This window comes from Eurosta solidaginis, chromosome 1 (genome assembly GCF_040869045.1).
Source record: "Eurosta solidaginis isolate ZX-2024a chromosome 1, ASM4086904v1, whole genome shotgun sequence".
Classification (NCBI taxonomy): Eukaryota; Metazoa; Arthropoda; class Insecta; order Diptera; family Tephritidae; genus Eurosta; species Eurosta solidaginis.
This window is the reverse complement of record NC_090319.1, coordinates 20184872-20256960: the sequence shown is the minus strand read 5'-3', so window position 1 is coordinate 20256960 and position 72089 is coordinate 20184872. Positions and strand designations below refer to the sequence as shown.

The window sequence follows — 72089 nt, the reverse complement described above, 5'->3', positions numbered from 1 at the left end:
CCTTTTGGTTTTTCGAATTTTTTCCATAAAAGTCTACATATAAAAGTAAAATCTGTATTTTTATTTTTTGAGTCCCATAGAACTAGTTAAACTCGGACTTTTAAAAATAAAAGTCCGGAAATACAAGTTAAATCTGGACTTTTATTTTTTAAGGCCAAAATAAAAGTCCCGCTTGATAACAAAGAAACGGCTTATCCGAATTTAAAAGTCTTTTATTTCGGATAAGCCGTTTCTTTGTTATCAAGCGGGACTTTTATTTTGGCCTTAAAAAATAAAAGTCCGGATAATTTTTATTTCCGCATTTTTATTTTTAAAAGTCCGAGTTTAACTAGTTCTATCGTACTCAAAAAATAAAAGGCCGAAAATAATTTTTATCTTGATCCAAATATATTTAAAGTCCAAAATGAATAGTTTTGTAAGGAATTATGTATATTATAAAAGGAATAACAGTTTGAGCCCCTGCTATTTTTTATTATTTTAAATTTTTTCGATTATCCTTGATTTTTTTTTTTTGATTTTTTTGATTATTTAAAATAAAAAATTTAAAAATAATGGAAAAAATTAAAACTAATCAAAAGTAATCGAATAAGCCGGTTCTGATTACTTTTGATTATTTTTTATTTTTAGCAATAATATGAAAAAATCATGATTTTTCTTTGATTTCTTTCTAATGGTAATCAATTGGAAATTGGTTTTGCGGAAAATAATTGTAATAAGCCAATGATTATTAAAATAGGTATCTATTTAATTGATTATTAATGCTAATTCAAATTTAACAGGTCTCGTCAGAATATCCCTCATGAGTCTTCAGTCCTTTCTTTTTAGTGTTGGAGGTAACTTTGTTAGACTAAGGTTCTTAGACACTTAACAGACATCCGCTTGTGTGAACACCTTTCCCCCTTGGTCACTCATGTGCAACTCTCGCCTTCGATTGGACTAGAACAAGCACTATAAAAAATTCGAAAATTCGTAATTTTTTTTTAATTCTCGAATATTTTCGAAGACATTCTTTAAAATTATTTGAATAGTTTCAGTTATAAAATTAATTGAAATTTCTGGCTTCATTCTGTATTGCAAACGATAGCTAAGACGATGAAAGATTCGGCTGCCCATCAATGGTATTCTCAATAATTTTCATTCGGCTTTTATGTTTTTGACTTTATGTCAAACATAAAGGCGAAAGCAATTCTCAAACGATATGTTGCCAACGTTTAGCATAGTTCAAATACACTAGGGATACATCTCTGAGGCGAAACGAACGTTCGTTTGGTAATATAGAATGAGGACCTTCTTTGTAACTATCGAAAAAAAAATTTAATTTTAATTAATTTAAGAAAGTGGGCATTATGCTCTTTTCGATTTTGCTGTTTTTAATTTTATGTGCTTTATTTTTTTTAAATGGCACTTTTAATCTCTTGCATATCCGCCCGCACTATAAATCGTGTGCCCCCGCTGCAATTAGAAGATGCGCCTGTAAGTCAATCTGCTGTGTTAAAAGTTTAAAAGTTGTTGCACAAGCGTATTTCACCCAATAATAGTAATTATATGTAAGTCAAACAACTTTTCGAACAACGTAACAACAACAATTTGACTACAAAAGCCAATAAATAAATCTATAGAAAATTCAACATTTACGTACTTTTATTGAATGCGGATACAGCAAAACTTCGCCAAAAGAAAATTCACTGCAAAATGTGCTAGCAAAGTTTCATTTTAATACAACTAACTTGAAGAGAGGGTAAGTTTGAAAGAAAACAGAAAAAAAATATACCCATATATAAAACTTGCAGCCGAGTTAATGGCTTAAATCTTAAATCTGTGCGCTTCAACTTTTGGCTCGGGTAAAAATGTTGTTGTTGCTTTTGTCGTTTTTGTTATTAGCGCAAGTGAAAACACGGTATGGGAAACTCAGCGTAAACTATTCATCTTCACGGTAATTTAGCGCAAATTATAGTGTTTACAAAAACAACTTAATCGGTTAGTGCTTATGTAATAGATACTTGGAAAAGAGAAAAAGATAGGCGCTGCTACATAAAATCACGTACAAACAAATATATTTAAGTAGTGTATGTGAATGATTTAAAAAACAAACTAACGCAAATACACTTCTCAACGTTAAATATGTACATACATACATACACTGACAGACACTGGCAGACATTTACGCGCGCACAGATTCATTTATTCATTATATTTCGTACCTACAGCCATTACGTATACGCCCTGGCGTACTGCACACAAAAGTTTACTAATAAATCCACAAGCTCTTACAAGCTACTACAAAGCGGAAAATGCAAAGGGCGTGGATGGTTTGTAAATTAATTTTTCTTACGCTACCATAGTAACTGTGTATGCTGTTGTTGTTGTTATTATAATAATAACACTTCTTTTGCATCTGATGAGTGGCGCGCAAAGAAAATCAAGAGCTCCTGAAGCGAGCAATATAGCAATTGACAAAGCGGCGGAAAAAGTGTGAAGGCAACAAAAATGACTAATTAGACGTAAAATTACACATTAAATGGCATAAATGATGGTAACGTCGGGTCTTTGCTTTGTTTTAAACATGAGCCATCCTGTAACTTTGATACATTCTTACAATATTATAAATGCCGTAATCTTTTGATAACGAGAAGCAAGAAAATAGTTTGAGTTTCGATATGAGAACATACAGGAGATATGTCTAGAAAACAACTTTTTTGTTTTTAAATGGTTTTATTTGGCTTGACTCTGCAGCGTCCGGCCGGCCGTTGTAAACGAACTTCCAGATAAGCTACAAGCTTGAAACTTGGAATAAATTCAGAACCCGATGACAATGCAATAAAAAGAAAAAAAACTCCGATAAGTGTCGTATGAAAAAAAATCGCCTCCAGGTGGCACAAGAATCGTATTTTTGGTCCGATTTGGCTCATATCTGGAACACATATTATACGGGAATAGAAAGCGACCTATGAAAAAATCGGCGCTAGGTGGCGCAGGCATCGAAATATTCAAAAAAATCGTATTTGTGGTCCGACTGGGCTCATATGTATTTGGAACACATACAAATCACATACAGTAATAGAAATTGCTTTATGAAAAAAAAATTCCGCTAGTTGCGGCAAGGATTGATATATTAGAAATACTCGTATTTTTGGTGCGATTAGGCTCATATTTGGAACAAATATTACATACAGTCCGGTAGAAGTGACATCAAAATACTTTGGAGTTCGAAGAGGGACAAGCATACGTGGCGCTAAGTCGATTAAAGTCTTTGGAAGCATTATGTATTGAAGACTTAGATGGTAACAAATTGGTCAGGAAAGAGTTCTTGCAATAATGAGTCACTAAATGAACTATATAATGAGAAATAATAGGCAATTAAATAAAGATTAAACACTTCAAAATATTTTAGTTAGAGCCCGCCCCTGGGTTAAAGTTAAACCATGGTTAGGTTAGGTTGGACTGGCTGGTCCATGAGAACCTGTCGCAGACTGATTGAGTCCAAACATTCCGTTTCAAGTGACGAGACAACTTATATCGAGACACCTTAATTTTTCCATAACGGAATCGTTTCTTATCATTGATCGGGGAAGCTTTTGAGCATGTTTCTGCCATGATAAAATGCTCAGAAAATGTTAATATGTGCTGCACATGCCGCTCGGATACAGTATAAAACATGCAGGTAAGCCAAGTTGTAGGAAAAATTAAAAAGTAGCATATAGAAAATCAGAATTGAAGTTTGATCTATTATTAATTATTATCTTTTTGGTTTAGTTCGTATTTGCAAAAAGGACCAGAGAACTATGTATTCCAAAAAAAAAAGTATTTATTGCGAGATTTTTTTTTACCCAGGTTAATATGCAAAATATGTACATTAATATTTCACTGAAGTGGACTAGGTCCCGAACTCTTCGAAAAGACAGAGCATACAAAGGTATAAAGGTAGAACAGACAAAGGTATAAGAATAAAATGTGTTAAATAGAGAATTAGAACAAGTGGTAGAAAAGACGGGAGGAAAAGTTTGGCCATAGGAAGTGGAAAATGGCAGGGGGAAGAATGAACGCTGAAACTACCTAGGTTTATGTTACCATACGTTAGTTTTAATGACCAAACTGAAAAACCCTATCAAAAACCAGGAACTATGTTATAAAATAATCCCGTCCTCTAGGAAAATAATAGAAGCTTTCTAGGACTTAAGGACTTTCTAGGACTGGTGTCTTAGTCTGCCAAGCGCAGGGCACGAGCACACAACGTGCTCGATTGTTTCCTCCTCCAACCCGCACTTTCTAATTTGCTATCACTGAACAAGCCTAATTTAAAGGCATGTTACGCCAGAAAGCAGAGTCCAGTCAGAATACGCGCTCAGTCTATACTCCTCTCTTTTTAATGATAGAAGATAGATAGAATGATAGAAGACCTACACATAATTTTCAACACTTTACAGCCCCGCGCTTGAATCCACGCCTTTCTCGCTTGGACGATCATGTGCAGTTCTCGCCTTCTCTTAATCCCGCCCAGTTTAACCGGGACGTCTGCGGAGTAAGCTTCAAGGGATGCTCCTTTTTAGCTAGTTCATCTGCTTTTTCATTCCCATCTATTCCCATATGCCCTGGGCACCATATATAGATGTATGCTTCTACCTGTACCGATTCTCTCCAGAGACTGCTTGCACTTACAGGCACCGAGCCTTGTTGCAGTTATTAATGCTATATTCTTTGCTACCAGGTCTACAGATGGAGTGTGCAGAATGTCATACAATGCAGTCGTGGGGTTATTTTCAGGGCTCCCGTAATGCTAAGCATTGATAGTCTGCATATCCCCTCTAATTTTTTGAGGTAGTTCGTTTTTTGTGTGGCTTTCCACCAAACAAGAACTCCATAGTAGAGAATAGGACTTACAATCACTATAAAACTCAATGAGAAAGTGAGAGCGATAAACGCCACGTGCACCCCAGCATTATTCTACATGCATAAATTGCCGATAAGGGGTTCTTTACCCTCTCCTCCACGTTGAGCTTCCATGACAGCTCACTTTCTAGGATGATATTTTGTGCAAGATTTCTCCTGCAGGGTCACCTCTCCGAACTTAGGTCTGGTCCAATTTTGGAACTTGGACCTCTTCTCCGCGTTGGCTTTTAACCCGATATCCATACCTGGGCATGTAATGTCGGGATGAAGCTACTTAAATTTTATTTCAAAAAGGTTCCTGGGTTCCATACTCGGGAAAAGCAAACTCACAATTTTCATAAACAAAGTTTTAAGCTGGAAAACATTTTTTGATTGCGTTTGCTTCTCGGTAGTGGTTTAGTTATCCACTCGAGTGTGTTTATGCCAAATAGCTGCGTAGTAAAAATAAATTCGCTTGCATAGATTGGAAAAGAAGTTCGGCCTAAGTCTCATAGAAGGTATATGTTTTTTCAACCTGCATATAAAAGATTTGACTTTATATTATATATTTTAATATGGAGGCAGCCATATATTTTCATTAGCTATGCTATAATTTTGTCCAGCTTCCGTTGAGAAACATTACCTTTAAATTATCTTCTGTATAGATATATATTTGTATGTACATATACGTTGTAGATATTAGTAATATTTAACTTAGATCTTGTCAACACTCGGATAGCTTTTCTGGTACAACAGTATTTATAATTATATGAAAAAAAAAAAAAATAATAATAATAAAATTAAAAAGTATTTAGACGTAAAAAGTTGTATTCACGAGACAACAACATAGCAAAATGTTTATAAATTAATCGCACTTGATGCGGCTTATAAAGAATGTACGCACATTAAATAATAAATTGTTGCTTTATATAGGAAAATAATCATTGCATCTACGTTGCAGTGTTTTAAGGTTCCTGACCGCGTAAATGCAGCTTTTAGCGTATTTTAGCTGAGAATTGTCTAGAGAAGATCTTATCCTTTTTGAAATTTAAGTATTTAAAGCTGTAGCTTGCCAAAAGGTTTAAAAAAGGCTAGTAATGGTTTTAGAGTTTGACCATTGTAGACCGGACAATCTGGGAAACAGATGACCCTGACTCAGAAGTCTGATTAACAGATAGCTCGAAATTCGATGACGGAAAAACGGGAGCCGGCATCTTTGGGCCGAACTTCAAGGAATCGATATCAATGGGAAGCTACCCCACCATATTTCAGGCAGAAGTTCATGCAATAGAAGTCTGTGGTAGAGAATGTCTGCGGAGAGGCTCAACATCGCAGAGCATCTATATTATGTCGGACCAGCGTGCCTTGCAACCTTACACAGTACCATCTAAACTAGTGGATAACTGCACTGAAATCCCTTATGATCTGGGAGCCAAAAACAAAATTTTGTTAGGATGGGTTCGCGGACATCGGGGACATGACGGTAATGAACACGCAGATTACCTAGCAAAGCAGGGTGCTATAGGAGCATTGTATGGTCCAGAGCCCTTTTGTGGACTTACAAAAGCACACACCGGGGAAACTATAAGTAACTAGGAAACTAAACTATTCAGATGTCACTGGATTGACTTCCCAGTGCAAAGATAGGCCAAACTGTTTATACTTCCGGCATCGAAGGTATCAGCCAAACTCATTAATGTAAGCAGGGAGGACCTAAGAACTCTCACTGGGTACTATACCTGATACTGTGGTCTACGATATCACCCAAGTAAGCTAAATCTATCCGATACCCAAATTTGTTGCTTCTGTGAGCTGGAGGATGGAACTCTGGTTCATATTCTCTGCGAATGCGTCGCCCTGTCTAGGCAGCGACTCTCCCATCTAGGTGGTAGGATTCTTATTCCCTATGTGATATGGACTAAAACGCCTAATGAGGTACTTGGATACATCAGAAGCCTTTACATAAAAAATTAAGCTGAAAGGTCATGCACAATAGAACTGCGTAAAGGTCGCAGCGCTTCCAGGCCTAGTAATAATAATAATAGAGTTTGATCAAAATTTTCCTGGTAAAAGTTTTATGTTTAGTAACTGCGATTTTAAATGGATGACTGCAGGAAGGTCTGGGGAAAATAAAGCCGGCATGTAAAACCAATTTCATGTCATTCCAGTTACATCAAAATTCCTTAACGACCAAACGGGAAAACCCTCTCAAAAACCAAGGCCCATGTTATAAAATAACTCCATCCTCTTGGCAAGTACTACAACTTTTCTAGGAGATATGTCACTTACTGCTTCTTGATCTGCCAGCGGTATCACTAGTAATATCTGTAGTCTTAGCCTCGCAATCGCAGGGCACGAGCGCAAAACGTGCCCGATCGTTTACTTCCCCAGCCTGCTCTTCCCAGATCTGCTATCACTGAACAAGCCTAATTTATAAGCATATGAACGTCTTCAGTTAGAATAGCTGTCACAAGTCTATAGTCCGCTCTTTTTAATGATTATAAGTAACAAGGTTGTAACACACTTTAGAGACCCGCGCTTGGGTCCATGCCTTTCACGCTTGGTCGCTTATGTGCATTTCTTGTTTCTGTTAAGCTCGCTAATCTGATTGGGGCGTCAGCTAAGCAAGCTTCGATGGATGCCCCTTTTCAGCTGGCTTATCAAATTTTCATTGACATTTTTCTCTCTATCCCGATTCTTTCCAGGAATTTTTGAAATCCTTACACACCTTTGGATGTTGTATTATGCAATATCATTACTCTAGTTGCTGCTTGGCTGTCGATATAAAATTTGACGCCACTGCAATTTGAGCTATTTTCTTCCAGTGTTTCGTCTTTTTATGTAAATAAAAATATAAAATTTGACGCGGTTTCAGTTTGAGCTATTTTTTTCCAGTGCTTCATCTGAGGTAGATTCTTTTTCATGTAACTGTCCACCAAAAAGGGCTCAATAGCCTAGGGCAGGCTTCACAATCGCTGTAAATACGCAGTGATAGGGAGAGGGCGATTGACCCCACTTACAACACAGCAATCCTTTTCATTCATAAAGTGCCGTCTAGGCCTTTTTCATTTTTTTCCACCACATTGATATTTTTTGCAAGGTTTCTCCTGCAGGTTTCCCCCGCCTGGTTTAGGCCTAGGCTATCAAGAGACCTTGTACTTCCTAGTCAACAAGACCATATCCTTCTTCTCCACGTTAGCTGTCTGCCCGATATTAGATGCCAAAGTGTATATATTCCGAAGCGCCCAATCCATCAGCGTGCTTATTTGTGGAAAGCTTTTTTCCAATTGTCATAGTTGCAACGTCATCTGCGAATGCCGTAAGTTTGATGGATCACACGTCAAAACGCCTGAGTAGTTGGCTGACAAACAGCATCCACAGCAAAGATGGTGGGATTCAAGGGGTTGTGCAGCGCAACTCTCTCAATAGGTTACCAGCGCAATATATAGCTCCTCCAACCAAATTGTCAACCTCACCTACCCGCAGCGAATCCTGTTTTATTAACAGATGAGGCTCTGGCGACCCCAAGCTCCTCATGGAACTAGGGGGTGGGGAGGGAGGGATGGCCTTGAAGGTTTAATGTGGCCATATAAATCGTTCCCGAGCTGGGCGGGCTAGTACCTTAATGGTGCTTTGTTACCGGAACGCACTGGATCTCTATCCGGCAAAGGACCATCAACATCGATAACACTCCCCAAAGCCTTCGGGCAACAACAACAGCAAAGATGACAGTACCGCTCTCTGCGGCGTGCACCTGTGCATTGATTTCGTGGCCTTATACGGGGGTTGTATGCTGTGTATGCTGTGAAGTCTTCTGTCTGCAATTAAACGTGCAGCCGAAAAGATGTTTAGCTAATGTGCCTGCAGTTTCTGTGATACATATGACCGATCTTCCCCGCCTTTGGCAGTTCTGCAAGAGTATTTTATATCGCTCGTTTTAATTCATGCCTTGAATAAATCTTAAATTTGTTTAGTATTTAATCTAGTACGAAAGCAATAAAATCAAAAGCCAAAGAAAACAAAACAAAAGAAGGCTGGCTTCAGAACTAACCAGCCGCCGCTATAATAAGTAGCCCTAATATAAGTTAAGAGCAAATAAACTATGCTCAGAAACTTTCAGCGTCAAAAGAAGCCGGCAATAAAGAAAAGGTAAGCGAACTGCGAAAAAAAACGATAAATATCTTAGTGCAGGGGGGAGTGTAATAAAAAGCGGCCTTTAAAAATCGGTTTAATGTAAAGTTGCTTTAACACACACACACACACCTACATACATACTTTGTACACACAATCATATATTTCACTGCCTGTGCAAGCACGTTGTCGCTCTGCTAATGCAAGTAATTGCATCTTCGTCAGAACATATTTAAAATATAAAATACGTAATATTAGCACTGTCGTTGGCATTTACCGCTTTTATAGAATTACTTAAAAGCCAAGAAAACGCCTACAATTTCCTTATTTTATGGACGTTCACTACATTTTATTCAACGAAAGCAAGGGAAAATGATTCTACCACAACTATGCATCTGTATGTATGTGTGTGTGTGTTAGTTGCTATGCTTAAAATGTGTGTTTGACATTTATGTATTTGCATAACCGTTAACTTTGTACGTATGTACGTTGTATGGATGAAAATACGTTTAATAGTATTTAGGATGAGAACAATAACGTCGCTTCTGAGAAGATTTATTGCATCATACATTATTCACTCACGGTGCTGGCAAAGCAGCCTTTGAGCCAGTCTACTAACCTCTAAGGGCTTACATACATATATACATGCATGCTTTTTTTGCTATATGCATATGTTAAAGATTAATGTGTGCTTGAGACGGTAAGTTGCAAAACATAAAAGTGTTCATATGTTTAAAAAATGCAATGGCGAAAAACTAGTTTTGCTTCAATCGCCAAATTGATTATATGATTAAATGTTATTAAAATGTGAATTATTAAAAAAAAAAATAAAGGCGAAAGGCTAAGTTATGTTATGTTATATTATTTTATGTTATGTTAAGTTGTGTTACGTCATGTTAATTTATTTTATGATATGCTACTTTATGTATGTTATGTTTTCTATGTTAGGTTAAGTAATTTTATGTTATGTTATGTTATCTGAAGAGTATATTACTGTTACCGTAAGTTGGAGGAGGAAGTGGAAAAACAAACAACACAAAATTTAATAAAAAAAAAAAACTTGTTTTAAAATCCTCTAGCCGGACCCGCGCGCATCTTGCGCATAAATATACAAAAGTCTCATATCAAGTATCAACATAAATCAGCTGTTCTATCAATCAATCATCTATCAATAAAAACTTACATGCGCTTTTGCTGCCATCTGGCAAATATTAGCAACTGCCGGTAATGCAGTGTTAGTTTTAATCAAATATTCACAATAGTGCCATAGTACAAATAGATTTCTTTGTGTGCTCACAATCGTTTCCTTTTATACTCAGTTGAGCAGAGCTCACAGAGTATATTAACTTTGATTGGATAACGGTTGGTTGTACAGGTATAGAGGAATCGAGATAGATATAGACTTCCATTTATCAAAATCATCAGTATCGAAAAAAAATTTGATTGAGTCATGTCCGTCCGTCCGTCCGTCCGTCCGTCAGTCCGTTAGCACGATAACTTGAGTAAATTTTGAGGTATCTTGATGAAATTTGGTACGTAGGTTCCTGGCACTCATCTCAGATCGCCATTTAAAATGAACGATATCGGACTATAACCACGCCCACTTTTTCGATATCGAAAATTTCGAAAAACCGAAAAAGTGCGATAATTCATTACCAAAGACGGATAAAGCGAAGAAGCTTGGTAGGTGAGTTGAACTTATGACGCAGAATAGAAAATTAGTAAAATTTTGGACAATGGGCGTGGCACCGCCCACTTTTAAAAGAAGGTATTTTAAAAGTTTTGCAAGCTGTAATTTGGCAATCGTTGAAGATATCATGATGAAATTTAGCAGGAACGTTACTCCGATTACTATATGTGTGCTTGTTTAAAATTAGCAAAATCGGAGAACGACCACGGCCACTTTTAAAAAAAAATTGTTTTCAAGTCGAATTTTAACAAAAAATTTAATATCTTCACAGTATATGAGTAAATTATGTCAACATTCAAATCCAGAAATGATATTGTGCAACAAAATACAAAAATAAAATAAAGTTTCAAATGGGCGTGGCTCCGCCCTTTTTCATTTAATTTCTCTACGATACTTTTAATGCCATTAGTCGAACAAAAATTTACCAATCCTTGTGAAATTTGGTAGGGGCTTAGATTCTATGACGATAACTGTTTTCTGTGAGAAAGGGCGAAATCGGTTGAAGCGACACGCAGCTTTTATACACAGTTGGCCGCCTGCCGTTAACACGATAACTTGAGCAAAAATCGATATATCTTTACTAAACTAAGTTTACGTACTTATCTGAACTTAGTTTGTATTGGTATAAAAAATGGCCGAAATCCGAATATGACCACGCCCATATTTTCGATATCGAAAATTATGAAAAATGAAAAAAATGTCATAATTATATACCGAATACGAAAAAAGGGATGGATCATGGTAATTATATTGGTTTATTGACGCAAAATATAACTCTAGAAAAAACCTGTGTAAAATACCCATTGACACCTACCATATTAAGTAGAAGAAAATGAAAAAGTTCTGCAGGGCGAAATCAAAAGCCCTTGGAATCTTGGCAAGAATACTGTTCGGGGCATTACATATATAAATAAATTAGCGGTACCCGACAGATGATGTTCTGGGTCACCTAGGTTCACATTTTGGTCGATATCTCGAAAACGCCTTCACATATACAACTAAGGGCCACTCCCTTTTAAAAGCCTCATTAATACCTTTAATTTGATACCCATATCGTACAAACGCATTATAAAGTCACCCCTGATCCACCGTTATGGCGATATATCGAAAAGCCGTCCACCTATAGACCTAATGCCCACTCCCTCTTAAAATACTCATTAACACCTTTCATTTGATACCCATATCGTACAAATTCTAGAGTCAACCCTGGTCCACCTTTATGGCGACATCCCTAAATGGCGTCCACCTATAGAACAATGGCCCACCCCCTTTTAAAATACTCTTTAATACCTTCCATGTGATACACATGTCATACAAACACATTCCAGGTTTACCTTAGGTTCAATTTCCTACATGGTGATTTTCCCTTATTTTGTCTACATAGCTCTCAGCTGAGCATGTAATGTTTGGTTACACCAGAACTTAGCCTTGCTTACTTGTTAACAAATTATTTTAATAAAATATAGCTAAACAAAAGCAATAATGCTCAAAGCTCACTAAGAGAACGAATCCCCATCTTTACAACCAAAACTTTATTAAAGAATTGGATTCCAAATAAGAGAGAAAAAGGGAACTGCCCATAAAAACAGCATTTAACAAGTAAGAACGGGACTGTCTTCGGCTGTGCCGAAGACTTCATACCTTTCATGAATAGGGCTGAACAATAATCTTATCCCGTTCTTAATCTCCGCATAATCGGATGTATAAGATAAGAAATATATAGTGAACAGGTCTACATAACTTAACGATTTTTAAGATAAATATAAAATAAAAAACAGGTAGGTACTTTGTGTGAGGATGCAAAGTTTCAGGTTTTTTGTGGTCTGCGTGTAAAAACTATGACTAGGAATCACGTATTTCAACAATATATGACGTAAACGTAACTATTTGATGAAATTTGATGAATTTTGAAGCTTCTAGCCGTAAAAAGGGGGTAAAAATTAGAGTTTATATGGGGTATATAATATATATACCACCGTTATCTATGATTTTCTCAGACAACAATATATGCTATACACGTAAGAATTTGGTGAAATTTGAAGCTTATAGCTGTTAAAATGGGACCGAAATCGTAAAAAAAATATATATATTCTATATATATATACTATATATACCATCATATATATATTATATATATCACCGATCGCTATGATTTTTTGATACAACAATACATACTATATACGTAAGCAATCGGTGAAATTTGAAGCTTATAACTTTTAAAATGGGGTAGAAATTGCGAAAAGTTTCTTATCTGAACAATCGGTTGTATGAGATATATACTATATATGCAACCGATCTCTATGATTTTTTCGGACAACAATATATGCTATATACGTAAGCAATCGGTGAAATTTGAAGCTTATAGCTATTAAAATGGGGTAGAAATTGCGAAAAGTTTCTTATCTGAACAATCGGTTGTATGAGATATATACTATATATACAACCGATCTCTATGATTTTTTCAGACAACAATATATGCTATATAAGTAAATATTCGGTGAAATTTGAAGCTTCTAGCTGTTAAAATGGGGCTTAAATTTGCGAATATATATATATATATATACTATATATATATACTATATATACCACCATATATATACTATATATACCACCGATCTTTATGATTTTTTCAGACAACAATATATGCTATATACGCAAGCATTCGTTGAAATTTGAAGCCTCTAGCTCATAAAATAGGGCAGTAATTACGAAAAGTTCCTTATCTGAACAATCGGTTGTGGGGGATATATACTATATATACGACCGATCTCATAAATTTTTTCAGGCAACAATACGTGCAATATATGAGCGTATATGGTGAAGTTTGAAACTTCAATCTGTTAAATTGGGTAAGATATTACAAAAATTCTTTTTTTCTGAAAAATCGGTTGTATGGAGGATATATGCTATAGTGGTCCGATCCGGTCGGTTCCGACAAATGTTTAATCGGACACCCAAATACACCCGATCACCAAATTTTATCAAGATATCTCAAAAATTGAGGGACTAGTTTGCATACAAACAGACAGACGGACAGACGGACATGGCTAAATCAACTCAGCTCTTCAACCTGATTATTTCGGTATACTTAATGTTGGGTCTATCTATTTTCCTTTAAGGACTTACAATTTTCGGTTTCGTGACGAAATTAATATACCATTTCATTTTCATGAAAGGTATAAAAATAAGATATAAGATTTTCTATTATGTTTCTAGCAACAACTTCTATACTCTTTACAAAATTAAAAGAATTTGTTTTTTTAATTGCGCTTTGCGGACACGACTTATTACGATAATAATGTTCTTAGTTTTTCTTTTTTTTTCTTTTTCGTTCTTAACCTACTAAAAGTATACTGATGTCTACTAAATTTATTAAATCAAACAATTTGCATAAGTATATGTACATATATTGAAATTAAGCTATAGTATAAACCTTACGGAAGCAGCTCGAAAGAAAAATTCATAACACTTCACCTTCTGTTATCAGCATTTTCAACGTACCATACACACGAGACTATGACATTTTAACCGCAAACAAATACAAAAACTTTTTGCCTCTTACTACTTTCATAGAAAAGCAATACGCTCGGAGTGCCATAAGTTATTAATACTTTTTTTTCTGCAAAACATCCTTATGCATGTGTCTTCTTCTGCGTCGCGTCGCTTTGGTGTTTGTGCGCCATATGGAGTAAAAATCAATTGCGCCCGTAGCACGTCTGGATTATATGTATGTATGTATGTAATTTGGGTGTGTAAATTCCTCACACATACCCATAAATTTGAGTTGAAATTATACATATCTGAAGCGTGCATGCGAGCTTATAATACCCACCAAAAACTGGCATAAGCGGTGGTAAGAAATAAGGAATACTATTTTCACTCCTGACTGATAAACCTCAGAATACAATAAAAAGAGTACATCACAATTCTTATAGTAACACTTTATTTTGGGCTTATTTACTTAAAAAGAAGCCCAATCCCAAAGGTAAAACAAAAAAAACAAAAAATAATATTGCCTAAACTTAAAGGATACATGATAAATATAGCCCAGCTCTAGTCTATAAATTTTCGTAATATTTTTAAATAAACTGAAGCTGTGTTTATTTACAGGTATGTATATACTTATGCGCTTAAACTTTATATGGACTGCCAATTGCATAACTTTTCTAAAATTACGAATTTGTTGTGCAGAAAATAAGTTTTGCTGAATTTCAGTACGCATTCTATTCAGTTTCAACTGAAATGTCTCTCCATTTTACTTCTACACTATTCTCCACTTCTATGAACGAAAAGTGTGTGTATTCACGATTTATCGTAACCAGTTTTGCTTTAGGTTATACACTATGACCAACAGAGCTTCTTGTGCCCGTTACAGTTAGTTTTGTAGCGAGTTATTTAACCACTGCCGTGAGTCTTCAATAATTGCCTCTAAATGGGTCTCCTAAATATTATCTAAGTGAGTATAGGCGTATTTTACCCGGAAATGTAAATTTGTATATGTATATGTTAAAAACAAAAAGAACGCGTTGAATTTTCTCTTAATTTTTCTTGTGACATACTACTCCTTACGCCACCTGGCTCGTAAATCTTCCAATCAGGAAACTGTACTTTGTGTATTACCTTATTATAACTCCTAATGCAAAACTGATTTTCAGTGGGTTAAAAAAATAAAAAAATAAATGTAAGGCGCGATAACCTCCGAAGAGATCTAAGGCCGAGCTTCTCTTCCAATTTGGGCCGTGCTCCTCTTGATTTTCCCTACAAATTGGCCGGACGGGACCTACATGTTTTATGCCGACTCCGAACGGCATCTGCAAGGCAGATGAGTTTTCCCTGAGAGCTTTTCATGGCAGAAATACACCCGGGGCGCTTCCCAAACACTGCCGTGGGGCGACCCCGCTTAGAAAAATTGTCTTCTAATTAAAAAACCTTATTTCTAAAATTTTGATATTGCTTTGCCCGGGGTGCGAACCCAGGGCATACGGTGTGGTAGGCGGAGCACGCTACCATCACACCACGGTGGCCGCATTATATGGGTTATAAGCATTATATAAAAGGTCCTAACACAGCAAGCAGTATCTTATAATGAGGCATTATATAAGTCTTATTTGATTTGGTCCATAAGCTTAAAAAAAGATTATTATATTCTTGCTAATTTTTTTTATATATTCTTATGTAAGCTTTATTTTATACTAGCAAGGTACCCGACTTTGCTTAGAAGCTTTGGATATCCCCCTGGCTACTGATAAGGGTATGCCTACTTCGACACTGGTTATTTCCTCGTTCATCTCCGATGAGCCCCTGCATTCTAGCTCGTCGGCCTTCTCGTTACCCTCTATCCCCCTATGACCCGGGACCCAGATAACGCGTAGTTCTAGATTGGTGGATAACTGGGATATGGGTTGCTAACAAGCCCACACTTATTTCGAGTTAATATGTGGCGAGGAAAACGCTTTTATCGCTGCTTGGCTATCCGACAGGATGCAAACTTTACCAGATACATTCAAGCCCTCCAGTGATTTGCAGGCTTGTCAAACCGCGAGGATTTCTGCTTGAAACACGCTGCAGTGCGATGGGAGTCTGAATGATGCAGACAAATCTAGGGACTCAGAGAAGACTCCGGCCACCACTCCCGATTCCATCTTGGAGCCGTCAGTGTAGATTTGGATGTCGTCGACCCTTATGCCCGGGTTTCTCTTCCATTGGTTCCTGCTTGGAATGGCGGTATTACAACCGTACTCACACTTCAGTTTTCGATGGTAGTAATCTGTATCGGTACTACATGTATCAGCCGGAAGTTTCTCTAGGATACTACTATGCCCATGCTGAGTATCCTCCCAACACCCAGACTCCCTGATTATCAGTGCGGTTTGTGACGATGTACAAAGTATATGCAAGTCGATCGGAAGCAGGTGCAAAATGGGGTCCAAAGCAGCTATGGGGCAAGTTCGTCCGGCCCCTATGGCACCAACGCACGCAGTGCGCTGGACGTTTTGCAGGCTGGTGAGATTGTAGCTCTTACTTAGAGCTTCCCACCAGACTATGGAACCATAGGTAAGCACCGGTCGCACCACCGTCTCGTACATCCAAAATACCATGCTTGGCTTGAATCCCAATTTCTTACCAGACAGATGGATGGAAATGGTAGTCTGAAGGCAGGTGGCTTGTATTTCCTCGTGAAGAGAAGCAGGTCCGTTTTGTCGGGATTTAACCTAAAGCCACATCCCTGTGCCCACCTACTAAGTTTAGCCAAGGCCCTTTCTATGATTTCGCTCATTACGGAGGGGAAAGGACCAGAGACCAAGATCGCCACGTCGTCGGCATACGCCACGATCTTAACCCCCCCCCCCTGCGTTAAGTTTTCCTAGGATTTCGTTTATGGTGATCAACCAAAGCAGAGGTGAAAGCACCCCCCCCCCCCCCCTCCCTGTGGTGTACCTTTGCATACCTGCTTGCCAACACTAATTCCGCCTAGCTCTGCTGTTATTTCGCGGTTCTGAAGCAGGGTTGAAATCCAAAGCCGTAGTGGCTCTTCCACCCCTGCCTTGCCGAGGGCAGACTCAATCGCTTCGGTACTTACATTGTTAAACGCTCCTTCCACATCAACAAACGCAGCCAGAGTGAACTGCTTGTGATAAAGGGACTTTACACCATTCGAACTACCTCATGTAGCGCGGTTTCTGTGGGTTTCCCTCTCAGATACGCGTGCTGTGTCGTGGAAAGTGGAGCCTCGCCTAGAAGTTCCCTTATATCAAGTAGTCTTTCGAACATTTTCAGAACAAACGACGTGAGACTTATTGGCCGAAAGTCTTTGGCTACCTCATGCCCCTTTTGCCGGCCTTAGGGATGAAAACCACCCTTGTCTTCGTCCACGAGACCGGAATGTGATTAAGACGAATGCATGCCTCGAAGATCGCCTTTAGTTCCTTAACTAAAGATTTCTGAGTCTTGTGCAGCATAATAGGTAGGATCGAAAAAATCTATAGCCTAAATTTGGTGATGATTCGATAACACTACGCAAAGTCTTCTGTGAGCAACCTTATCGCCACAACAACAACAACATCAAATTTTTTGCTGGGTATATACTAACATATGTTTGTATGACTATATATGTATATGTATATGTGTGTGTACACGTTTGTGGTTTTCATAGAAAAATGATTAATTATAGCTGCTTTGCTACATTTTTTGTCGTCGTTTTCCGTACTGAGCATTTTCCACGTGCAAACGCTTACTGTCATTATTATGCCACCTATTTTTTCACTGGCTTAAGCATTAATGCAAAGTGGATGTTGAAATTTATTGCTGAATTATCCCCTATTGGCAAAAAATAACATACGTGATATATGAGAGTGTTGACATACAATTTTTTATTATTTTTATATCTCTATTCAATAATTAAAATGACGGAATGACCGATTTTCTTCTGCTTCATACTTCTTTTCGCACCCCGACCGTAGTTGCGCTGAAGGGAAGTCAATAACTAGTGACAAAAATGTTTGGTGAAAAACTCGAGGAAGGAAATGTCTACTAGTTCAATAGAAACAAGATATCGTCGCTGCACTCACAAAATCAGTTAGGTGTTTTTCAGTTAGTTTCCAGGAGATCAAAAAAACTTATTTCTGGTGTCCATTTGCAAAATTTTGCAAATGTCGTATTTTTGAAATATTTTATGGAAAGTACGTTATTGATGTGTGAAGGGAAAAATCATGTTCTTTAACCCATTACGACGAGATAAATATTTGGGCCGTTTTATAGCAAATAGCTGATTTCAAACATGATTCAAATTTGTTTTGGCGGTAGGGAAATGCATGCGATTTTTGCCGTTATTCCTCATATGGAGATTACCACTTAAGCCCTTGGGAGGTGTAGCTTCATCAATCAGGTGTCTGTTGGGATGCCCATGTTTCTGGGTATTCAACAGAGACAGTTCTTTCTTTGTTTGTTCTCGCCTCATTGTGTACGTGGTGTTCTGGGAACATAAGAAGACAGCCCGCACGTAGCGGTTCTGAGGGCAGTATTTTGGCAGGCCTGTATTTTCATCCAGTGAGTAACCTTTAGGCTTGGCAACCGTATCGGGGACGCGTAGCATGCAATCGGCCGGCCAATTGCTTCGTAAGTAGTAATGAGCGTTTCTTTGGCTTTACCCCAAGTGCTGCTGGAAAGAGATTTGAGGATTTTATTACGGCTCTGGATTTTCGGAACAATTCTAAATGTAGATCCTTATCGAACGTCACTCCCAAGATTTTAGGGTGTAAGACAGTCGGTAGCTTAATGCCGATATCGGGATCAAATATATTATATTGCACTGTGTGGTGGGTGATAAACGCGAGACCGCCTGCATTTCCGCTGTCGCGACCTTTTCTGTGGACGTTATGTCCAGAGCTGTTCTGCAGAGCAAATCTTGCTGTGTGTTTGGTATCTTGAATCGCTGCAATGCGGATGTCATGCCGCTTCATGAAATCAACTATCTCCGTGATCTCCCCAGTTAACCCATAACAGTTTAGCTGCAGAATTCTGAAGTGCAACAGGGGGGACGTCGTCACTCAAGGGGTAAGTGATAGATGACTACGTCTGAGTTGAGGGAAGCCAGGACGCAATTGCTGTTGTGGCCCTGGGACTGGCCGCCCTGGGTACGCATTTGGGTACCCGGTGTAGTTGGGTTTGCGGCCTGGCAGTATGGCGCGATGAAACCCGTAGGGGGTCCCCGTCGCTGAGACCAGAACATCTAGGAAAGTGGCATCGTCCAAGGCAGGAGCTGCATTGTACAGATGTTGCAAACTTATATATTATGTGCTGGCAAACGGTGCAAAAGGTGGTATGGACCTAAGAATCGAAGGCGCAGACTCCAGGACGCCCTTGGGCGTAAACATCAAGGAGACATAAAAAATGTATTAAAGTTACGAGAACTTCGGGTTTTGGGGTCTAGCCCAGAACATCCTGTCCGATGCAACCATCTCTTGCACCTGACACACTGACAAGAGTGTGGCCGTCCTAAAAAGATTATTTTCAGGCAAATGCAGCAAAACTATTTCTCTTGATCGGGGTCAGGTACAGGTCCTGGATTGGGTTCGATACCCTCACGGAGCAGGATAATATTGCGCAGTCACGCTGCAAGGATCTGCTGGGAGGATGACAATTTGTGCGAGGGACGCAACAAATTAAATGGGGTTACACTGAAATGACAGCCCTTGGTCGGGAAAAATCCCGAGTCGCTCCGGTTCATAGAAACGGCTGTGTTGGGAAGCGAGATGTTTTGTAGTTATTTTTTACATTGAAATCAAAGCACTTTTGCCATCCATTAAAAAAAAATTATAAGCTAGTGAGTACGTACATAACCGTTTTTCAAATTACTTCTAGTACTGTGAGCACAGAGCTGTTTTCGATCATTTCTAAACCAAAAGAGATATAAAACAAGTAAGGAAGGCTAAGTTCGGGTGTATCCGAACATTACATACTCAGTTGAGAGCTGTGGAGACAAAGTAAGAGAAAATCACCATGTTGTAAACAGAATCTAGGGTAACCCTGGAATGTGTTTGTATGACATGTGTATCAAATGGAAGGTATTAGGGAATATTTTAAGAGGAAGTGGGCCATAGTTCTATAGATGGACGCCATTAAGGTATATCGCCATGAAGGTGGACCAGGCCTGACTCTAGAATTTGTTTGTACGATATGAGTACCAAATGAAAGATGTTAATGAGTATTTTAAAAGGGCGTGGGCCTTAGTTCTATATGTGGACGCCTTTTCGAGATTTCGCCATAAAGGTGCACCAGAGGTGACTCTAGAATTTGTTTGTACTGTATGGGTATCAAACGAAAGGTGTTAATAAGTTTTTTAAAAGGGAGTGGGCCTTAGTTCTAGGGGTGGACGCCTTTTCGGGATATCGCCATAAACGTGGACAAGGGGCGACTCTAGAATGCGCTTGTACAATATGGGTATCAAGCGAAAGGTGCTAATAAGTGTTTTAAAAGGGAGTGGGCCTTAGTTCTATGGGTGGACGCCTTTTCGGGACATCGCCAAAAACGTGGACCAGGGGCGACTCTAGAATGCGTTTGTACTATATGGGTACCAAATGAAAGGTGTTAATGAGCATTTTAAAAGGGCGTGGGCCTTAGTTCTATAGGTGGACGCCCTGTCGAGATATCGCCATAAAGGTGGACCAGGGGTGACTTTAGAATTTGTTTGTACTATATGGGTATCAAATGAAAGGTGTTAATCAGTATTTTAAAAGGGAGTGGGCCTTAGTTCTATGGACGCCTTTTCGGGACATCGCCGTGGACCAGGGGCGGCTCTAGAATGCGTTTGTACTATATGGGTACCAAACGAAAGGTGTTAGTGATTATTTTAAAAGGGCGTGGGCCTTAGTTCTATTGGTGGACGCCCTTTCGAGATATCGCCATAAAGGTGGACCAGGGGTGACTCTAGAATTTTTTTGTACGATATGGGTATCAAGTGAAAGGTGTTAATGAGAATTTAAAAGGGCGTGGGCCTTAGTTCTATAGGTGGACGCCTTTTCGAGATATCGCCATAAAGGTGGACCAGGGGTGACTCTAGAATTTGTTTGTACGATATGAGAATCAAATGAAAGGTGTTAGTGAGTATTTTAAGAGGGCGTGGGCCTTAGTTCTATATGTGGACGCCTTTTCGGGATATCGCCATAAAGGTGGACCAGAAGTGACTCTAGAATTTGTTTGTACTGTATGGGTATCAAACGAAAGGTGTTAATAAGTTTTTTAAAAGGGAGTGGGCCTTAGTTCTAGGGGTGGACGCCTTTTCGGGATATCGCCATAAACGTGGACAAGGGGCGACTCTAGAATGCGCTTGTACAATATGGGTATCAAGCGAAAGGTGCTAATAAGTGTTTTAAAAGGGAGTGGGCCTTAGTTCTATGGGTGGACGCCTTTTCGGGACATCGCCAAAAACGTGGACCAGGGGCGACTCTAGAATGCGTTTGTACTATATGGGTACCAAATGAAAGGTGTTAATGAGCATTTTAAAAGGGCGTGGGCCTTAGTTCTATAGGTGGACGCCCTGTCGAGATATCGCCATAAAGGTGGACCAGGGGTGACTTTAGAATTTGTTTGTACTATATGGGTATCAAATGAAAGGTGTTAATCAGTATTTTAAAAGGGAGTGGGCCTTAGTTCTATGGACGCCTTTTCGGGACATCGCCGTGGACCAGGGGCGGCTCTAGAATGCGTTTGTACTATATGGGTACCAAACGAAAGGTGTTAGTGATTATTTTAAAAGGGCTTGGGCCTTAGTTCTATTGGTGGACGCCCTTTCGAGATATCGCCATAAAGGTGGACCAGGGGTGACTCTAGAATTTTTTTGTACGATATGGGTATCAAGTGAAAGGTGTTAATGAGAATTTAAAAGGGCGTGGGCCTTAGTTCTATAGGTGGACGCCTTTTCGAGATATCGCCATAAAGGTGGACCAGGGGTGACTCTAGAATTTGTTTGTACGATATGAGAATCAAATGAAAGGTGTTAGTGAGTATTTTAAAAGGGAGTGGGCTTTAGTTCTATAGGTGGATGCCTTTTCTTGATATCGCCATAGGTGTGGGCCAGGGGTGACTCTAGAATTTTTTTGTACGATATGGGAATCAAATGAAAGGTGTTAATGAGTATTTTAAAAGGGAGTGGGCCTTAGTTCTTTATGTGGACGCCTTTTCGATATATCGCCATAAACGTGGACCAGGGGTGACTCTAGAACGTGTTTGTACGATATGGGTATCAAATTAAAGGTATTAATGAGGGTTTTAAAAGGGTGTGCCCCTTAGTTGTATATATGAAGGCGTTTTCGAGATATCGACCATAATATGGACCAGGATGATCCATACCGTCATCGGTCGGGTACCGCTAATTTATTTATATATGCAATACCACGAACAGTATTCCTTCCAAGATTCCAAGGGCTTTTGATTTCGCCCTGCAAAACTTTTTCATTTTCTTCTACTTAATATGGTAGGTGTCACACTCATTTTACCAAGTTTTTTTTCTAAAGCTATATTTGGCGTCAATAAACCAATCATTTACCATGTTTCATCCCTTTTTCCGTAGTTGGTATATATTATGGCATTTTTTTCATTTTTCGTAATTTTCGATATCGAAAAAGTGGGCGTGGTCATAGTCGGATTTCGACCAATACAAAGTGAGTTCAGATAAGTAAGTGAACTAAGTTTAGTAAATATATATCGATTTTTGCTTAAGTTATCGTGTTAAGGGCCGAGCGATAGGACAGACGGTCGACTGTGTATAAAAACTGGGCGTGGCTTCAACCGATTTCGCCCATTTTCACAGGAAACAATTATGGTCATAGAATCTATGCTTCTACCAAATTTTACAAGGATTGGTAAATTTTTGTTCGACTTATGCAATTAAAAGCATCCTAGACAAATTAAATGAAAAAGGGCGGAGCCACGCCCATTTTGAAAATTTCTTTTATTTTTTTATTTTGTTGCACCATATCATTACTGGAGTTGAATGTTGACATAATTTACTTATATACGGTAAAGATATTAACTTTTCCTTTAAAATTTGAATTAAAAAAATAATTTTTTTAAAAAGTGGACGTGGTCGTTCTCCGATTTTGCTAGTTTTTATTAAGCAAACACATAGTAATAAGAGTAACGTTCCTGCCAAACTTCATCATGATATCTTCAACGACTGACAAATTACAGCTTGCAAAACTTCTAAATTACCTTCTTTTAAAAGTGGGCGGTGCCACGCCCATTGTCCAAAATTTTTCTAGTTTTCTATTCTGCGTCATAAGTTCAACTCACCTACCAAGTTTCATCGCTTAATCCGTATTTGGTAATGAATTATCGCACTTTTTCGATTTTTCGAAATTTTCGATATCGAAAAAGTGGGCGTGGTTATTGTCTGATATCGTTCGTTTTAAATATCGATCTGAGATGAGTGCCCAGGAACCTACATACCAAATTTCATCAAGATACCTCAAAATTTACTCAAGTTATCGTGTTAACGGACAGACGGACGGACGGACGGACGGACATGGCTCAATCGAATTTTTTTTCGATACTGATGATTTTGATATATGGAAGTCTATATCTATTTCGATTCCTTTATACCTGTACAACCAACCGTTATCCCATCAAAGTTAATATACTCTGTGAGCTCTGCTCAACTGAGTATAAAAACGGCATATGCAGAAATGTGGGCTCTATATAGTGATAATAAAATATGCAATAAAAAAATTTGGAAGAAAAACTGTTTAACCGTATAACTGTTTTCGTTAGCGCAGCGATGATATTCTGTAGTTAAAAAATTACTTTGGGCTTTTATATTTCATATCCAAGAGCGGTATCCACATCACAAGAAAACACTTAAGAAAAATGTTGCATGTGTTTCTTGTGTGAAAAATAGTAGGAGCCAAGTAAAATTTACATTTCCTTTGTTATTTTTTTTATGAAGCGGTGTGGTCTGCAAAACATAAAAGTCAGTTTCAGCAATGCATCAGAAGAATTTAAATAGAATTGAAAATTCCAGTCAACAAACTCATAAACACAGTCACTGTTTACACTGGTATCTAAACGACTCTCTCTTAATTGGTCGTTTGCTGAAGAAATAATGAGAGGCACACATATTTCTTGGCGAAATCAGGGCTCCCGTTTGCACCTTTCCTTAAAAATCTTCAACAAAAAGGTAGCGGAAATTGTATGAGGTCTCAAGAACTGGGATTTGATTTTCTTTTATTGTGGATACTAATTTCATAAAACGGCTATCTACAAAGAAAATTTACTAGCTATAAGCTATAAAGAGTTTTTACTATGAGTATGCCTTTTCTTTCATTTCCAAGCCTTTCCCACTTTTAAGAAAAATAAGAGTCAATTCATCAAAATTAGTAATATGATATAGTCGATTATTATTATCTTAATTAATTTTCAGGTGAAGGAGAATTTAGAAACATGAAAATTTCAATATGCGAAAAAAAGAATATTTGAGCAAACTTAACGCCACTTGAAAGAAGAAGGCTTGAACTTAAAGACGCCGTCCTTTAATTTTGGTGAAACAAAACATCTGCAAGGCTACGTAACCTCAAATAGGGGCAAAACCGGTGTTTTTTGCACCCTTAGGTTAGGATACCTCGAAAACCAGAGCCGATAGAGCAATTTTGGGCCCGGATTTCGATTCATCGCCACAAAATCCTTCCAAAATATATAGACCGATTACTGGGTCTGAGATGTTGTCGGCCTGTGTTATTAACACGTCATTTCTTTTTCAAATCGAAATCCGCTTGGCGTAAACTAACCAGCTGATAACTTCAAACAAAAACACCATCCTGCTGTCAGCCCGTCTATATCTTGACAACGCTAAATCATTCGTTTATCTGGGAGCCAGCACTAAAACACACAAAAATGCCACACAAATTCTTGTTTCGGTTAAGTACGCAATTGAGAACATCAAATCTGTTATCGAAAAATTTCAGAAAAATGTTTTACGAAAGATTAATAGACCTCTACGAGGCAAAGTACCGAAGAAGTCTTTATTATGAGTAGTATGGGCTTCATGCCGAACATAGTCAAGCTAGGATATGTTACCTGAATGAAAGTTGTTGGTAGGGCCAAATGAACATGATATGAATAGCGTACCGAAGAAGTGGCTGGTGCTATTTGTTAGATGCTCAAATCCATTTAAAGGGCTTATTGCCAGTTATGTTAGTAGGTAAGATTTAGCCAACTGCTGATTAGCCTGTAAAGAACTTATTTTTATGTAAACTTCATAAGCTTGCACAATATTGCATAAAAGACCGAAGCGATATTTTAGTTCTGTATTTACTTTAGTGTATTCGTACATAAAATAAATACACAACAACTTATACTTAAATATGTAAACTGCGAGGAATAAACCCAGGAATAAACACAAATTAATAATTTAACACACACACATAAACGTAAAACTAATATCAAAGTAAATGCCTTAATGCCATTGCATTGCTTTATTTCATGCCGCCAAAGGCTTTATGGTAACTGTTTTTATTGCCTTTGTTCTCAGAGTGCTTGTTGTCGGCTGACTGCGTTCGCGGATTACATATATATTCTCGTATGTACAGTGCAAAGAAGGCGAGCGCATGAGTATATTAAAACTACCTCACTAAAGTAAATGCAAGAGCTAATAAACAAAAAGCAATTCGTCAGCGGCGTTGCTTTCTCTGTCTTGTTAACTCAAAAAACGTGTTCAAAAATCCCGTTTTTGCTTTATGTTACTCACCTACTTACTTAAATGGTCCTTAAACTTTTAAACGGTTTTGGCCGTACAACAATTCGCCCCAGTCGCTTTTGCGTTGGGATAAATGGCGCCAATTGTAGCAATATGGGAATTTAAACCGTTTTTACGTGTTATTTCTAGCGGAGTGTAGGCCGTCCCCTTTTTCTATTTCAGTAGGCGTGTTCCGATAAAAATATCTTCATAGCCGGAGCATAATCTTTCATTCGCATAACATGGCCTACCCAGCTTAGCCTAAGTGTGTTGATACGCTTAACTTTGTTCATTAAATCATCTTCGGTACTCGCCATCGTCGACGAATAGAGTCCATTAAGCTTTCGAAGAACTTTTCTCTAGAACAATCCCATAGCCGCCCCATCAGATGTTGTTAGTGTTCAAGCTTCTGCACCACATATCAGGACGCATACGATAAGTGACTTGAAAGAGCGATTTTCGTTTGTAGGGAAAGGACTTTACTTTACTCCAGTTATTGTCGGCTTTTATAGAATATTGTTTTATGTTATATATTTTCCTTCAATATCCTTTCGGAAGCGTTTATTTACAGACAGCTCGGAGAGGTTTTTCCCAATTCTGCCTTATATTATGGCGTTGCTCAACGTCATTTAATGTAAGTTTCGCAGGGAAACCAAATTCAGCTAAAGCGACAGCTTCTTTTCTTGCTTTCGAAGGTGGGTTTATTCCGAAACTTGGCGCATAATGAAAATCTGGTCGATGATAGATTTACTAGGTCCGAGGCCGCGTTGATAAGGTGCAATCAGCCGATTCACAATGAGCTTCAATCTTTCGCACAAAACTCTTGATTTGATCTTATATACTGTAACCAATATTAGCAGCACTAAGGGATACTATCATCTCTATGCCGATGCTAAGCAGTGACTTGCATGCACATCAATAATTCAATCATTATGTCTACACATATGTATATACACGCAGCGGAGAAGCATGCAATGGTTGCGCAAGTGTCGCTCACACATACAAACACATGCAGATATCTTATCTGAGATGCTCCCAAAAGTATGCAATTATAATTGTGTTCACACATGCACGCGCATATGAGAAGCTAAAAACGTAGTAATTTTATAGCTGATGGCAAACTAGTAGTTTCTGGGAATGGAAGCGCCTAGAAGATGCGAACGAGAAATCACAGAGTATAAAAAGGCAGCAACAGTGGAGGCGCGACAATCAGTTTCATTTAAGCAAGCTATTGGTTTTGAAGTATCAGTGTTATTTTGAAGTACTTGAATGAAGGCCATTTAGCATTATTAAATATTGGCGTTATTTATTCAGCAGTTTAGTGATTCGAACGTAGCATAAGTTTGCAAATAAGAGGATTTATAGTAAATTCGTTACAATACCATGCTAAGAAGGCTGATTCCACACTGAGCAAAAACGCTTAAATTCTAATCGTCGGGCATGCACTAGTCCGCCCATATTTTGCAAAGTAGCTGGTACATGGGAGTTACCAACTCCATGATTTTAATGAGTTAAATTAGATAAAAATTCTAAGTACCAGATACTTTTGATATACTGGGTTCTATTTTTGATCCGGGATGTATATCAGAAAAGTGAAGCTTAAATCATATTACATTGACATACATATTTATATAAGAATCTAAAAACCGGTTAGTCTTTCTGAACCGAGTAATTTTTCCATTTTTTATGATCTGGAAACTTCTTAGGACAGAATGCTTTTCCAGATCGGACTACTTTCTTTTAACCAAGTTATTTTTGTGTACTTGGGTACCTCTTTAGAAAATGCTGATGTATCGGATTCGCTGATGTTTTTAAAAGCGGTTTTTTTCGGAGCAGCTTACTTACTTACTTACTTACTTAATTGGCGCTTAACCATCTAAACGGTTATGGCCGTCCAACAAGGCGCGCCAGTCGCTCCTTCGCTCCGCCAACCGGCGCCAATTGGTCACACCAAGGGAGTTTAAATCGTTTTCCACCTGGTCCTTCCAACGGAGTGGGGGCCGCCCTCTACCTCTGCTTCCATAGGCGGGTTCCGATAGAAACACTTTCTTGGCCGGAGCATCATCTTTCATTCGCATAACATGGCCTAGCCAGCGTAGCCGCTGCGTTTTAATTCGCTGGACTATGTTGATGTCTGCGTATAGCTCGTACAGCTCATCATTAAATCTTCTTCGGTACTCGCCATCGCCAACGCGTAGAGGTCCATAAATCTTTCGAAGAACTTTTCTCTCGAACACTCCCAAAGCCGCTTCATCTGCTGTTGTCATGGTCCATGCTTCTGCCCCATATAGCAGGACGGGTACGATAAGTGACTTGTAATCCGAGGCTTGTTGTTATATTTCATTGGAGTATGGTTTTACGTGGCGGGTCCCAAGCCCAGCGCACAACCCGCTCAGCGGGGGTGAAAATATTACTTGGCACGTTTATATAGCGAGCCGCTTGCTCCAAGACAGACGCCCGCTTGCAGCCGCACCTAGAGGTGTACAGACGCTGCCGATGAAATCTCCCCCGGCTAGCCCTTAAACCGATTATGTCAGAGCGGCCTAGCCAGGTTGTCGCCTTCTCACATTAGCTTAGCAGCTTACTATAACCGGGTTTTGTTCGGGACATATTTCTTGTATGGAACCGAGTCTTTTTTTGAACCGTGTAATTAGATATGTTTAGATATGTTTAAACATAAGCAAAACGCAGTGTATTTAGTAACGGTGGCCATATTTCGCCACGAAGTTTTCATTGTTAACTTTTATAAACTTGCAATATTGTACAAGCTTATGAAGTTTACATAAAAATAAGTTCTTTACAGGCTAATCAGCAGTTGGCTAAATTTTGCCTACTAACATAACTGGAAATGAGCCTTTGAAATGGATTTGAGCATCTAACAAATATCACCAGTCACTTCTTTGGTACGCTATTCATATCATGTTCACTTGGCCCTACCAACAACTTTCATTCAGGTAAGATATCCTAGCTTAACTACGTTTATTTCTGCATGAAACCCATACTACTCATAATAAAGACTTCTTCGGTACTTTGCCTCGTAGAGGTCTATAAATCTTTCGTAAAACATTTTTCTGAAATTTTTCGATAACAGATTTGATGTTCTCAATTGCGTACTTAACCGAAACTAGAATTTGTGTGGCATTTTTGTGTGTTTTAGTGCTGGCTCCCAGATAAACGAATGATTTAACGTTGTCAAGATATAGACGAGCTGACAGCAGGATGGTGTTTTTGTTTGAAGTTATCAGCTGATCAGTATACACCAAGCGGATTTCGATTTGAAAAAGAAATGATGTGTTTGTTAATAACACAGGCCGAGAGCATCTCAGACCCAGAAACCGGATTACATATTTTCGAAGGATTTTGATGCGATGAATCGAAATCCGGCCTCAAAATTGCTCCATCTGTTTCTATGGTTTTCGAGATATCCTAACCTAAAAGTGCAAAAAATATCGTTTTTGCCCATATTTGAGGTTATGTAGCCTTGGAGATATTTTCTTTCACCAAAATTAAAGGATGGCATCTTTAAGCACAAGTCTTCTTCTTTGCTCAAATATATTTTTTTTTCGCTGAGATATAGCATCTTTAAATTTCCATTATTAACTTTTATAAACTTGCACAAATAGTGGAATTGGAGCACGCACTTCTTCGATGTTCGATAGATCGATCGACAAACAGTTTCGACCAGAGCCCCGCCATGCTCTCGTTGGAATAGGCCGTTTGTTTCCACTGATTTTGGTATCGTTTATGGACTTAGTTTTATTAAATGAGGGTAACCCTTCAAGATTAGACCATCAGATGAAGTGGCTCTATGCGTGTTTGAGGGAAAAGTTGGTTTGACCAATTGGCGCCAGCTAGTTCAAAGAAGAATGACTATATGCCAATCGAGTAATTTGGCAAAGTACACAAACAATTCTCATCAATATATTGCAAGCATAAAAGAACAGAGAAGTGGTCTGCACATGTAAAGCAGAACTTATGGTCACCGCATGTACTTATTAGAGTGCGTGCAAGCTTTATGTTTGAGGTTGTCTCGCAAACTAGTAAATTACAACAAAACAACCTGCATAAATAAATTAACAAAAACAAAGCAGTGATCCTTTAAATAAAGAGCTACAACAGCAAAGCAGCAACAGCCAGCAAATTCCGCCAACATTTACAGTGTTGTGGTGTTATTAACATTTTTGTTGTTGCTGTTAATTTTAATACGAGACGATAGTAAATGGCATTCTGGTTGTCAGTTTTTGCTTTTGTGATATGTCGCAATGACGCATCGCTCATCGTGTTTGAGGATGTGTGAAGAACGCATAAGACGTAAGTGTGTGTATATGTGGATTCCCAACAAAAAAATATATAAGGCTTGAGAATTTTAGATATAAAATACAGGCGTACGTCTACAAAACACAAAATTATTATAGTCCAGTTTTCTGTTTTTTATTGGCTAGTGATCGCCGAGTCATTCCTTTTTCTGGTTCGTTATCGGCTAGTTATCGGTTGTGTAGCGACGATTTCATATTAAAGATTTATCGATAATTTTATAACACACCGGGGAGTGGTCGGTAACAAATCAATAGCACGACGCTACATAAATGGTATTTTTCCGACATGAATGCGATAACATTTCGATATAAAATCGATCATAAAATAGCAAGTCGATAAAATTTGATACCAGCTCCATAACTTTTCGTAAACAAATTTATAACGCGCTAATAACAAATTGTTAATACTCCAATAAATTTCGATAACTTTTTGATAAGATATTGATAATTTTTTGACCGGTAGCCGTAGATAAAAAATCGGTTAATGTTTGCAAATTTTTGTTATTGATAACAAATAGGTAACACTCCGATAGCAAATTTATAACATTTCAATTAAAAATGTATCACTTTTTAATAGCATATTGATGAGTTTTCGGTAGTAAATCGACAACTTCTCGATAACATGTCCATAGCTGTATCAATAATTTTTAGATAAATATCGTTAATTGTTCGATAACAAATCCATGACTTTTCGATAACAAAAAAATTGATAGCTCGTCCATACCTTATTGATAAAATTCCGATAGCCGCAAAAATTGTCTATAGCAGCCTCAATTTATAAGGTCCACCAGTGACGGGTGATATTAATTTAGCAAAATAAAGAGTAGCATAGCAAAACCTTGCATACAACTAAGTTACTTACAAAGCTTTAGCCCTAATGTTGTTACACTTTTGATCAGAAAGAAGCAGACTTTTGTAAAGCGTACATTTGGTTGATTCGAAGTGCATTGATGATAGCGGTGCGTGCTTGTAATGCTAACGATAAACTAAATAACAATGTAGCTAGTAAAAGCACTATGATAACACACACATACATATTGAACACATGCATTCAAACATACATATATATGGGGTATTCCATCCCATTTCGACCAATTTTGAACCCGACCCCTTTAGAATTGGCTGAAAGTTTTTCTTCTTTTTCTAGCTTACGAAGGACGTTTTTCAGAAGTTTTTCAAATTTTTTCATCCAACTCAAAAAAAGTTATGAATTTTTAAAAAAACACCGTTTTTGTTTTCAAAATGCTATAACTTTTTCAAAAATTGAGCGTTTGGGATCTTTTTTTTTTAAATTTGTTTTTAAATGTACTTTTCGGAAAAATTTCAAAAAAATTTTTAAAGTTTTTTTTTTGTAATTTTTCAGTTTTTCGAGATCCCAAGCGGTCAATTTTTGAAAAAGTTATAGCATTTTGAACACAAAAACGATGTTTTTTTTTAAAATTCATTACTTTTTTTGAGTTGGATGAAAAATTTGAAAAACTTCTGAAAAACGTCTTTCGTAAGCTAGAAAAAGAAGAAAAACTTTCAGCCAATTCTAATGGGGTCGGGTTCAAAATTGGTCGAAATGGGATGGAATACCCCATATATATACTAGTGCTGCCACTAGAATGAAATCACAACAATGGAACAACAACGATAACAAATTGTAACGAAAAAGTCGTAGATGTCGTCTATGCATTTGCATCCGCATCAGCCGAATCGGGCATACATGCATATGTGTATGTCAGATTGTGTATATGGGTATAATTGCAAAGCATACATACATATGTACATATTTATATGTTTTCTCTTACACCAACGACCTCTATATTATATTACCATACTGCCTCATGGTATTAAACCAAGCACTTCTTTGTTTGGTACATGTAGCGTGGAAAATATTTGTGTGTATATACATGTATGTATGTATGTTTGCATACATGGAAAGTAACACTAATTGCCCAGCATTAAATTGTTGTCACTCACTTTATTTCAAACGTTAAGTGTGCCCGCGGGTATTGCAAGCAGGGATGCACCTTAACGTTAAGCTAATCGTTTATCAAAAAATTTCCACCGTTTCCGTTGAAACACTTCGAAATATTATCGATAAAGAAATTATCAAGATAAATTGTATCTCGTTTTTAACGTTAAAAACGTTAACGAAAACGTGATACTTTATGTTTGAATTGTGCTGGCAATGCTATAGCCATGGTGAAGCCGTAAGGTGGCAACAACGAGCGCACATACACACACAAACTCTATGTAATTTGTTTGTGTAATTCGTTGGTGGTAATGTCAAAAATACTCTGAGAAATGTTCGTACTGTCAAAATTCATGAGAAAAGTTGCAATCAGCTTGGATAATGCTTTCACCTTTAATGACTCCGCCATCAATCAGCTTTGCCAGCATAGTTTGAAATTAATAATCAACATAAACGATTTGATTTCGTTTTGATATGGCAGAAAACGAAACGAAATCATTTCGTTAATTTGACGATCTTAACGTTAATAAACGAAACGAAATGACTTCGTTTCGTTTATTAACGTTGATTATCGTAACGAAATGATATCGTTTCGTTGGTTAAGCATGCCTGATTGCAAGTTAACTGCCAACTGACGCTACAACGACAGCAAAGTGTGACAACAACACACCAGCAGAATGGCATTAGCTTGTCGAAGAATTGTAGCGGTGTTTGGGTTTTGAAAGTTCTTTGTGGTCTTTTACTTTATGCCTATGTTCACCCAATGCTGTCTGATTGTTGTTATTGCAACTCTTTAACAGCTTGCTCTTTTCTCCTTAATATATATTCTATTTTATATATTCCGAAAAACTCCCTCTTTACATAGAACTTATTCTACTTGATTCAAATGCTTAAAATACTCAGCGTACTTTTGGTAAGAATTTTCTGAACTGATAACATTAGACCTTAGGGTGAGCTATCCGTCACAGACATTATTTAAGAGTACATAGGCCATGCAGTGTAAGTTTTATAAAAGGCTTTTTTAGAGCAGGGAATAAAACCAATTCAAATTAACGTTTTTTTTTTTTTTTTTTTTTTTTTTTTTGGCTTTTAAGCGGGGTATTGTTACCTTTGATGCCAATGCTGGTTATCAATGAACTGGTCAGTTGGTGCGATGTTGGACCCGTCCAACTTACGCGTCACACAGATGACGTTGCAGCTATCATAAGTCGAAGGTGCCTGCAAGCAATTAGCTCTTTGATGGATCGGGCGTTTCGTTATATACATAGTTACTTGCGCATCTTACGTTGTGTTGAGCGCCAACGCGAAAAGGATAAATACGGTTTTGTTTACAAAGAGGTATAATGTTGGTAATCGGTATAGGCCTAAGCTTTGAGGTTTGACCCTGCAAGAGAAACCTTGCTGACACGTTGTTTAAATTTTTCCCGAATTATTAAATAAATTATAGCTTAATCATTGAAAAGTTATTGAAAATTAATCGAAGATTTATCGATAAATTTTTGAAAATTTATTGATATTTTATCGAAAAGTTATCGATTAATCATTGAAAAGGTGTTAATAATTAATCGAAAAGTTACCGATTTTTTATCAAAAAGTAAACGATTTATTATCTAAAACTAATCTAAAAAATAGCAATTTATATATTATGGAAAAGTGGTCGATTTGTTATCGAAAAGTTATCGACGAATAATTGAAAAGTTATTGATAATTAATCGAAAGGTTATCGGTAAAGCATTGAAAAGTTATTGATAATTAATGCAAAAGTTTTAGATTTGTTATTAAAAAGTAAGCGAATTTACTGCAAATCCTCTTATTTGCAACCTTCTGCTAAGTTCGAATCACTAAACTGTTGAATAAATAACTCCAATATTTAATAATGCAAAATGGCCTTTATTCAAGTTCTTCACAATAAATAACTCTACTATTGCCCGGCAGATAGCGTGCTTAATCGAAACTTCTTATTGCGCCTCTACCGTTTTTGCATTTTATACTCCCTGATTTCCTCGTTCGCATCTTCTAGGCGCATCCGTTTCCAGAATCTACTAGTTGGCCATCAGCTATCAAATTTCTCAGCTGCATACTTTCGGGAGTATCTCAGATATATGCATGTGGTTGTGCGTTGCTTCTCTGCTGCGTGTACATACATATGTGTAGACATAATGATTGATTTATGGATGTGCATACAATCACTGCTTAGCATCGGCTTAGAGATGGCAGTACCCCTTAGTGTTGCTAATATTCGTAACAATATGTTTTTATTTCGTGACAGTAATGGTAAACTAATTAATTTCGCTCAACCCGGTACCTTTGAACCTCTCGAAATTACAGATAATTCAAAACACCTGTGAATATTTAAATAGTAAAAGCCAAGGCATATTTATAAGCAATAAAAAATTTATTTTACCAGCAATATTTGATTTCATATGCGGCTAAGATCATTAAAGGAAACTGTCAAAACAAATAGAGTCATAAAGTGTGCTAATGACAGTAATTAGTATAAATAGTTTACAATTGTGCAGTTCATTTCTTAGCCACTTATTCATATTATACCCTAGATATAAAAAAAACTTATACGCATATACAAAAAAGCAAATTCCGCTACACACCTGCGATATTCGAAAAAGAGTAAACATTATAAAGTATTGGCTCACACAGCTCAACCACTGCTAATCGACATATGAACTCTGCGGGGTCATCATGCGCCAATCTATTCGAATTCCCATAATCATAATATTCGCATTGCTATTCGACACTAAAAACGTTGTTTTTGCCGAAAGTACAGAAATCTCTTACGAATTTCGTTGTTTTGCCAAGTTTCTTGAAAAAAATCATCTCAAACATGCAATTCTAGCATTCAATGGTGAAACATTAAATCCATTGCAACAACAAAACGGCAAATATTTTGAAGAGCACAAATCAATACGAGCATTATTTAATGTTGCTACAATAAATTTTTATGACGTGCGTTATGCAAAAAATTACCACAACTTTACGAATTTTGAAAATCTCTTTTTTTATGGTACACCACGCGTTGGTATCTATTTTACCGAGCTGGAAGATGTTTCATTGCAAGAATACGTTTTTGGTGCAAATCGTGTTACTGACGCTGTTAACTTAATTCAACCAGAGCGTCATGGCTTATTAGAAAGTGGTATTTTGCGTTTTAACAATTCCCAAGCATGGTTTATTATGTCCAAGGAGCAGAATGTGGAAGCAGCATTAAATAACGCTAGAAAGGTGATGACGCCATTACCGCTTAATATCAGCGCTGATATCACTTTGGGTGTTCGTGTGGATGGAAGGTGAGTTTGAAAATTGTGATACACATATTTTTTTTTATAAAATCCATAAACAAAGTTATTATGGAATCCAATTGCTGTGAGAGATGGACTTGGAGCTAACAATTATTTATGCCATTGGTTGTTAATTATTGCATTGATATTCAATCTAGATTTATAAACCATTAAAATGCTTGATTCATGTATCAAACCAAAATTAGTTTGAATTAATGGAAACACATAACACATATGTAGTATAAAAATGTCTTAAAAACGTATAAGATAGTTATTAAAATAAGAAAGAATGATATATGATATTTAAATGCAGAATCTCGAACAAATCATGCAATTGCTGTACATTTAAAAATTGAGCACCGCGTCCCCTTATAACAATCGAGCCCATTTTCTCCAATTCTTTAATTTTATTTTGTTTCCTTTATTTTTATTTTTCCTTTATATTAGATAGGTTGAATGTTTGTTCGCGTTTTCAATACAAGTCTTGCAATCGATTTTTAAGTAACTTTTCATTGAGCTACAAATGTGAAACTTCACAGATCAGTTCAGACGCCTTGACAAAGCAACAAAAGAAAAAAAGTCCCGGAGATAGCGCATAAATCTTCCACCTAGAACTAAAAAGTAGAAAAGAAAAAAAAAAACAATTTTAAGCACTTCTGGACAAAAATCAGAAAAAAATGTCCTTATACAGACACACATTCATGCTGATTTTTTTTTATTTATTTTTTTTTTTTTTTTTTAATTTTGACATAGAAATTGTAAAAATATTCATGAGAATTAAAAATATAAAAGTGGAGTGCAATTAATAGAATATGATAAGTTGACTCCTTTTCTGCCAACTTTCCAATCAAAGTAATGTACGCTCCACCTATTTGTTTTTAATTCTCAAAAATGTTTTTACAATTTCTATGTCATTATTAAGAAATCAAAGTTCAGAAAGAATATGTCTTTGTATAGGGACACTTTTTTTGCTGATTTTTGTCCATTTATATAAAGGAAGTGCTTAAAATTTTTTTATTTTCTTATAATTCTTGTTTATCCCTTATTTCATTTGTCTGCCTACCATTCTCTTGCCCGGTATTATTTCTCGCTGTGATGTTTTGACTCTATCAATAAGCAAAGGAATTTGTCATATTTTAGCTCCTCCTTATCATATTTGATCATCCGTATCTTCCGCCTTTCACATTCTCGATAATTTTTTGCAAGTGGCCCAGGATTCAATGTTGTTCACCGTAATGGTGCTTGTTACCGAATCGTTCAGAATCTATATCAGGAAAAGAACCATCAAAATCGATAACACTCCCCTCTTTCGGGGAGTGTCCTTGTCACTATAACAACAACAACCCCAAAACCGTGGGTCTAAATGGCAAACTACCAACGTAAAAAGATGTTGTATGAATTAAGCGGGGATTGTCTTCATTTTTTTTAATATATGAAAACATTTATTTGAAGCAACTTTTAATTTATAATTTATCTAATTATTTGGGAAAAAAATTTTGCCTATCAAAGATTTCGTTTTATGTTTTGGATTTCTATCGTTTGGTATTCTAAAAAAAGAAACAGGCTAGGCTCCTTCAGCTACTAAAGCTTGGGAAACCATCAAGTGAAGGAGAATCAGATCTTTTTCTCTCATATCTGTGTTTAATTTCTGCATATCGACACCTTCCTCCTTAAACAAATACCCTAGAATCTGCGCTTTGACGTTCGAAATCAACTTAGATTCTATTCGCATACAAAACATTGCTTATTGGGAGCGTTTAGAAAATGGCAAGCATTTGGCCAGCCTATTATGTGCTACGCATCACCACTTCGGTGGACTTATATGATAAACATTATAGAAAGAATCCCTATGATCGTTAAGCTACATTGGCACGCTGACAAGGAAGTGCTTAATGAAATGCCGAATGTGATAAATTGGGATATTCCAGACGGCAAACTTTGCAGCAGCTACACTCGGCAAATAAGAAGAAATTTGGAAAAAGCAATATGACGTGATATCATAACATACACATCAGGAACATAAGTTATAAGATTAAAATTTACAACTATTGCAAAATGGGAAAATCAAATTTTTTTGGTAGACGCATGTCAATCGTGTTGATCTGGATGTTTAATAGTTTTATACACACGACGCTAAACTTATTTTCAAGTGTTTCCGTATGACACAAATCATGTCTTCCATTATACCTTTTAGATCTTGTAGCAATATTTGTGGATCTCGTTACTTACGGAAGAGCAATTGAGGAAGGAAGGGGACGGGCACCGAGAAAACATTGAAAAATAAAACAATTTTAAGAAATTAATTTGAACGAAATGTGAAATAGTTGCATGAAGAGAGTTGCCGCGTGTAAATAGAATACGCAACTCTAAAATAGAAACTGCCATTAGTAAGCAACGAAACTATTATCGTGTAAACAGCATCAGTATCGGCATCGTCGCATAATCTAAATAAGATACAACGACGGGCCTAGTAATCTGCGTAAGGCCAAAATCTGGACAAGAAATTTTCTTAAGAATTAAAGATCTTTGTTTCTTTGGTTATAGAAATAATTTTCTAAAAAATGAAGAAAATTATATTGTGCAACTTTCAAGGCCGTGTATTACTAGGTGAGGTGCTCTTATTCCTTGAGTTCGCTCGTGCATGAAAAAAATCCTCAAAAAAACCCGCTCTCATAAATTTAAATGTTGCTTCTTGACTTATCGCAGTATTAACTTTTTCACTGTTATAAAAAAATACTGCGTTTATTCATTTCTGAAATATAAAGTAATGTACAGGAAAACAATGCCTGTGGTCTGTTTTTACTTTTGGGGGAGGAAGCTATTTTCACTTCAGAACTTTATTTTAGGCAGCTTTGGCTAATCCTGGAAATGTTTCAACAAACATGAAATAGCCGGAGGATGAAACCCCATAGATATTGCTCCATCTTTCTCTATCTATCCACCTGCCTCTCCTCCATCTAACACTTTTCTTCTTCTCTTATTTCCACCCTCTCTGCATCTTATAATCTACCTTAATCGGCGCATTTAACTTCCTCATCCCTTTTATTCCTCCGCAAATCTTCGCGCTTTTTCTCTTACTCCTCCTGCCCTTGCTCTTATCCAAGTCTTTCTATCACTATTGCCCTTAATTTTATTCTTATGTTTGTCTTAAGTTTTCCGTTAATCTCTTTTTACTACTTTGTCCCAGTCCATTCTATATGTTAGTCTCCCTTTTCGTCTTTTTCTCTTTACTTTTCCCGCTTCCCTCTAACTATCGCTACTTTTTCTTTCATGTCCCTGTTTTCAATGTGGAGATATATCGACATTGGCTTATTTCTGCAAAATAGTATCAGCAATTTTCCCTCCCTACTACTTTAAAATGCATTACCAGATTATGAGGGCTGTCAAATTTTTGTTGTTATACTAATGATTTCACCTGTCTGGTTTTATTACCTTATGACGGGGTGCTAAATATCACATTAAAAGTGGTAGTAATTTTATAATGCTTGACTAGTAAAATTTAATAATTTCAGAAATAAAATTCAACTCTTTGATATTTACAAAATACACCCACATGTGCTAGAAATTGAAGAAAAGGGCTATTGGAGTGCATCTGAAGGTGTTCAACTCAAACAGCGGTTTTATCGAAGCTTTATCGTCCGACGTCGTAATCTCAAAGGTTTACAACTGCGAGGCGGAATAGTGGTGCGTATGCGTAGCATAATTTTACAACAAAAATAATACTGAATTGGAAGTTAAGCTGGTCACATACTTGTAATAGGGAGGTTCTGCGTTACTATAGACTGCATCACTAAGGCTTATTTGCAGAACCCAAATAATCTTTTTAACTAAGAGTTAGTTTTGTTAGAAACGTAAACGTTCGTGAGGCGAAAAGTAACTGTGCGTTAAAAAAATAACTTCCCGTTGTGTAATTGAGCCTTGCAGTCGACGAGTGCTAATAGGACTCGCCAATTCAATTGCTTTGGAACACTATTTTCACTATTTTCTGTGGTGCCCCACATTAGTTCAGAAAACGAAAATTCAGAAACACACTTTTTCAGAAAACATTAGTGAGTACCCTTTTTGCAGAAATACAAAATTCAGAGGTCAAATTTCAGAAGTCGCACTGCAGAAGGCAAAATGCAGAAAGTAATCAAACGACTGAAAAAATATAAAATTTTTCTCAAAATTCAGTAACATTTATTTATTTGGAAGGAATTATATATAAAGAAGTACAATCGGAATTTTAATCTAAAATTTTAAATTGTGCTCAATGGAAACCATGTAATTAATAGGCAATTAAGTAAAGACTAAATACTTAAAATAAAATAATTAAATAAAAATATTTAAGTTAAACGGTTTTATTGAAAACAATACTTGCATGAATTAATAATAATACTAAATACTAGAAAAGAATTACGTAGGTCCTAGGTACTAGTCATCACACTCCTCATCAATACAGTGCGTTGATCAGGCAATTAAATAAATGCGTTGAATGCGTCAAATTCTATTGATAGTCATAAGTAAGACCAACTGAACCTTAATCACGTTATGCTACGTCTCACATTTTTAGAAATTTTACGCGCCCAACGCTTTTATTTAATTGTCTGATCAACGCTCTAAATCGATGACGGGTGTGATAACTAGTATCTAGGACCTACGTAATTATTTTCTAGTATTTAGTATTATTATTACTTCATGCAAGTATTGTTTTCAATAAAACCGTTTAACTAAAAAATTTTTTTTTTTTAATTATTTTATTTATTTTTTTTATTTGTGAAATTAAATATATTAGGGTGTGTCCCAAACGCACTTCTAATGGCGTTGTGCCACCTTACGATAGAACTATTTGTACGGACTTCGCCCAATTTGGTGATATTATACATATTCCCTAGTTCGATTGGACATAACACCTTTTGCGCAAAATATCATGCTTTTTTGCTGTTTGATACTTCCTAAATTTTGACTTCTGAAATTTGACTTCTGAAATTTGAATTCTGAATTTTGAGTTCTATCTCTGAATATTTGTTTCTGACTTTTTGACTTCTGATTTTTGGCTTTCTGAAAAAAAGGGTTCTGACTAATGTTTTACTGATACCTTGTAAATCTCTGCAAAGCCTTTTCTCCCGTGAGTGTGATTAAAACTCACAATCCTGCGATAATCGGACTGTTTATAAACGCATCCGACCATCACCACGACTTACTGTTCAAAAACTGTGTACCAATTGCCTCTGCGTCATTTATTTAAACTTCCATATAAAAGAAAAATTTTCTATGTTTGCTTATATGAAAGAAATGACCAGAGCGGCAGTTAATTTTTTTTTTTTTTTTTTTTTATTTTAAATAACTTAATTAATTTTTGAAGCTCAAACTTAACTTTTTATTTCAAATTGATTGCACTACAAAACTGTATGCTCAAAAAACTGGCCGAAAACTCTAAATAAAATGATCGAAATTTTCTTAAATTTTTTCTCAATTCTCGAATTTTTTCGAAAGCGCTAAAAGGCTGGTTTAAAAAGTTTTAGTTACCAAAATATATAGACAGCTTTTCTTAAATTACCGAAATGAAGAAAAATAAAATTGACGGAACTTGATATTATTTGCTGTATGTACTTACAAGACTCTAAAACGAGAGTACCTTAGATAAGAGTACTGTTAAATTTGCTATTATAGTCGCTCAATTATACTTTTATTAGAATAGTGCGAAAAAAACATGGAAATTACACAAACATAAGCTAGTGCCGAAACCAATCCGAAAGCAGTCGATACTGTTGCTAAAAAAATTACATCGAAAACTCCAACATTCATACTTTATACTAGTATACGAAACGCCAGCTACTCGCTTTGCAAGTGGTCTCTAAATATTACCTTTTTGTTGCTACTCCTTTATTCACCAATTAGGTAATACTAATTCTATATGCTTTTTAATCCTAATTGTGTGGAATATTTATAGGCGCGCTTATGAGCTTAGTAACATTGGATTTTAATAGTAGTGCTTCTATTAGCAGTACTTCCGCTGTTAACTATTGTAGCAATGTTTCTATCTGCATTTAATAGCGAGACATGCTCATATTGCTTTACAATAATGTTTTTGTTTTTTGTATAAGAGAAAACTGCAAAGTTTTACAAACGGCGATGGTTACTAGGACATGTTTCTGAATTTCATTTCCTCATAAGCTAGCTTCTCGGGAGCTGAGTATTGAACTCGAAATCTCCAACATTCATACATACTGTAAAGGCAGATGACTTTAACCACTCAGCCATATGAATTCCCCGCTGCTCGCTTTGCAATTGGTTTCTAAGTATTGCCTTTTTGTTGCTATTCCTTTATTCGCCATTTAGGTGCATACCAATTTTATATGCTTTTTAATCCTAATTGTGTGGAATATTTATAGGCGCGCTTAAGAGCTCAGTAACACTGCAATTTTCTCTAATATCGATAACAAAAACAATTGTATAAAGCAATCTGAGCATATCTCGCTAATTAAATACAGATAAAAAAATTACCGAAAAACTCCTGAAATCGCCCTCAAGTTATTCGATTGTAATGTATTTTTTAATTAATTACCCCTTAATTCTCCTAAAACTGTCTGGAAAAGGGTAACATATTAAACACTTAGAACTAGAGCATATATAGTATACAAGTTTACAAGTGTATCCAAACTGACTAATAATGGTTTGCATTTTGCATCCCAGCAAACATTCGGAGTCAAAAAGCTGTCATAAGAGAGACCTAAATCGGAGCGCTTACACCTATTATGGCCCCATTTAAAAGCCAGAAAAGAGTATTATGTTTCCTTCTTACAATGGTCGACATATAACGAGCCACATTATAAACATTATTTAGTAGTCGGATCAGATTCCCAAATAAGGATCGGACTCCAGATCCTCATGAAGAAGTTCGACGAGACTCTTATTATGCGCATAAAAATCTTATAATTTATTTTTTATATGACATTTTTCGGAGTAATTTTTAGGATTGCCCCATTCAGGAAGGATTTTTGACGCTAGTTATTGAAAAGTGGAAGCATATTGTGACGCCTTTTTGGAAAAGCTCGACGTATCAAACGGGGTAATTAAGAAATTATTGGGCGAAGCGACCATGCCAAAAAATCATCCATACCAATATTAAAGGGAACAGCAAAAAATGTTACGATACTTTTCAAAGAAAAATTTTAAAGAAAATGTTTCCAAAATAATTTATGAATGTCTGTTCCCAATTTGCTTTGTTTGCTGAAAACTCTTGTCATGAGGCTCAAATTTTATATCATATCTGCGTCACAAAAGACTTCTCTATGATCATATTTCCCAACCTCATTTTTACACATATCGGATTTCTAAATTATGAATCTTTGAAGTATATAGCATTACGAATCATTATTGGCGTGTTAATTTTATATTATTTTATTTTGATTCACTTAGTTACGTGAGCAGCCTGACAACATTGATAAATTGGATTATTTAAAATCATCGGATTTTAAGAGTCTTGATACGATGCAAAGGAAAACGTATCAACTGATGCGATTGCTAGAACCGATGCTAAATATGAGGTGATATACTTTTTTGATTCATTTTGTTATGTAATATTTTATATACAGTTGATTACAATTACTATTCAATAATTAGTTTATTGTTGTATTTCAGATACATGAATAACAACAATTACTTATTATTCCATTAAATAACACAATATTTTTACAGTTTCGTTACATATGTCTCCCCATTGTGGGATGCGTTTTTGCCAAATGGTAGCCGGGGTGGTGTTTTGGGAATGATTTTATCTGGTGACATAGAATTTTCACTGTGCCCCATGCAGTATCTGTCTAATCGTGTGAAATTAGTACGTGCCACATCATATGTTAATATCGAACAGTAAGTTAAAACACTTATTTTTTTATAAATTAATTGGGAACTTTGGTTCACCAAATGATATTTAAACAGTATTTTCTTCATATTTCGCCATCCACGCCACAATGACATTCGTAACATTTTCTTTGAGCCATTTGCGTATGATGTTTGGTACGCAGTTGTTGCTGTTATCGTTTTGACAACATTTTTATTACTTTTACATTTGCGTCATGAGAATCGTTTCTCTTTAAATAGTAATCGGCACTTTCAATATCGTATTGATTATGCACTTTTATCCATCGTCGAAGCATTTGTTATGCAAGGCCCAGATAATAATGCATTTGCTGCGACATCAACACGAATGCTTATATTCTTTTTTTCTGTCTTCAGCATATTTTTACAACAATTTTATGGTGCTTGTATTGTTGGCTCACTATTGACGATACCACCGCGCACCATTACTGATATAGAGTCTTTATATAATAGTAGCCTGGAGATGGGTATGGAAAATATTCCATATATGAAAGGTTTTTTCGAAAACTCAAATTTACCAATTATACATGAGATATACAACCGCAGAATTTGTAAGGATCGTGAGAGACATATTTTAGCAATTGAAGAAGGTGCTCGCCGCATAAAAACGGGTGGATTTGCTTTTCATGTATCTTCTAATCGGATGTATTTTTTATTAAAGGGTAAGTACTTGCTGCGATTATCTTCTTATAGTAATTATTAATGCCTAGCTCTGAATTGGTATGACTTGAAGCATACAAAAAAAAAAAAAAGTGTGAGTACCAAGTGCTCTTGCAGTTCGTTGTATAAACATGCAGGTTTATTTCTGGAAGCTGTTTCCTTTTTCATCTTAACTATTATATCACAACTGTGGAAATTTTACCAGAAAAAATTTATTTCGGGCTTATTGAGACCCTTCTCTCTTCTTTGTCAGCTTCTTATCGCTAACAATCGATACTGATAAGTAATTGTTTTATTATCGGTTTATTAAATGATAGGAATTTATCATCGTTGAGGTAGTCATTATCTTCTTTCTAGTTTCTTGTCGGTTTGTTATCGAAGTGTAACACATTTTTCATCGATTTTATATTGAAACTTTTAAGTTGTCATTTTCATAAAAAGCAGATAAATTGTTGTTAATAAACCTATAATATGACGATAACAAATTGGCCAAACTCCGATAAAAAAGTGAATAACAACTCTATATGTTTTTTATAACGAGATCGATAATTTTTTATAACAAGCAGATAATAAAAAATATATAAAGTTCCAAAAACAAATTGGTATCCTTGTTATAACATATCGATAAATTTTCTGTAAGTAATTACTAACTTTAAATAACAGAGCGCTAAATTTTTGATAGCTCACCGATAAGAAATCTGAAGATCTATTTATAACATATTGATAATAGTTCGATGATAAATGCAAAACTTTTCGATGACAAACGCACAGCTTATCGATTAAAATTTACTTTATTAAATATGATACACATTTTTATACCTTTCATGAGCATGCAATGGTATATTAACTTTGGTCCGATGTTTGTAAAGTTGAGAAATATAGAAATTGGACTCACCATACCGAATTGATCAGCGCGACAAACTTAGGTGATATAGACATGTCCGTCTGTCCGTCCGTCTGTTCGCCCGTCTGTCTGTTTGAACGCAAACTAGTCCCTCAAATTTTGAGATTTCTCAATGAAATTTGGTACAAGCAGTATTTTTGTATTATATTAGACATTTGTCGGATCCGGTAGGATCGGACTACTATAACATATCTCTCCCATACAACCGATCGTTCAGATAAGACGATTTTGGCCATTCCTGCCGCAATTTAGAAAGTGTAAACGTGAAACTTGGTGAAATATATTCCATTATATCATAGAAGATATCCTGAAAAAATCACTTCGATCGGAGCTATTTATAGTATATATCCCATACAACCGATCGTTCAGATAGAATGATTTTTAGCAACTTTTCCCTTAATTTCCAATACAAAAACGTTAAACTTGGTGATATTTATTCTAATATATCATAGAAGATTTAATGAAAAAATCATTTCGATCGGAGCTTTATATAATATATATCCCATACAACCGATAGTTCATATAGAAAGATTTTTAGCCATTTCTCCCTTAATTTCCAATATAAAAACGTTAAATTTGGTGATATTTATTCTAATATATCATAGAAGATTTCCTGGAAAAATCACTTTGATCGGAGCTATATGTATATAGTATATACCTATCCCATACAACCGATCGTTCAGATAAGGGGGTTTTTTGCCATTTTTATTTTGTATTTATCTTAAAAATCGTTTAGGTATGTACATCTGTTCACCATATATTTCTTATCTTGTACATCCGATTATTTGGAGATTGCGAACGGGATAAGATTATTGTTCAGCCCCATTCATGAAAGGTATGAATTCTTCGGCACAGCCGAATTTAATTTAACTTAATTTATTCCGAAGGCCGGCAGAAGCTCCCATGTATCACCTATGTATTTCAGGCCAATCAGTCTCTCGTCGTTTCTTCTTAAGACTTTTGAGCGGTTGATTGACCTGTACCTACGGGAAAGGATACCTCGGGGGTTGTCGGCTCCACAGCATGCGTACTGCAAGGGCAGATCGACGGAAGCGGCTCTCCATTCGATTGTAAAGCAAATAGAGGGGTCCCTAGAACACAAAGGGTATGCTCTGGGTGCCTTTCTAGACTTCGAGGGATTAGGTTAGGATAAGCCACGTGCTGCTTCTAGATCTGACAGTTGTATCACTCTTAATAGCTGGAGTTTTAGCCTGGCAAGTGCAGGGCACGAGCACAGAAAGTGCTCGATCGTTTCCTTCTCCAACCCGCGCTTCCTACATATGCTATCACTGACCAAGCCTAATTTAAAGGCATGTGACGCCAGAAGGCAGTGTCTAGTCAGAATACCCGTCATGAGTCTACAGTTCTCTCTTTTTAATGATGGCATCGAGGGGGCTTTTAACAATGTCTTACCGGGGCAATCGAAAGAGCCTCTGGTAGGTTTAGGAGTGGAGGCGGCTCTGGTTGAATTTATTAGCAAACTTCTATGCGGATGAATTGTCGCAGCGGAGTGGGAAGGGGTCATAATTAAGAGGAATGTGTGCAGGGGCATGCCACAGGGTTGTGTCCTATCTCCTCTGCTCTGGGTTGTGGTAGTCAACGAGCTTCTTTTGGAGCTAGAAGCCAATGGTTGTTGGGGGCCTGCCTATGCAGATGACATCCTAGTCAGAGGCAAATTTCTGGGCACCCTGCGCGATGTTCTCCAGGGCTACCTGCATACTGCGGCTAGGTGGGCTGAATCATTTGAATCGGCGGTCAACCCGGAAAAAACGGAATTGGTTCTTTTTACAAGCAGATATAAGATGCCCGATTTCAGAACTCCCTCGATTGGGGGGATACCGTTGATACTTTCTGATAGGGTTAAATATTTGGGGATTGTTTTGGACAAGAAACTGTACTGGAGATCCAATGTGGAAGATCGGGCCAGGAAGGCCGTCGTTGCCTTGTACTGCTGCAGAGGGGCTATCGGAAAGAGATGGGGACTCTCGCTAGGAGTAGTACTCTGGCTTTGTGAGATGGTGGTCAAACCGATTCTGCTATATGGGGTGCTGGACTGATGGAAAGCACTGAACACGGCGAGCACCTCCAAAATGTTAATGTCCGTGCAATGGACGGCGCTGATCGGTATCAGTGGCGCTCTCAGAACAACACCGACCTTGGCACTGAACGTCATGCTGAACATATACCCAGTAGATATTAAGGGAAAGGGTGTTGGTCAGGTTTCGTGATACGGGCTATGTGCTTTCTGACTGCGGTCACTCTAGCCTTGAGCTCAACTACAGTGCGATCGAGGGTGGTCTGGGAGTGCCTGACCTCGCTTGCGATTGCATAGAATTATTTTACAGGAGGAGTGCTGAAATAATTGGGTTCACTAAGGCTCACCTATCAATGGTCATTGGGGTTTTGACAGGGCACAGCCTCATGGGTATCCATGTGGTATGTCTCAATATACTGGAAACTCCATCCTGCTGCAGCTGTATGGAGGATGATGAGGTGGAGTCACCAAATCACTTTATGGTTGATTGCGCAGCTTTTGCCAGAACTAGGCGAAAGTATTTCGGTCGCGACTCACATGGATCTCCCGAGGATGTATCCAAGATCGGTATCATTCGGAGCTTTATCGTTGCTACCCAACGATTCTCAAAGTAGCTAGATCTAAGTCGCCGTTATTTTTTGTGTATGTGGTATCACAACGGACCTTCGTGTTGCCCAAGTCAGCTATCCTTATCAGGGCAGCTACCATCTAACCTAACCTAACTTAATTTATATGAATTAAGCGGGATCGGGGATCGGGGATTGCCTCCATTTCTTTAAATGTATGAAAACATTTATTAGCAATTTTTTATTTATTTAATAATTTGGGAAAAATTTCAAAATTAATAAATAAATTATACATTAAAAATTTCGGTGGCCATTCCTGCTTAATTCATTTAAATTAAGTTATATTAAATTAAATTAAAAAAATTTTAATCCGCTTAATTCACTAATTTAATTTAGTTTACTTTAATTTAATTTAGTTCATTTAAATTTAATTTAACTTAGTTTAATTTATTCCAACTTAGTTTATTCTAATTTTATTTTATTTTATTCAACCTAATTTAATTTAATATTATTTTATTAATTCAATTTGGTTTTATTCGTTTTTTTTTTTATTTCATTTAATTTTACTAGATATTTAATTTAATTTAATTAAATTTAATTTAATTTGTTTTGTACTCATTCACAGCTATATTGGCGGTTGAGTTTAAAGCAAAAAAATTAATTTTTCTTTTCTAACTCCGACGCGTTTCGACACGATATTGTGTCCTCTTCAGGGAGTAATTATCTTTATTTAAAACAACTAACACATTTTACTTAAAATGTTTCACTTACATACCTTAATATATAGTTACACAATTTTTTAATGGGTGCCATTTATTTACATTTATAAAAACATTTAAACACTTAACATATAAAATCAAACATCCACACTCTATCCCAGTTGTTCGTCATTTGTTTTGTATCACACATTTGTAAGCGCAATTTATTCCGTCAATATCTTCTTTGAAGTTGACTGAATATTGTATTTGTTGTTGGATACGAAGTCCTTCTATTGTTAGTCTTTTCTTCGTATTTCTTTCTATGTCTAATATTTGCGCGATATCAAAGCCAGCTGTATGATCGCTTTTTGTCAGGTGTTGAGCCAACGCAGTGGACATCTTTTTGTTTTTCGCGTCTGCTTTGTGCTCGCTAATTCTTATTCCCAAAGCTCTCTTCGTTGTGCCTGTGTATACTTTATTGCAATGTTCTTCGTCTTTACCATTGCAGTTAGTTTGATATATTACGTTGTGTTGTTGGTCTTTCTTTATTTTGTCTTTGATTTTTGTAAATACCGATCTGAGTGTGCGATGTGGTCGGGAGGCAAAGTTCATTTTGTTGTTGGGTATGTATGTGCTTAATGTTTTGTTATCTGTTGAACCTGGTAGGTATGCTATGCCAGTAAATCTTTCGGGTTGTATGGTTGTTGTTGCATTATTACTGCTTCTTTCATTTCTATCAATATTTGTTGTAATCCATTTTTCTATAAGTGCGTTAGGGTATCCGTTTTTGTATAGAATAATCATAATTTTCATGTGACCAAGGATGATTTGAATTAAAGTTGATCATCCTGGATGATGCTACAGCTTTCGAGTACCAGTTCGTTAGATTAATTATATTTAATTTAATTTAATTTAATTCGATTTATTTTATTTTATTTTATTGTATTTTATTTTATTTTAATCCATTTTATTTTATATTGTTATCTTGAGCTAGTTTTATATTTCATTGTATTTATTTTTTATTTCTTAATATAATTTTTATTCTTTGCACTGTATTACTTCAGATAAATCTAGCAAATTAATATAGAAACAAGTTACAACCAACAAAACCATAAATAGAAACTCATTACAACGTAAACCTGTATACCTAACCACGTGCTTTGTTTTTGTAAACACTTGTGTATCACTTATTTGCTCATGTTTACCATTATATCTCAGGCATTTATTTTCAACAAAACAGCAATGTATGCATATCTCCGTACAATTGCATGCATAAAAATTGTGTATATGCTCAGAGGCTAAGTTTCATGTGCAGGCGACGTGTTTTTTTGAGTTGCTGTGTGATTTCGCACATTAGTTTACATTCATTCTTAGTACACAGTCCACACAATCCAATGCCACACACTACGGCTATGCTTACACATTATCTAGTACTCCATACAGTACACCCTGCTTTATGCTTGCATTTACTTTTACATATATCTGCCATAAAGTTACGTTTACGCTTATATCTAAGATTCCCCTCATACCGTGAACAAACATTTTTACATATCAAATTTATTTCATTACAGACATACTCAACGAAAACGAGTTCTGCGATTTACAAGAAATCTCCTGCTTTCCACCAGCCCTTACTGGTATATCTGTTGGTAAACTTTCGCCATTTAGTGATTACATAGCGTCTGCAGTGATAAAATGGCATACTACAGGCCTCCTACAACATAATGAGAATCGATGGCGAGTACCACGAATAGACTGCAGTTTAAATGACCATCGTGAAGTTGATGTAGACTTGGAACATTTTCTCCCAGCATTATTGTTGTTGTTCTCATCAATGTTGTTTAGTGTGGGTGCTTTGGTATTTGAAATAATCTGCAATAAGTTGATGCATAACACAAAATTTAAACGTGTTTGTGCTGGTTTAGTGTTACAGCACAATATTTAGTTGAAAAAGTTATTATATTGAGAAAAAGCAACAACAACCAACTATGATAGTTTCAAGTTATTGCAAAGCGGTGACTGCCCATTTGCTTTTAAATACATTCACGCATTTTTTGCAAGCAATCATTTAAATTTTATTATAATAAACTAGCCGACCAGTGCACATCTTGCGCAACAAAATACAAAAGTCTCATATCAAATATCAACAGAAATCAGCTGTTCTATCAATCAATCATCTATCAGTAAAAACTTACATGCCCTTGTGCTGCCATCTGGCGAATATTAGCAACTGCAGGTAATGCAGTGTTAGTTCTCATCAAATATTCATAATAGTGGCATAGCACAAAATGATTTTTTTGTGCTCACAGTCGTTTCTTTTTAACAAATTATTTTAATAAAATATAGCAAACAAAAACAATAATGCCCAAGGCTCCCTAATAGCACGAATATCCATCTTTACAACCAAAACTTTATTAATGGATTTGGATTCCAAATAAGAGCGAAAACGGGACCTGCACATAAAAACAGCAATCAGAAATTATATATAAGTTGTTTGCAAACAAATTGAAACAACTCGATATCAGGACCGACAAGGCGACAACTTTTTCGACCATAGCTTATAAATCTTTTCAAAGTCTTTCATCTCGGTAAGGAACAATTTTATCAGTCTGCCTGTATGGATACGGTTCTCGATTAGTAAAGATTTGTATGTCACACTTCGATTACAAATCCTTTACCCGTCTATAGCCATAATCCAGTGAGTTTTCTAGCCACGTATTATGATCAATTCCCTCGGAAGTGCTGTGGATCATTGGTAAACTTCAAAAGCAAGTTTCTTAAGATTTTTGTACACATGAGTTGTGATAGGCAGATGTCGCTGTTGTTCTGTTCAAGCGAATGAGAGTAGTATTGAGTGAACTGCGTAGCGAGATGTTTGTGCAACAAGATTCTGAATTTTCAATAAAGCGTATAAATGAAACCTATGCGAACTGTGTTATTATTTAAAAGGAAACATAATTTGGTCCTACGAGCCAAAGGGTTTAAGCTGGAGACATTGGTGCTTTATCGGTAACCGTATCGGTAACCTTTTAACAGCTGATTCGACCAACCTTATGAGAATCAATGCAATCGATTATTGGTGTCGCTAAAGCGCCAAATACACGACACGAACATTTCCGCGAACATTCCGCAATCTTGTTCGCAGCTTTGGCCATACACCATACGAACTTTTGGCCGAATATTAGTTCTCTTTCAGACAGCGATGAATACGGACAACAATTGTGCTGCAGCAATATTGCTCCCTGTGGCAATTAAGCTTAAAAAAATTTATACATTTCAATAAATTCACTCAGAAATTTTTTATTGTCCATTTTACTTTTCCGCGCACGTCTGTTCCGTTCAGAAATTACTACGATTATGAGCTATTTCGCCATACACGCACAAACAGTTCGCGCAAATGTTCGCCAAAAATTAAAACATTGTGATTTTTGGCGAACATTTGCGCGAACTGGCAAACACCACCATACACGACAGAAAATGTCGCAGAAACATGTCATAACGGGAATGTTCGCGGAAATGTTCGTGTCGTGTATTTGGCGATCAATCGTTGAGCTTATTGCTCATAACGTCGGCGAGTTGCTGTGTTGCGTCGCCGTGCATATTTGGCTCTGTATTGCGGCGAATATTGAGAGCACTTCTGTTGGCAGCAAAGTTAACTCATTTGAACAGTGAGCTCAACACTTCGGCGACATGTATGTTAGTCAGAGTTAATAAATTGCATCGGCGCCTTGCGATTTTGGTTTTGTTGTGTTTTATATTTACGGCTTTTGCTTTGTTGCGTCTGCGTTTGCTTTATATGTTAAGCATTTCGGCTACTTTGGTTAATGCGGCAGTTACTCACGAACGTACGTACCAAAAACGTGTCAGCTGACACGACCTATCTTATGAGTGTGCAATGTAAACGAAAACTCACCGACGTGCAACGCCCGTACGTACGTAGCCCGGAACGTAGAAATCAAAACAATTTTGATTTTTCCGTAAGAACGTGTCAGCTGATCGCTCTCTCACTAGACAGAGTTGCCTAGTAAACTTTGGTGCGCTAATTTTTACCGTTTGCAGTTTTATGCAAGAACACCTAATTAAAATTTGAAAAAATGTGAAAATAATTCGAAATAATTATGTAAAGGTGCAGATTATAAATATGTAATATATTCATGTTTATTTAATATTAATTCCAGCCTTTTACAACATCAAAAACTAAATTGGAAAAAGTTGATGTTTCCATAAGCATGCATGCAAAATGGGCAATGGCAACAGTGCTTATCTGTAAACAATACACACACAAATATGTTATGTACATGTACACAGACGCACACAATGATTCCTACGGGCTTGAGAGTTCGGTCAAACGTGCTTCGTACGACAAACGTCCGTAAGTACGGCACACGTCGGTGGGTAACTGCCGAATAACTCGTTTGAACAGTGCGCTCATTTTTGCGGCGACATGTATGGTATTCTGAGTTAATATATTGCTTCGGCGCCTTGCGACTTGCGACGACACAACATGTTTTGCGTTCTGTACTTGCTGCGCTTGCTTTCTTGCCTTTAGCTCTGCGTTTACTTTATATTTCAGCATTGCGGCGACTATGGTGTGTTTTTTCAGATGTGTATACATGGTAGAATTGAGAGTGATTTTCGAATGGGGAAGACGAGTTGTCAGAGTGGAAATAAAATTGAGTTGTGGTTTCAATTTTATTCCATTTTACCATTGAGTGAAGAATATTCTAGAATTTAAGAAGTTATTGCTCATAATACTCAGCGAATATTTCCGCATCTCTAAGGAATTTAAAACGAATTGAGCAAGAATATATATATATATATATGCTCATGTACATGAATTTGACATTTTTCATGTCATACGAATTAAAAGCGAATTTGACTCACACTCTATATTTAATTTTGTGGAATACAAACGAGTTTTTCAAATTCTAAGCGTATACATAAAATACATACAGCTGTACATTCCGCAAATAAAAATTTATAGATTATATTATTAATATAAAAACATTAGACTGCGATTTGTTGGAACTATATTCGTTTGTCTGGATTAGGTTTGTATGAATAAATGTAAATAATATGTAAATTATTAGAGATGATTTAATTTCAGTGCAGAAAATATGCCGAAGTTAAAGAAGGCAGAAAACGCGAAGCCAAAGTCAAAGGCTCAAAAAAGGTCTGCAACGTCGCGGTCAGTGGACGAAAGAAAGAAGCGTTCCATGGAGAAGATAACTAAACCTGGAGCAGTAAACCAAAATGGTGCGTGCGTAGTGTTAGTTAGCCAAAGTAAAGGTGTAATGTGCGATTTGCAAAATATCTGCGAATCTGAGCGCTTGCATTGATTATAGAATGTCTTTAATATATTTTCCTAGTATAAAAATTTGCAAGGACAGCGACAAGTTCATTAACATATCCCTAAGTATATATGCATTGCACATAGTTAAAAAAGGTACATGTGACTTCTGGTCATTTACAGAAGAGGCACATAGGTGTGGAACCATATATATATATAATTTTTATATAACGTTTGGAGTAAGGCTGCGACTTCCGGCGTAATTTGCTACATGTATGCAAAGCGAAACAGCGACTTGATGTGGTTTTGGAGGACATGAATTGCTTATGCATGTAGCACCACTAATTGTAAAAAAAATTTAAAAATTAAAAAAAAAAAAAAAAAATTAAATTTTTTAATTAATAAATAGTAAATTGCAAATATTATTAGATTGTTGAAGATGCCAGTTGACGGATGAATTAGGGAATTGTCTGCGACTTATTTGAATAAAGCATATACATAGATGTATAAATAAATAAGATAAGGGCATTTCGGTTATGGATACTTCTGCGACTGTAAACAGTTTCTGCGATTATTTTACATGGAATTTTAGCGCAATTTTTAAGACAATTGAGCAGATGTAGTTTGCCGATGCGTGCGATTTGCCATTAGCGATTGAAGATATATTGTTGGAACTAGTATAGAAAATTTACAGATTAAGTACATTATGCTGTTTTTAAAGCCGTAAATTATATCGGTATATTTCAGGTAAAAGGCAAAAGAATGTGATGGTAAGCGAGAGGTAGGCAACAAACGTAGAGCCATCTGTAGAAATCACCATGGATAGCCCAACCTCTCAGGAGGTTGAAAACGAAATTAGTATCAGAGCTGATTTAGAGTTCACGGTATCCCAAATTCAGCGCCAGTCAGATTGGTTGGCCTCGGCGACAGCAGAATCACTGAATATTGAGATTATGAAGGCCCGCCTTGATATTTTGACTACCGCATGGGGGAAATTTGAGGTAAGATTTCGAGAGTTGCAACAAAGATCCCGAAGCGAATTACAAAGAGTGGAGGACTTAACTAGGCAACAGAGGGTCGAAGATACTTACGAGGCAGTTCGCGCAGAACTGTGTCAGAAGATAAAGTCTTTGGAACCAAGGTTGTCCGCAATGGCAGGCACTCACCAATCGTGCATTACAGTTGCAGTTCGCAGAATTACCTTTAGCAGATCGATTACCAACATTTAATGGCGCTCATAAAGAATCGATTCAATTTAGGGACATACTTACAGCGGAGGTAATTCAAAATCCACATCTCTCGAACTTACAACGACTCCGGCGCCTACAAAGCTGTGTAAAGGAAGATGCCGTTAGGGCCATGGGCTATTGGCCTCTACGAGAAGAGATCTTTGTCGAGGCTTGGAAAACGTTGTGCAAAGCATTTGGTAATGAGTATTTGTGTCACGCCGCACATTGCTCTGCAATTTATAGCCTGCCTATTTGGCCAAAGGCTAATCATGCATTAATTAGGAATATGCTTGACGTTACGCGCAACAGCATGCGCATGATTTCAAGACAGTTAGGGGCAGAAGAGCAACGCGAATTATTTATACTAAACTTCCTTGAATCCCGATTAGATTACATATTTCGTAGTCAGTGGGAAATGGTAAGACCCACAGATCGTATACCCAATTTGCACAAAGACTTTTATACATGGCTTGAGCGACGCAGCAGCGGGCTACTCAATCATGCACCATTACCCGCGTTTAGTCCTGGCGATAAACGTTTAACTAACCAATCATTGAATCAGCGTATAAGGCCAAACGTTTCTTCGATAGCCAACTACCATCCTTGTTTTCATTGCTCCGGACACCATGCTCTTCATCGGTGCCCTGCAATTGGACGAATGAGTCCAGAGGATAGAGTTAAACGAATCTTTGAACTAGGATTATGCCAGAATTGTTTGAGGAAGGGACATACAGCGCGAAATTGCTTATCGACACATTGTCCCAGATATGCTAGGTCACCTTATAACAGCATTTTATGCCCAAATCTATTGACAAATTCCAAGGATGAAGTACCTCGCATATCGACTCTAGCAACAGTAACAGAGGAAGAATCGAGGGAGGAGCAATAGCAATTAACAGATCGCAACGAAACCAACCTCGGGGTTTTCTGCAATATTTTTTCGTCACAGCCTCTCGAATATATAGAAGCTGCACACACACAGGGTAGAGCTCTTAAGTTAAAAGACAATTTGTGGGCTACAGCACAGGTGCGGTTTCTAACCCGCAGTGGAACAAGTTTTAGGATGCGCGCCATATGCGATACGGGAACTCAGGTAAATTTAATCAGCAAAAACGTGGTTACTCAAAACCAAATTTCGACGCGACGAATTATAATTAGTGTAGCAACGGCGGTGGAGGCAGGGTCTTATATCTGCGATAAGTCGGTTACTGGATACTTGATGTCTCTTTTAATTGTTTAGTAGTGCCTTCGGTATTGGGAGAAATGTTACAGCCGCAAAAACTTTTACAGAAGCCAGAACTGCAGAGAGATATAACGACATATTTAGCAGATCCAAACTTTAACCAACCCGCACCAGTCCAGTTACTTTTAGGGGTTGGGGTATGGGCACAGGTAATGCAAGATAACATGAGGTGGCTATCTTCGGGATTTGTAGCACAGGAAGCTCGTTTAGGTTGGTTGATGTTTGGAGAGATTCCAACGACTACCAGTGTGGTGGCAGCTCATCTAGCAAATAACGAAGACCAAGCGACAGAGGACACTCATCTTGATAAATTGCTAAGAAGTTTCTTCGAAGCAGAAAGTATGCCTGGGGACGAATCAGCTTGGACGGCAGAGCAACAAGCATGCGAGGATCACTTCATAAAAGCACATACTTTTGATTCACTTTCTGGACGCTATATTTTACAGATTCCCTTACGGCTCCATTGGGACCGTATCGGTTCCAACCGAGCAATAGCACTGCAACAATTCCTAAGATTGGAGTAACGTTTTAGGCGCGACGACGAGTTTAAGCAGAAATATCAGTCATTTTTTAAGGAATATATAGCGAAGGATTGGCTACGTCCAGCCACTAGACTGCCGGTGGGCAAGGCCCACCATGCGATAACAAAAAAGTTTCGTGTTGTTGTCGATGCATCCTGTTTGACTGACAAGGGAGTGTCATTGAATGATGTCAAAATAATCGGACCCAAGTTGCAACTGGATTTGGTTTATCTTCTTTGGGGTTTTCGTTTGCATACATATGCAATCTCAGCAGATATCAAGCAAATGTTTCCTCAGGTAAAGATAGCAGAGCGAAACTGGGATCTTCAGCGCATATTTTGGAGAGATGATTCAGCTAAACTAATGGAATATTGGATGGCCTCAGCACCTTTCTGTGCTGTCCGAACAATGCAACAGTGTGCGAGGGACAATTCATCAAGGATCCCCGGGGGGTGAGCCGTGTTAAACAATTTTTATATGAACGATTGTTTGGTAGGCGAGGATTCAGAGGAAAACTTATTGTCACTATGCCAGGAAATCAGGAACCTGCTAGCAGAGGGGGTTTTAAACTTACCAAGTGGCGATCCAATTCCAACCAGATACAATATTCCATCGATAAACAATCATCTTGAGGCGAAACTTGGTTGAATGCCCACATGGAAGCGTCGGTTCTGGGTCTCAAATGGATTCCTTCAACGGATGAGTTCGCTTTTGCAGTACAATCGCTGCCAGACATCAACGCTACTTCTTGGACGAAGCGCTCAGTGCTAAGCATAACTGCTCGAATTTATGATCCCGACGGCTTGGTGGCACCTTTTGTAATAAACGCAAAGATACTAATTCAAAAAATTTGGAAGGAAAGGCAAGATTGGGACGTTTTATTATCGGATCCCTTGAAGACAGCTTGGCAAAGCATTTTTTCTCAAATTCCGCTCTTTAATGATCTCCGCATTCCGCGATGGGCAGGTTACGCGCGCCGATCTATTGTGACTTTACATGGATTTTCGGACGCATCAATACAGGCATTAGGAGCGACAGTGTACGTAACGATACATACCGATGACGGAGTCAAATCAAATCTATTGTTAACCAAATTCAGAGTGGCCCCGCTACGGACGAAAACGATACCACGTCTCGAACTTCGAGCCGCAACGCTACTCAGTAAGTTAATCAAACGCGTATTGACTATCTGCGAAGCTCAACACAAAATAGAGATCGGTTCTATCACATGTTGGTCCGACTCCATGGCGGTAATCTGCTGGTTGAAACGGGGTGAGAATAATCTTAAGCAATTTGTAGCGAACCGCGTCCGGCAAATCAATATGAATAGAACAAAATGCGAATGGAGGTATGTGCCCACCGATAAAAATCCAGCTGATCTCATTTCTAGAGGTATGTCAATGAAGGAATTGATGGCTTCCCAGTTTTGGTGGCATGGTCACGATTTTCTGCGGTTGCCGGAAGCCAAAGTCACCAGAAGCGATATCGGAAAAGGTAGAAACAGAGGTCAAAAGGGAATGTCGCCGTGAAAAAAGTCGAACAGAACGGACAAGTACCGATTGGTGGCCAAGGTCAACATGATCTCTATCGAACAGACATCACTACTGGATTGTTACTCATCTATGAATCGTTTAATAAAAGTAACGGCTTGGGTACGTAGATTCACCAAAAACTGTCGGTCTTCATTAGCAGGGCGGGAGAGACTTCACTTAAGCGTTAAGGAGTTAGAACTCGCGTTGGCATTTTGGATCAGACGAGAGCAAAATCATTTCTACGGGAGCGATCCGTTCCAAATTTAAACACAATATCTTCAACGGCATTTTATTTACATATAGCTCAAAAATATTTTAATTTTCTTCTTATGAAAGTTCACTTTCCAAATTTTACCAAATTTTTATTTTTTGTTATAAAATGAACTCATATATTTAGTTTTTTTCCGTGTGCGGTATTTGATATAGAGTTATCACACTTTTTCCATTTCACAAAAATTTCGAAATCGAAAAAGGGGGCGTGATTGTCGTTCTATTTCACTCATTTTTAATACTAATCTTTTCTGGTTACAGGTAACCCAGTTTACTAAATTTCATTAGATGTCTCTGTTTTTACTCCAGTTAACGTGTTAACGGATAAACGGGCGAAAGGAGGACATGGCTCAAATAAAATCATTTTCGATGCTAACAACTTTGGTATAAGAAGGTGTATATCTATCTATTTCGTATGCTTTATGTCATTACGAGCAACAGTTATCCAATCAAGGTTACAGTGCCCTCGTTTCTGAATTATGCGTAATTGATGGCATTTATTTTTAAAGATATCACATTTACTTTCTGTGTCAATTTATATTGCGAGCGCGATTAAATGGCTATTAAGTTGATGACGGCAAACGACAATAACCGTGACAATTTCAATTTCCACAACAACAAAAAAAAAACAATTCTAACGCCAGTTTCTAGTAAAAGCCATTTACCAGAATTGGTGATAATTTCGCAAAAAAAAAAAATTAAGTTTATGTATAAAGTAATTGTAGTGACAGCTGCAATGAATTGTTGTAGCTGATTATGGTTAATGTGATAATTAACTTGCAGACATGTGCAACAAATATGTATGTATATAAAAAGTATTCCCAACAAAAAGTGGCATAAGGGGTTGTAGGCAATAACGAATACTGGGTTCCATGGATTTTATTTTTATTTTTATTATGGCATACTACACCTTATGCTACCGGGTTCATAAACCTTTTATACAGGTTATTGTGCTCGATGTATTACCTTATTATAACGCCTTATGTAAATCTGATTTTTAGTGGGTTATAAGCATTATATAAAAGTTCTAATACACCAAGCAGTACCTTTTAATATGGAATGAAGTAGTTCCTATTTGATTTGATATATAACCTTATAATAATGTGGTGAAAATTAGCATCACTATGCTGTTAGTAAATAATCACAACAACATAAACAGCAAGCAGCCAAACTTACATAAAAGGAGACGAAGGATATCTCATATACACATATGTAGTCATCAGCTAAGAGCAGAAGTTGATACTCACACATACACACGCATATGGCTAGTAGAAAAGCATAAAGCACAAACATACGTGCATATAGCTGGTAACCAAGCATGAGATACAATTGTTCCCGAAATAACTAGACCTTAGCAGAAATGGGTGAACGAGAAAGCCGACTGTATGAAAGCAGCGCAAGCTGAGGAATCAGTAATCAGTTTGATTTAAACACGCTTTTGTGAAGTACGTGATACTGAATTATAATTGTACTTCTCCCAAAGTAGTCCAAATAAATACCATTTTGCAATACTGTATATTGGAGTTATTTATTCGACAGCTCAGCGATGCGAACGTTAGCGGAATGTGAAGGTGCGTAATAATCGGAACCCCCAAAATGCACTACAATAAGATAGTTATATTCTTCCAAATGGATTGACATAATTCCTAATGTAAGTTTTTTTTTATTTTTTTTATATAAGCTACAAGCCGTATACCAAACGTTATCTTTCAGATAATTCTTATGCCTGATGACATAACCATAGAAAAATAAAGTGTATTATAGGGAGTAATCCATACAGCTAATATTCCTTATAGAATTAAGGTCATAAGCCTTTTTCCCATATAAAATAAGCCTTATATAAGGTTAAAATTTTTTGCACATGCATATTAGTTTTGGTATTTCATTTATGTTGCTGTATGTTTTAATATTAATTAAGCATAGTAAGGCCTGCTTTTAATTTTTTTATATTAAAAAATGAATACTTTTTTTAAAGACACTTCATTGAATTACTGCAAATGGCAGCCGATTTATAACACCTGCGCGTAAACAATTTACTATTAATAACAATATAGAAGCAAATTTAAAAGCAATTTAGCAATTTATAAAACTTACAAGCATCTGATTTCATATTCAGCATTATATAATTGTATGACAGAGTCTTGCAATGTTAGGTGTATGAAAAGATATGGTAAAAATTAAGTTGAGAAACTTTAAAAATAAAAGGACCGTAATGTCAGGCACTGGTTGTATTTTTTTAAACGAATTTGCTATAATAACCTGCATCTTAAGACTTCAAAAAGAAAAAAATGCGAGCATTTTTTCAATTTAAATGTTCAGTCTTTACCCGCGGTACGTAGATTCACCCGAAAGTAGTTCACAGATGGATGCGAAACGATCTAAAAAATAGTGTGAAATTATTCAGGATACAACCCCAAAATTAACCGGTCAGTGATAGCCCTGAAATCATCCCAAATTAGTCACAAAATTATTCCATGAAAAAAGCAAAACGGGCCGAAATGGTCCAAAAATTGGCTTGGTGGGGAGATAATCTTGAAATGATCCGAAAGCTGCCTACTCCCTCAAAATTGTTAAGACGAAAATCTAATGAACCATGAACTACATATGTATTTCTATGCCAAAGTTTGAATCAATTGAAATTCAGCATAGAGATAGATTATAATTTGAAAAAATATACAGTAGGGTGGGTCGATTTGTATGGACGAAAGTTAACCGATATCGCGCCATCGTTTTTTCGATAGGATTTGGGCTCATGGAAAAAATGAACTGATGTTATTGATGTTTGCTAGGGAACATTCATTCTCGACCATGTGATTTGCGAAGGGCACACTGTTTGGATTCCGTATTATTTTGTTGTAATCTCTAATATGTTCTCTGAACCTCGTTCTTATTTGTCGTCCTGTTTGTCCTATGTAACTATGTTGACATCCGCAGGTAAGCTTGTATAGGCCGTGGCTGCTAAACGGATCCTCTGAGTTAGTGCTAGTTTTTAGTTTTCGCCCTAGATTTTTCGATGTTTTGAAAGCTGTGTTAATGTTGTATTTTTTAAAGAAGTTTGCCAGTTTATATGTTGCTTTTCCAGTATATGTCATAATCATCCAGCTATTATTTTCCTTTTCATTATTTCTTTTTGGTTCTCCATTTGTCCTTCTGAGCTTATCTACTAATGCTTTTTTGTATCTGTTGTTTGCAGCGATATTATATATGACCACAAGTTCTCTCTTATATGCCTCTTGTGTAAGAGGTGTTCTTTCAAGTCTATGTACCAAGTGCCTTAATGCTGTTGGGGGTGATTTGAGGTATTATGTATTATTTTTTCGGTGGCCGTTGTCTTCCTATATATGTCATAGTTAAATCTTTTGGCTTCTTTATCAATATTTATCTCGAGGTCTAGATAGTTGATTCCTCCGTCTTTTTCGGTTTCCATTGTAAATGTAATATTTCGGTGCTGCTTGTTGAGGTACTCCAGTACAAGCTCTTCGTTATTAGTGGTTAAAACGTATATTATGTCATCCACGTATCTAGCATAAAATGACACGCCTAATTTGGACTTCAGCTCCTGTATGTACCTTTCTTCCAAATTTTGCATGAACACTTCCATAAGAATTGCTGATGTGGGGCTTCCCATTCCAAGACCGTTTGTTTGTTTATATATTTTATTGTTGAATTGAAAATAGTTTTGACCTAAGTGGTCCTTTCACTTTGTTTTTTTTTTTATTATGAACTGTTGTTGAGCTAACTATGTCCAAAGTCTCCGATAGTGGTATTGATGGGTATAAATCCTTTATGTCAAAAGATACCAATTTGCTGTTCTTTGTTAGCTCTGTTGTGCTAGCTATTGCATATTCGTTCATTAGCTCCAGAGTATCTTTCAATATCGTTTTTAAATATCTGGACAGTTTGTAACATGGTGCCGATTTAAAATTAATGATGGGCCTCATTGGCGTGTCCGGCTTGTGGATTTTTGGTAGCGCAATCAGTGGAGGAGCCGACATATTGAAAAACATTTCGGAAAACACAAAAAACCTGATTATTTAGTAAATAATACACCTAGATTGTTGAAATATGACGAATGGACTGATAATGAGACTCTTGATAAAAATTTGAAAAAATTTTTAAAATGGGCGTGGCACCGCCCACTTGTGATAAAATCAATTTTACAAATATTATTAATCATAAATTAAAAATCGTTAAAACTATCGTAACAAAATTCGGCGGATAGGTTGCCTTTACTATATGGAATTCTTTGAAGAAAAATTAGCGAAATCGGGTAAAGACCACGCCCACTTTTATATAAAAGATGTTTAAAAGGGTCGTGGACGAATATAATAAGCTATATCTTAGCTAAAAAAGAGATTTATATCAATGGTATTTCATTTTCTAAGGGGATTTATAACAACAAATAGGAAAAACTTCAAATTTTCAAAAATGGGCGTGGCACCGCCCCTTTTATGGCTAAGCAATTTTCTATGTTTCGGGAGACATAACTCGAAGAAAAATTAGTTCAGAATAGAACCACATGTATATGTACTATTGCGCAGCCTTGTAACACTATTAAGCACACAAAACAAACAACAACAGCATTTCAAGTGTACAGCTGGGTATATAATGTTCGATTTCACCCGAACATAGACTTCCTCACTTGTTTTTTTTTTATTTTAATTTTTTTTTTTTTTGAATTTAGTTATTTGAAGTTCGATTTTTAAAATTGATTATTCACCTTTTACCATAATTCCCTTTTAAGCCGTTTTTGACTCTGCCGTTCTCTTCACATATCCGTTCTTTTATGGTTTGCTGAAAAGAAAATGATAATTTAGGGGGCTACAGTTTATGCAGACAACACATTGAGAAAAAGACTTCAGAAATCAAAATGACATTAGAAGGAATTATAGATAGTCTCGAAACAATAAATTATGACATATTAAATTTAAATATCAGATATATTCGTCTGATAGAAACAAATATTTTAAATGAAACTTCAAAATTATAAGAAGGCTTTTACAACTTTTTTTTTTTCGACCCAATCTACTGTAGCGAATATTCTTATGTAACAACAAAAAACCCAAAAGACAAAAATAAAAACTGCTAATGACTTGTAATAGTTACAAAAATGACACCAACATCAAGCTAACCACTTTTCAGCCACTCATTCAAATTGGCCACTTTCTAGGTAATTACCAATTACTATTTCGCGTTAACTTCTATAAAAAAAATTACAATTTTCGTAACGCACCTACCACATGCGGCCACTAAAAACAGTATTATGAAAGTTTCGTGCAGTGCAACTACCGTTTATCGGCATTCTAACAATGCATATACCGCATGCTTGCGTATGCGAATTGGCATAATCGTAATTTTTTGCTCATTGCTCATAGTGGGCAACCGAAATATTGGAGTTGAGTGCAAAGTAGAAGCAATCGAATTTCGTGCTTTTGCTGATTTTCTTAAACAACAACATCTCAAACATGCCATTGTTGCTTACAATGGTGAAACATCGAAATTATTGCAACAACAATACGAACAACATCTTGTAGAGGATAACGCATTGCGTGCATTAGTTAATTTTACTAGACTTCATTTCTATGATGTTCATCATGCAACGAAGTCCAAAAAAACTAAGAACTTCAAAAATCTTTTCTTTTACGGTACACCACGTGTTGGTATTTATTTAAATGAGTTGGAAGATATTTTACTGCAAAAATATGTTTTGGAAGCGAACAGTGAAAGCAGCGCTGTGAGTTGTGCCTTACCTGATGAAAATTGCGTCGATGGTAGCGCTTTTTTACGTTTTAATAATTCACAAGCTTGGTTTATTATGTCCAAAGCGCTGCGAGAGGAGGTGGCATTATCGAATATAAAAGATGTGATGACATCGTTGCCGATAAATATTAGTGCTGATATCACATTTGGTGTTCGTGTAGGTGACAAGTGAGTTTTGATTTGTATCAAAAGAAAACTTCTTATTTAAAAACGCATAATACATTTTTTTATTCCAGCACCACAATTAAGCTTTTCGATATTTACAAAATTCAACACGATTTGCTGGAAATTGAAGAAAAGGGTTACTGGAGTGCTGATAAAGGCCTTCGACTCAAAAAACGTTTTTATCAAAGTTTTGTCAAACGAAGGCGTGACTTAAAAGGCTTACAACTGAGAGCTGGAATGGTGGTAAGTATTTTAATATCCTTTCACCTCTACGAATTAGAGCCAACTATTTTATCTGTTGCTCTCTGCAGGTGTCAACATGTCATATTTTCTCACTCAGAGCGGACTTAACGTCTTAATTCTATACTCAGTATTAATTTGAATTATTCTGTGATTATTTAAGCGATAAGTTTATTTTTATACTCAGCTGAGCAGAGCTCACAGAGCATATTAATTTTTGTCACATAACGGTACCCCGTAATGGAATAAACTAATCGAGATAGATATAGACTTCTATATGTCAAAATGATCTGGGCGAAAAAAGAAGTTCATCTAGCCATGTCCGTCCATCTGTCCGTTTGTCCGCAAACACGATAACTTGAGTACACTTTGAGGTATCTCAATAAAATTCGGTATCTAAGTTCCAGGGAACTCATTTCAGATCGCTGTTTAAAATGATCGAAATCGGACTATAACCACGGCCACTTTTCCGATATCGAAAAACCGAAAAATTGCGATAATTCATTACCAAACACGGATAAAGCGATTAAACTTGGTAGGTGGGTTGAGCTTATGACGCAGAATAGAAAATTAGTAAAATTTTGAACAATGGCCGTGGCACCGCCTACTTTTAAAAGAAGGCAATTTAAAAGTTTTGCAAGCTGTAATTTGGCAGTCGTTGAAGATATCATGGTGAAATTTGGCAGGAACGTTACTCCTATTACCGTAGGTTTTCTTAATAAAAATTAACTAAATCGGTTCACGAACACGCCCACCTAAAAAAAAATTTTTAGGTCAAATTTTAGCAAAAAATTTAATATCTTTACAGTATATAAGTAAATTATGAAACATTCAACTCCAGTAATGATATGGTGCAAAAAAATACAAAAATAAAAGAAAATTTCAAAATGGGCGTGGCTCCGCCCACAAAATGGGCGAAAACCGACTATGACCACCCATCCTGTCAAGTCAACCTAAATAAAACCGCTTTAAAAAAGAATTTCGTTTACTTTCCATAGATACGTGAAAGACCAGATGGCATAAGCGATTTGGATTATATGAACTCACTTGATTATAAAAAATCCGATTCGATGCAAAGGCAGACTTATCAAATGCTGATGATGTTAGAGCCTATGTTCAACTTAAGGTAATATACATACAGTCAATCACAAAAGTTAATACGCAGAAATACTCCTAGCAAATCTTCGAAAATTTGCGCAAATTTTTTATTAGAACGTTTATCAATATTCAATAAGACCAATGAAATTCGGAGCTTAGCACTTACCCAAAATAAGGAAAAATTTTACTTTTTGTGAATATGCAGTTTTGAGTCCAGTCAGTTTTAGTAAAATAATGCGATAAATTCAAATGGTTGAGTGGATAGAAGCCAATAGACTGCCTTAACAAAGCGTAGCACGCGGAAAGCTGGCTGATGAAGAACTTAAATTCTCGTATGTCAGTAACAAAAACAAAACTTTTATAATTTATAATCTATAAGAGCCTGAGTCGCTAATCAAATATACATATGTACATATGTGAAATTCGCTTATTTGACTTCCAAATTTTAGAAATTTTTTTCTAGCAGACCTATAGAAGCGAGCAGAAAATTAGCAGTGGCCTATTTTTCAAATTTCTTTAATTAAACTTTTTTTTTTTTTTTGATATTTTTTGAAAGAAACCTTATGGCTTTTGTAACTCAAGCTATGCAAGCCAAACTCAAAAGCATTTTTGGAAAAATGCTAAAGTTCGAAAAACAATTGAAAATTGGAGAAAATTTTACGAAAAATTTCTTATTTTTATTTGGAGTTTTTGAATTTTTTTCTATTATACAACTTTGCAGCCCAATTAATTGTAGTATAATATCGTACAAGTTATAACTTTTTCAAAACTCGCATTGATTTTTAATATTTTTTTCGAAGGCTGTTTCGGATTTGCTTCCATAAAGAGAATAAAAAACTTCAAAAATCAATGCGAATTTTCAGAGACCTATATTTTACTCTTTGGTAGACTAAAATTGATTGGGCTGCAAAGTTCTATACACAAAAAATTCGAGGAACTCGAAATAAAGTGGCAGAAAGTTCCCTAAATTTTTTCGAATTTTTTTAAAACTTTTTGAGATCTGTTGCTTAGTTTTAGTAACAAAATTGATAAAAGCTTTTCTTAAAATATCAAAAATAAAAAGTAATGAAAGAATTCAATTGGTGGAATTAATAAAATTGCCTCTGCAATTTTTCCTACTCGCCTCTGTACGTATCTTATGCCATCAAACAAATTTAAGAATAGAATTTCATTATATGTAACCCGGTCTATGAAAAGGTGGCTTACGACTCAAAAAAGAAATTGCGAGAAACAGCTGTTAAAGATAAACAATGCATTTCTTCAGGACGTGTGTGCTCTTTTTTTTTTGTTTTGAGCCTTAAGCCACCTTTTGCATAGACCGGGTCACATATTGTAAAGAACTCTCAACTCACCTGATAATAGGGAAACAAATTTATACGTGATTTTGACAACTAATACCCAATTCACACATGGAGTTAATGAAACAATTACTTAAATATTCTTAATTAAAGCCTTAATTGAACCCAATCTTCCATACCAAATACAAATTCTTTATTATCTCATTATTTCTTTACAAATGGGTTCAAGAATTTAGTTGATTACGCTTGTTTGCTTGGGATTTCATTTTCAATGCGACAAATGACAATCAAAAATAATTATTATTATGTAATAATATCAGAAAAATTTAAAAACACAATTTTGTAGTCACTTGAAGTATTTGGATTGCTAAAAATCGTTATTTGAGAGGCCACCTAATGTATCTGCCATAATGTTAATTGCAGTTTTCAAACCAATATTAAAGATGATTGGGGCAAGTCATGGCCAAATGGAAGCTGGACTGGTGTAATGGAGTTGCTTATTTCTGGTGAAGCAGAATTATCATTGTACCCCATGCATTTAGAAGGCAATCGTCTACAATTGCTACATTACTCACCAGCGCTGCATTCCGAATAGTAAGTGATAAATTTTCCATTTTTCCTCCTGCGGTTTCGGCGCTCTCACGTCTTCGTCAGGCAGTCTGATAATTTTATTTTATAACCGCTCATTAACAACAAATATTATTACAATTTAATATTTATTGTTGTCCACTTATAATTCTTTATTAAATTTAGCTAATTTTTAGAAATATTCTCTTTTTATTAGGTCACAGTACCAATGCAAGTGCAATCAATAGGTTTCTTGGTACTGTAGGTAAGCAATAAGGACATGTACTAAAAAACTGTATGTAGTAGAACAATCTGAGCCTCAAACATTATCTGAAATTCTTAGGCCAATAGCTGCCAACGAAATAAACGCTTGCCTGTAATCATTGAATCTATGACGTTATGTGAAGAAACTACAACTGACAACAAACGTGATAGTTGCCTTGCCTAATAAAACATCTGCTAAAGATTTCTCTAAATTCAATAAGATCCTGTTTTTGTTTAAGAGAAATTTTTTGTTTCTTATGGTCCATTTACATAAAGGAAGTACCTACAAATTTTATATCTTTTTTTTATTTTTGAAATAAAATTATCAGACTCCCTGAGGAAGACTTAGGCATTCGAGACTCGTTGTAGGGAAAAATGATCAAAGCTTTCGTTTTCAAATAAATCATGAACTTTTGCTTTTTTCTTTACATCCACTAGCGTTTTCTTCTTATTTCGTCATCCATTGCGCAATGAAATTCGTAATATTTTCATTGAGCCATTCGTGCAAGAGGTGTGGTATACAGTTTTTGCACTCATTGTACTAACAACATTGCTATTACTTTTACATTTGTATCATGAACAACGCTTCTTTTTAAATAAAGATCCACACTTTCAATATCGTATTGATTATGCATTTCTATCTATATTAGAAGCATTTTTTATGCAAGGCCCCGATAATAATGCATTTTCTGCGACATCAACACGAGCGCTCATATTCTTCGTTTGTGTCCTCAGTTTATTGTTGCAACAATTTTATGGTGCTTATATTGTTGGCTCTATTTTAGCGGTATCACCACGTACCATTACCAACTTGAAGGCACTCTATAATAGTAGCCTAGAAATTGGTATAGAAAATATTCCATATAATATTGAATTTTTCGAAAACTCAAGTTCATCGCTTGTACAAGCGTTATATACGCAAAGAATATGTCAGAATCGAAAGCGGCATGTGATATCAGTTGAGGAAGGAGCTGAGCGCATAAAAAAGGGTGGTTATGCCTTCCATGCGTCTGGTCGTATGTATTATGTGCTGAAGGGTAAGTACTAATAAAAATATATAATTATTATAATGATTATTATTTAAGAAAAGGTTTGCCCTCCATTTTATTTTCTCACTCTCTCTCCGCAGATATACTTAAAGATAAGGAATTTTGTGACTTACAAGAAGTCTCATTCGTTCCGCCGCTTCAAATTTCTATAGGTATTGGTAAGCTTTCACCATTTTATGAATATTTGTCAACATCAATTTTGACATTGCGCTCGACTGGCATTGTACAGCACAGTGATAGAAAATGGAAAGTGCCTAAATTGGATTGTAGTTTAAGTCAAAATCGTGAGGTTGAGGTCGACCTACAACATTTTCAGCCAGCTTTACTGTTGTTATGCTCAGGCATGTTACTTAGCGTTAGTATATTGATATTGGAAATAATCTATTATAATTTGGAACATGGTTTAAAGCTTGCCAAATTTTTTCCGAATCTTGTAGCACAACTTAAAACTGAATATATAGATTAAATTACTGAAGTGTTTGGAAAATCTGTCATAACTTTGTTTCTTCTTGCGCTTTGGTTAGGTCTTGGAAGCAACGAATTTACCAAGAAAACATTCAGATTCAAAAATTACTCAGAAAAGTGTCCTAATTCGGAGCTTTTATTGTTTAGTGAATTAATTTTCTCTCATTCAATGCTCTCCCGATACGAGCCTAGTTGTATCCATCTTTCGAGTCGAAATAGCAATCCGGTATGACTCATATCGACTCCTGAACAAATCATGTTTTGATATAATAGTACGCTTTTCGTTTCCACGTTCGATATTTATTGGTCTCTTATTCATGATATGAGTGGAAATAGCAATCCCGTATGACTCATATTCGACTCTTGAACAAATCATGTAATAGTACGCTTTTATTTTCCACGTTGGATACTTATTGGTCTCTTATTCACCACATGAGTCGAAATAGCAATCCGGAAGACTCATATTCGACTCTTGAACAAATCATGTAATGGTACGCTTTTTGTTTCCACGTTCGATACTTATTGATCTCTTATTCATCATATGAGTCGAAATAGCAATCCGGTACGACTCATGTTTGACTCTTGAACAAATCATGTTTTGATATAATAGTACGCTTTTCGTTTCCGCGTTCGATAATTATTGGTCTCTTATTCATCGCATGAGTCGAAATAGCAATCCGGTATGACTCATATTCGACTCTTCAACATAATAGTACGCTTTTCGTTTCCACGTTCGATACTTATTGGTCTCTTACTCACCACATGAGTCTAAAGGAATCCGGTATGACTCATACTGGACTCTTGAACAAATCATGTAATAGTACGCTTTTCGTTTCCACGTTCGAACTTATTGGTCTCTTATACATATGTATTAACCTGGGTCGATTTGTACGCATACCCAAAAAAATAATTTTTGAGCCTGCAAAAAAAATCAATTTTTCGACCAAAATTCTTCTAAATCTCCATAAAATAATTTTTTTTTGTTTTTCAAAAAACTGCATTTACCAATTTTGCATTTGCCAATTGACACGAAAAAAAATACAAAAAAAATGATTTGGAGCCTTGAAAATGAAAAAATGCATAAAAAATCGAAAAAATAGTTGAAATTTTGCAGGCTCAAAAATAATTTTTTTGGGTATGCGTAGTGGAACTTTTTTTTCCTGAGCCCAAATCCTATCGAAAAATCGATGGCGCGATATAGGTTAATAAATCGACCCAGTCTAATATGTACACATTGCTGATTTAGAGATCTATTTGCTCCATTTATGAGGCACTTGAAACGCATGAGAAAACAAGTAAGGAAGATTAAGTTCGGGTGTAACAGAACATTACATACTCAGCTGAGAGCTATGGTGACAACATAAGGGAAATAACCATGTAGGAAAATGAACCGAGGGAAACCCTGGAATGTGTTTGTATGACATGTGTATCAAATGAAAGGCATTAAATAGTATTTTATGAGGGAGTGGGCCATAGTTCTATAGGTGGACCCCATTTAGGGATATAGCCATAAAGGTGGATCAGGGTTGACTCTAGAATGCGTTTGTACGATATGGGTATCAAATGAAAGGTGCTAATGAGTATTTTAAAAGGGAGTAATCCTTAGTTCCATAGGTGGACGCCGTTTCGAGATATCGCCACAAAGGTGGAGCAGGGGTGACCCTAGAATTTGTTTGTACAATATGGGTATCAAAAGGAAGGTGTTAGTGAGTATTTTAAATGAGTGGACCTTAGTTCTATAGGTGGACGCCTTTTCGAGTTATCGCAATAAAGGTGGACCAGGGGTGACTCTAGACTTTGCTTGTACGATATAGATATCAAATGAAAGGTGTTAATGAGTATTTTAAAAGGGCGTGGGGCTTAGTTCTATAGGTGGACATCGTTTCGAAATATCGCCATAAAGGTGGACCAGGGGTGACTCTAGAATGCGTTTGTACAATATGGATATCAAACGAAAGGCGTTAATGAGTATTTTAAAAGGGAGTAGGCCTTAGTTCTATAGGTGGACGACGTTTCGAAATATCGCCAAAAAGGTGGACCAGGGGTGATTCTAGGATGCGTTTGTACGATATGGGTATCAAATTAAAGGTATTAATGAGGGTTTTAAAAGGGAGTGGTGGTAGTTGTATAGGTGGTCGCTTTTTCGAGATATCGCCATAGAGGTGGACCAGGGGTGAATCCAGAATGCGTTAGTACAAAATGGGTATCAAACGAAAGGCGTTAATGAGTATTTTAAAAGGGAGTAGGCCTTAGTTCTATAGGTGGACGCCGTTTCGAAATATCGCCAAAAAGGTGGACCAGGAGTGACTCTAGGATGCGTTTGTACGATATGGGTATCAAATTAAAGGTATTAATAAGGGTTTTAAAAGGGAGTGGTGGTAGTTGAATAGGTTGTCGCCTTTTCGAGATATCGCCATAAAGGGGGACCAGGGGTGACTCTAGAATGTGTTTGTACGATATTGGTATCAAATTAAAGGTATTAATGAGAGTTTTAAAAGGGAGTGGTGGTAGTTGTATATGTGAAGGCGTTTTCCAGATATCTACCAAAATGTGGACCAGGGTGACCCAGAACATCATCTGTTGGATACCGCTAATTTATTTATATATGTAAGACCTGCAAAGATTTCAAGGGTTTTTTATTTCGCCCTGCAGAACATTTTCATTTTCTTCTACTTAATATGGTAGGTGTCACAACCATTTTACAAAGTTTTTTTCAAAGTTATATTTCGCGTCAATAAACCAATCCAATTACCATGTTTCATCCCTTTTTTCGTATTTGGTATAGAATTATGCCATTTTTTTCATTTTTCGGAATTTTCGATATCGAAAAAGTGGGCGTGGTCATAGTCGCATCTCGTTCGTTTTTTACACCAAGATAAAGTGCGTTCAGATA

At 36.5% G+C, this 72089-nt stretch overlaps 2 protein-coding genes across 2 annotated transcripts; both read left to right on the top strand.

The window, feature by feature from the left end:
• The first annotated feature begins 14672 nt into the window (after positions 1-14672).
• On the top strand, positions 14673-50171 carry LOC137238908 (ionotropic receptor 75a-like). Its single transcript, XM_067763937.1, has 7 exons — positions 14673-14797; positions 35317-35491; positions 38995-39166; positions 42884-43011; positions 43163-43333; positions 43403-44004; positions 49777-50171. The coding sequence occupies exons 2-7, from the start codon at positions 35379-35381 to the stop codon at positions 50148-50150; spliced, it is 1560 nt and encodes a 519-aa protein (XP_067620038.1). The 5' UTR covers positions 14673-14797; positions 35317-35378; the 3' UTR covers positions 50151-50171.
• Positions 50172-52868: 2697 nt separating this feature from the next.
• On the top strand, positions 52869-69197 carry LOC137238907 (probable glutamate receptor). The gene is made up of 8 exons (XM_067763936.1): positions 52869-53256; positions 53313-53461; positions 63461-64218; positions 64287-64458; positions 65454-65581; positions 67275-67445; positions 68121-68719; positions 68812-69197. The coding sequence occupies exons 2-8, from the start codon at positions 53459-53461 to the stop codon at positions 69195-69197; spliced, it is 2217 nt and encodes a 738-aa protein (XP_067620037.1). The 5' UTR covers positions 52869-53256; positions 53313-53458.
• The last annotated feature ends 2892 nt before the right edge of the window (positions 69198-72089 follow it).

Coding starts and splice junctions, on each gene's coding strand:
- LOC137238908 (XM_067763937.1), top strand. CDS start 35,379: ATGTCCAAGGAGCAGAATGTGGAAGCAGCATTAAATAACGCTAGAAAG. Junction 43,012..43,162: donor GAACCGATGCTAAATATGAG/GTGATATACTTT, acceptor ATATTTTTACAG/TTTCGTTACATATGTCTCCC. Junction 44,005..49,776: donor GATGTATTTTTTATTAAAGG/GTAAGTACTTGC, acceptor ATTTCATTACAG/ACATACTCAACGAAAACGAG.
- LOC137238907 (XM_067763936.1), top strand. Junction 64,219..64,286: donor GGTGTTCGTGTAGGTGACAA/GTGAGTTTTGAT, acceptor TTTTTATTCCAG/CACCACAATTAAGCTTTTCG. Junction 68,720..68,811: donor TATGTATTATGTGCTGAAGG/GTAAGTACTAAT, acceptor CTCTCTCCGCAG/ATATACTTAAAGATAAGGAA.